The sequence below is a fragment of the Cololabis saira genome, chromosome 8 (assembly GCF_033807715.1).
Source record: "Cololabis saira isolate AMF1-May2022 chromosome 8, fColSai1.1, whole genome shotgun sequence".
Taxonomy (NCBI): domain Eukaryota; kingdom Metazoa; phylum Chordata; class Actinopteri; order Beloniformes; family Belonidae; genus Cololabis; species Cololabis saira.
In genome coordinates, this window is record NC_084594.1 from 7965475 (window position 1) to 8030132 (window position 64658).

Below are 64658 nucleotides of genomic sequence, written 5' to 3' on the forward strand. Positions count from 1 at the left end.
TCAGTACCCACAGGATCAGTTTGGCAAACAAAAAAGAGCCTTTCAACAAAACTGGTTCCAGAGTTTTAAATGGTTGGAATATTCTTCTCGAGCAAATGCTGTTTTCTGCTATGCTTGCCGGGTATTTGGTAAAAATCTCTACAAGGATGAATTTGTGAGGGGTGGTATGAAGAATTGGAAAAACGCAATGAGCAAATTTCACAAACATGAAAACTCCCAGTCACACAAGGACAGTGTAGTTTGCTGGAACAGCTACAAAGCAAGTATTTCAAAAGGCAATGTTGTAGAGCAGATAGAGGGAGCAAGTTCCACTGCAATCAGTGAACGAAGGGAATACCTGGAACGTGTTGTGGCAGTGACCTGCATGTTGGGGAAGCAAGGATTAGCATTTCGGGGTCATGATACAACAGATGAAAGCGACAATAAAGGAAACTTCCTAGAGTGCATGGCACTGTTGAGGCAGTTTGACCCTTTCTTGCAGAAGTATGAACCCCCACAAAACACCACATACCTCTCAAGTCTAAGTCAGAATGAGATGATAGAGTGTTGTGCACAAGAGGTAACTGCAACTATTGTCAGTGAGATGGAGGAGTCAAACATGTATGCCATTATGGTTGATGAGGCCAGAGATGGAAAGACAGAGCAGTTGGCACTCTGTGTCAGGTATGTTACCACTGAGGGTACAGTGAAGGAGAGGCTCCTAGCCCTTACAGAGATGTCCAAATTTGATGCTAAATCAATAGCCGCTGCAATTGAGAGTCAACTGGTAGAGAAAGGAATTCATCATTTGAAATGTGTGGCACAGACTTACGATGGGGCAGCAGTCATGAGTGGGGCAGCTGGGGGTGTGCAAGCCCATTTTCGAAAGCAGCACCCTGAAGCGATATATGTGCATTGCTATGCTCATGAGTTGAATCTTGTCTTGTGTCACACTTGCAGAGCGATTTCTGAGGCCACAGAGCTTTTCAGCATGCTGGAAAGTGTCTACTCCTTTTTTAGTGTCTCACTTGTAAACCACCATAAATTTGTAGACACCCAAAGAAAATTGGGATTACAGCCAAGTGAGCTTGTGCAGTTGTCGAACACGCGTTGGGCATGCCAGGTTCGTTCAGTCAAAGCAGTGCTTACAAATTTCCCTGCTATACTTGAGTGCCTCTCCACCATAAACACACCTCTGGCTTTGGGATTGAAGGGAAAACTGTGCAAATTCTCCTCAGTGTATTTGCTGAATGTATTCCAGGATCTCCTGTCAGTAACAGAAGGTTTACACAGGTACCTACAGAAGCACACCATCGACCTTGCTGAAGCAGTGTCAAACAAGGATGCAGTGCTTTGCCGCTTTTGCACTAGGACTTACTTGGCCCGACTCGGCTCGGCGCGGCTTTACACGGTTCCACTGTGTGTTTTCGCACAGCCAGGGGAGAAGCGGGCAGGTTTGGGTGAAGCTGCTGTGACGTACTCGATTGCGCAACACCTTTGTTCACGTCAGCGCTGATCAGAAATCAGCTGGAGCCGGAGCGGCTGAGAGTAAAACAGCCCGTCTACATCGCTTTTTTAATTTTTTCTCGACAGCCACCAGGTTTATGAACATCTGCACCTCAGAGTTGGATCACCAAACAGACGTTTTGTGCTTTATAATAAAATCGCCGCGAGCCGCGGGTCGCCTCGCTCTGACTCCCGCTTCCTGATTCAAACGTCTGACGGCCCCGCCCCCCGACCAATCAGAGGCGCGGAGGGTGGTGACGTCCCCGCCCCCCGACCAATCAGTGGCGAGGAGGGTGGTGACCTCAGAAATAGTCCCTTCTCAGCCCGCTAAGAACCTGGCTGAAATGGTTACAGAAAAAAGTACCGACTTGGAGCGGCTCTACACGTCTCAGCCCTAGTGCGAAAGCGCAAAACGGGGCCATAGCGGGTAGAACCGGGGAGAAGTGAGACTAATGCAAAAGCGCCACTTGATTCCCTTAAGGAGAAACGCTACGATGCCACTGCTGGAGATCTTCACACTAGAACAAAGAACTTATGTGAGGCTAACCAGATAGCAGTCCCAGAGCCATCTTCTGGACAGAGACGGAAGACAAAGCGCATGGATGACTTTGTTGTTGAGTCGACTTGCGGGGCAGGTAGTGCAGTCAGGGATTCTTCAGAGTCAGAAGAACTCAAAAGGAAGTTGTTCTTTCCTTGTCTGGACAGGATGGTGTCTGAACTGGAGAAGCGTTTTTCAGATGTTGATGATGACTTGATTGAGGGAATTCAGGCTTGCAGTCCAACCTCAGCCGACTTCTTGTCTTTGCCACATTTGTCAAAACTGGCACGGCATTACCACATTGACCTCCAGGCTGGGGAAGTGATGGTTGCCACAAACCTCCTGAGGCGCAAGAGAGAGGCTGGTGCAGTTCCAGACATTCTTACAGTGTACAAACTACTGGATCCTGAGATGTTCCCTACATTGAAAGCTGTTATTCAGGTTGCCTTGACCATCCCAGTTAGCAGCTGTAGCTGTGAACGGTATTTCAGTGCCTTGCGTCGGCTCCATACTTGGCTCAGGGGGACCATGGGGCAAAGCAGACTCCAGCACCTGGCTGTGATGTCAATAGAGAAGGAGGTGCTTGAGCGAGTCAAACACCAAAAGGTGATAGATAGATTTGCCACCCTCAAAGTGAGGCGACACACCTTAATTCTCAGAAAATAGTACGGCTGTTCCCCGGTGAAACCACAGTTATCAATACGATAATTGAGAGAGGTTAGGATAGTTCCAATCGTTGTCAATCAGCCAAAGGTGTGAGAATATTTATTCATGATGTTACAAGTTCAACATAATATGCTTATCTTGCAATGTAGCCGCATATTGAACACAAGCAGAAAGGTGAACGTCAGCCGTGTTATGTTTGTTAAAATTATCTTTATTTATTATTTATTTTTGCTTTAAAACCATTTTTGAATTTTCTTGCTTTAAGTTCATGAAAAAAAGTGGCATTCTTGTTTTTTCCCCACAATAATTTCATAATACCATATATGCCATTGTTGTAGTGCTGTTGTTCAATATTAAAGTACATTTTCTCAGATTTATTGGTGTCTTTCTAATCACACAGTTGAATAGTCAGTGTTTCCAATACACTGATCTATTTGTGGTAGTATGTACACCCTAAATAGATTTTGACCCCCACAAATACTGCCACATATTAATTTCAACTAGTTGACTGCAAACTCCTGCTTTAGCTTACAGTATATTATTATCTTGTCGGAATATTATTCCAGCCAATAAGTTAGGAAGTTCCATTTGATTTGATTTAATTTTACTTTTGTTTTGCCTACAAAGCAAAATGTTATTTTACTTGAGTCTCCCCTGAATTTTGGTTTTTATATATATTTTTGGTATTATTTATGCAAGCAAAATTCTACCATAACCTGTATGCAGAATATATATAGGGAAACAATTATTTTTTCATCGCTGTAAAACCACAGAACAGTAAAGAAGATATTGATGTGTAAAGGTCTTCATAGTCTCTTCATTTTGACCTCAAAGTGCACCAGATTGATCCATTTTTACTTAAAATCTACAAATTTTTCTTCCGGGATCTTCCCAGAGCCACCGCTCTACGTCATCGCCCCCAGAATGCATTGCGCAGGTAAAACATGGTGCCTCCCGCAGGTCAAAATATGTGATAAACATTGTAGATTTTTAAAGCAATTACATTATTTTATGTGTTTCTAACAACATATTTTAGTATAAGAGAACAATTGTGGCTAATTAGGGACTACAAGTCTTAATAACCAGGGTTCCTTTTAAGCTGTAAGCCATGATCAGCAATATTAAAATAATAAAAAGCTTGCAATATTTCAGTTGATTTGTAATGAATCCAGAATGTATGACATTTTTGTTTTTGTAATTGCATTACAGAAAATCACAAAATTCAAATTTTCTGAGACAGGCCTGTAGCCCAAACGCCTCACATTCAAAAGTGAACCCAATAGGGACCCAAACATTGAATGTTTCACTGGTTTTATCAATAATGCAGTCATTGGTTAGTATACTGGAGAAATGTTTCATAGTTCCTACTTTGCCTTGTTGTGCTGCAGCTCTTCAACAGCAGCTTTATGCTCATCATGCATCTTTCCTCTTCAACTGCATTTGAGATCTTTTTTTATCGTCTGATCTTTGGAAAAGTAATCTGCTGCTTCCACATTTAAATAACTCAGTTGTCGTGGATACTCATTATTTCAAATGCATCCAAACAGAAATCATAATTTAAATCACTAAGACTAAGAAGATATGAAGAAGAGAGTTTGGCAGAGCAGCTGCAACAGGCTCCAAAATGAGCGACGTTATTCTTAAATCAGATCAGAGATCACTTAAACGTTGATGAAATCTTATTAAAGAAAGTCAACTGAAGTATTTTCACATCCACAATAGGAAGTGGATTTAAGATATTGGAATACAGAGCTATAGCCTTTAGAAAAATCACTTTTCTTCAAAGCTAATTTGGAATAAAGAATTAAGAATTTAGCAAGTTTGTTTTTTCTCTATATTGTCCTGGTTTTCCTCATTCTTATTTTGATTAAATACTTTTTTCTCCATATTTTCTCCAAACAATGCACACAAAAATACCTGTTTTTGTTTTTTCCCCCAATCATCTTGCATTACTTTTGCAACTGGATTTAAAGGAGACCTATTGTGGCATTTAATGTATATTTTAAACAGGCCTTGAATGTCTTAAAAACAATCTAAAGCTTGTTTTTTCTACATAAATTAGAAATTCAGCCTGTCGGCCATGTCTCTAGTTTTACCGCTTCTAGCCTCATTATCTGTGAGGGATTCTGAGGGGGCGGGGCTATGATAATGAGGCTCTGTGCTGATTGGCTGCCTGAATGACGTGTAGCAGGGGAGGAGGGAACAAAGCCTCGCTCCGGGGAGAAGAGCAGCGGCTCCGTACACTATTAAAGCGTGTCCCCCATGCGATGCGAGCGAGCGTCAGCGACAAAATCGTTTCCATTGCTTTATTTTCTATTGGACTGTCCTAACTGGCCGCGAGTTTAACGGTTTCAGTGTGGACAGAGAGTGTCCGATGTCACGCAGCTCGATGCGATAGTCGGACGCTCGCATGCAGTTGTGACACGGTGTAAACGACTCGCGTCGTTTTAACGGTTCTGCATTAAATCGACACGTACCCTACACCGTAGGCTCTGCGTTGGTGTAACGCGGAACCATAAATCAGCCTTTAGTTCCCTGAAGAGGGAACGGGTCACCTCCTCTTCACACTAACAGTTCTTTACTCCGATTCCCCCATCATTTCATTTCTTATGTTACAAGACAAATGAATCATGTTAACTGTAAAGAAATCACAACACTGAATGTTCACAAATGGAAACTTTATTGTTAAAAAAAAAAACATTTATGCACTATTGCTGGCTCAAGGAAGGACAGTGCGTCTTCTGAAGGTGTCGTACATAAACAACTTCAGGTGCTTTGCTTGGAAGATCTGAAACCATAAACAGAAAAAAATTACTAATAGAGCTAAGCTAAATACTTAACCCATGCAAAGATCATACTTGTAGACAAATATAAATAACATAAAAAATTAACGTCACTTACCGCTGACTCGTGTGCAGTTGCCGGGTCAGTGCTGTTGGTACTGATCCTTTTATGAGGGTAAGTGTCGATGCAAAACCTCATTTTTACTGTCCCTCGCTGTGGAAACCGCCACACGATACACTTATACGCTTCGAAACAATGGCGGAAGCTCTGACCGGCGGAGTTAGTTGTGGCCGTGGTTTCAGCAGCTGAGGCCGACCGAGGCGTGGTTTGCATTTTGCTAACGTAACGAAAATGCGCAAATCTGAACGGCTTATAAAAGTCACATGACACTGGAAGGATCTTCCGGGCGGCTGTACAGACACTGCAGAATTTGGTTGCTTTCCTCCTTCTCTGAGTTGGCAGGGTGTGGGGAAACCACTTTATATATGTTAAAGCAAGAGAAAACGTGTTTTTCATAATAGGTCCCCTTTAAAGTAGTTCTGTCTGTGAGAAAGCACTGGGTTGAGGGTAGGGTTGCCACCCGTCCCGTAAAATACGGAATTGTCCTTTATTTGAGAAAAAAATGTTGCGTCCCGTATTGAACTAATACGGGACACGATTTGTACCGTATTTTCCTTAACTTTTACACCATATTCTAGTTGAATTATTGAAATAAATTAACCTTTACACCATATTCTAGTTGAATTATTGACATAAATTAACTTTTACACCATATTCTAGTTGAATTATTGAAATAAATTAACTTTTACACCATATTCTAGTTGAATTATTGAAATAAATTAACTTTTACACCATATTCTAGTTGAATTATTGAAATAAGTTAACTTTTACACCATATTCTAGTTGAATTATTGAAATAAATTAACTTTTACACCATATTCTAGTTGAATTATTGAAATAAGTTAACTTTTACACCATATTCTAGTTGAATTATTGAAATAAATTAACTTTGACACCATATTCTAGTTGAATTATTGAAATAAATTAACTTTTACACCATATTCTTCACCTGTAGGCTATATTCTACATCTGGGCTGATGTGGACATACGTAGCATAGGAGGATATTTCAGTTGCTAGTATGGTTGTCTGTCTGTACAGTCATGCAAGTTCAATGCTATTAAAGCACTTTAAACTTTAAATCAAAGTATTTTGTTTTTTCATATAAAATACACAATAAAACACATTTTTATTCAGTTTAGAAGTTTTGGGGCTTTTTTTTTGGCTCCTGCGCTGCTGAAATCAGGGCGTCCCTTATTTCTATTTCTGAAAGGTGGCAACCCTAGTTGAGGGGTAACTTTTTTTTTTCAGCAGTTTTTACTTGATGTACTGGTCTCCATCTGTCAGCTGGCTGCAGTGTCGTGACTCGTGCTCTTCAGCTGAAGACGGAGGTTTTGAACAAAACCAAGCCATTTAATACCTCTCCTCTGTCCTCTGGGACACCAGTGCCATGTGGAGTCGGTGATGTCACAACTCCACTTCCTGTCAATTTGAGATTTCAAATCATTTCTTTCACTCAGCCCTACATGTACATATAATCCTGTCACAAATATCTGCAGATCTCTGCAGAACAGCGTGAGACGAAATAATTGTCCAGTAGGTATTTATTCACTGTATTAAATTTCACAAAATATATTCTACTATTGAACAATTAACCCGTTTTCTCTGACATGAATCTGCATAAATGAAACAAATGCAGTGCCAACAGAAGCAACGTAGTTTGCGCTTTCCTGTGTTTTTTTTTTTTTTGGGTCCTTCGCTGGATGCAAACAGACATTTTTTGGACTAATCATTCAACAAATATCTGCGATCAAAGGGATGTTTCCAGCCCACAGACCACCAGACGGCAGGAGGATTAATTACATTTTGGTCACTACCAAGGTCTGGGATTTTTGCCATCGTATGATTATGATCTTTGAGCCAAAACAATCGGTAGTTTAACGTGGTGAAAGGAAGGAAGTCCAACTGCTGTAATCCCCAAGTTGGCAATTTTAAGAATATTTTTCATATAGTTTTCCAACCAAACAAGGAAATAAGTGAGGTTGCTCTCCATCCTTCTCTTACTCTATCAGATAATGAGTTTTACAAACATTATCACACTTTTAAACCTGTAGCTGGTTTCCCCAAATATAGGCACATTCCTGTTTATTTATTCCATCAGATTTCTATATATATGTATAATCAGTACTGGAGTTGAGGGGGGATGAGGGGGGATGAGGGGGATGGCATCCCCCCTGAAATAAAAACGGTCCATTTCATCAATGAATGTGGTTTTACTGCTATTTCAACATTTAGAGTCATCACAAAAAAAACCCACCAGAAAAATAACTTATTTGACCATTTTCACCTGTTTCAAGTAAATTGTCACTTGAAATAAGTAGAAAATCTGCCAGTGGGACAAGATTTATCTTCTAATTACTAGCAAAAAAAATCTTGTTCCAGTGGCAAATTTTTCTACTTATTTTAAGTGAAAATCTACTTGAAGCAGCTGAAAATTGTGGTTTTTTCCAGTGATGAGTCTTGTTTTAAATGTAATGAGATACTAAAATTAGACATTTTAACTAGAAATAAGACAAATATTCTTGTTAAGATTTTGAGTTTTTGCAGTGATCCATTTTACTTATCCTGTGAAGGACAGAGTCATATTGATAAGTTCAGAAAAGTGTTTTTTATTGTTGTGTTTTGATGTATTTGATGTAAGCCCAGTGGATATTTAAAGCTTACAGAAGGCTGCATTTAACTGCTGCTATGTCATTCCTGCAGTATTTCTGCAGGTGTTTTGGTCACTGCTATTATTTGTAATATATTATATTATTTGTAATCAGCACAAATTATCTGTCCCCATATGATACAATCCACCATCCCCCCTGATTTTTTTTTACAACTCGAGTACTGTGTATAATATATATATAAACTGTATATCCAACTAATCAATACTATCAAACAGATTGTATCCATTTTTGTATGGAGAGTGAGGAGGTGTGATCAATACCTATGCAGTGGGTGGTGCATATAAAAGAAATCAGCTTCATGCAAATGCATGTGTCCAGCGTGAGAGTGTTACCCCGTCAGAGTAGACACTGTTCTCCTACGTTAGTTAGTGATGCTTCTGGACAGGTTGCCGGTTCATCGTAGTGTCCAAAAGAGCAATGAGAGGCAGAATTATAATGAATATAAATTATAACTACTACATACATTTGCACTCTGTGTTCCTCAAACAATAGAAACGCCATAAAAACAGTGTCTCTATATTATTTATTTTCCTGCTCCACTAACATAACTAACATGAATAATGTTTTTGGCAGAATTTGGCTTTCTGTTTCCCACAGGTTTGGTTGATGTGCACAGAGGATATTGCTAGAGGATATTGTAATAAAGCCAACTTTTACAACAAATAAGCCTCTTTTTTTCCAAATTGTTCCCCTATGGAGAAGTCAGAGTGGGTCAAACACTACCCGCGATGAGCAAGACGTGGCGTTCTAATAAAATATATGCTCATATTCTCTGTAAGTGTGTAAAAGGAGCTTGTGTTCCACTGTAAGAAATGTAAGACATTTCATAGCCCCACCTTCGTTCTGCTGTCCTAATGCTGGAATACAGTCTCTGTTAAATAAAATTGTTCTTCTGTAATGACAAAGATATTTTTCTGTGATTTAAGAGCAATTTTGTATTGAATTTGTTTCGCTTTTATATGGCATTATTGTTTGTGAGATTAGATTGTTTAGCTGAGTTTTTCTTTAGGTGAAGACAATGAAGAGAAACAAGTGTTTTAAAACTGATGTTTTTCCTCAAAGTTTTAGTGATCTTAGGTATTTGCTGAGTTAACATCTCAAGTAAGAAACAACGCTGATACAAATATTGTGCTTGATCTACTTAAAAAAAACTTTTTGCATGAGATTATTATGTAGATCAAGAAAGACTAGTCTTTGTATAAACAACTTAATTTTATGCATGTAAATAATACATTTTGCAAGTACAGTCAACTTAATTGTGTTAAGTTTACTTTATTTATCAAAATTAAGTTGACTTTAAAAAGAAAAAAAAGGAAAAAAAGAAAAGAAATTAAAAAGGGAAAAAGAGAAAAAAGAAAAAAAGGAAAAAAAAGAAAAAAAGATGAAAAAAAACTAAAAGAAAAAAAGAAAGAAAATTTAAAAAAGGAAAAAAAAATTAAGTTGACTTTACTTGCAAATTAATTTTGTACATAATAAAAATTAAATAGTTTATACAAAGACTAGTCTTTCTTGATCTACATAAAAATCTTGTGCGAAAAAGTCGCCTTAAATTTTTTTAAGTAGATCAAGCAAGATATATTTTACTGTGGTGTTCTACATAAAACAAATAAAGCATGTTTCATCTAAACGTTGGTCAATCTGCCTAATAGATTTAAATTGTTAAAGTAAAAGTAAATACAACAAGATCATTGCTTGTTGTTTGTGTGTAAATTAAACGATTGCTGGGATTCACATAAATACTGCTTGTTAAGGAAAAAATTCACAATGTCTTGTTTTTTGAACAAATGCAGATTGAGTTCAAAACTAGATGTATTCATGTAAAGCAACAAACTTCATTTTTAATTGTTAATATCACAGATTTAAATATGTTATATTTACATGCGCTTAGATTTATTTTTTCCAGTGAATCAGCAGGATATATATGGCTGAAAGTGTGACATGTTTAGGTTTCTTTAACTACAGATGTTTCCACAGATAAGGTTCGACATCTGCACCTATAACGTAAAGAACACCTCCCTTTTTTTAGTATAAAAATGGATCAATGATCACTGTGTGCATTTCTCTTCTACTTATGTGGTTTGAGAAAAGTGTACCTGGAAAACATTTAGTCATGATATAATAAAGCTTGTCTTAACATTTGATTCTGTTCACTGGCTTTCTTATGCAAGTTCAACCTTCAGAAATCTGGGAGTGACCTTTGATAATACTACTACTCTACAAACAAATCAACAAAGTGGTGAGGACTAGTTTTTTTTCCAGTTGGCCAAAGTTAAAATGTTTCCAAGTGGACATGACCAGGAGAAGGCCGTCCATGCCCTAATTAGCTCACGCTTGGACTATTGCAACGCATGTTATGTTAAGAGTCTCCCAGTCTCCTCTTAATCGCCTTCAACTGGTGCAAAATGCTGCAGCCGTATTTTAACCAACACCAAACAGATGTGTGCACGTCTCTCCTGTCCTTAACTCCCTTCATTGGCTTCCCGTCCTTAATAGAATTGATTTTAAACTTTTGATATGTTTTTAAAACTCTTAACGGACTCGCACCCTTGTATTTATCCGAGCTTTCAACTGTCTGTACACTGATACAAATATTGTAATTGATCTACTTAAAAAAATTACGGCAACTTTTTGCATGAGATTATTATGTAGATCAAGAAAGACTAGTCTTTGTATAAACTACTTAATTTTTTGTATGTAAATAATACATTTTGCAAGTACAGTCAACTTAATTGTGTTAAGTTTACTTTATTTATCAAAATTAAGTTCACTTTAAAAAGAAAAAAAAGAAAAAAGAAGAAAAAAAGGGAAAAAGAGAAAAAAGGAAAAAAATAAGAAAAGAGAAAAAAGGAAAAAAAAACAAAGAAAAAAAATTAAGATGACTTTACTTGCAAAAATTAAGTTGACTTTACTTGCAAATCAATTTTGTACATACTAAAAATGAAGTAGTTTATACAAAGACTAGTCTTTCTTGATCTACATAAGAATCTCATGCGAAAAAGTTGCCTTAATTTGTGGTGTTCTATTTAAACAAATAAAGCATTTTTCATCTAAACGTAGGTCAATCTGTCCAATAGATTACAATTGTTAAAGGAAAAGTTAATTTTACATAAATACTGCTTGTTAAGGAAAAAATGCACAATGTCTTGTTTTTAAAACAAATGCAGATTAAGTTCAAAACTAGATGTATTCATGTAAAGCAACACACTTCATTTTTAATTGTTAATATCACAGATTTAAATATGTTATATTTACATGCACTTAGATTTATTTTTTTCAGTGTAATCCCAGTAGAGCCGAGCTCCCCAGAGTTGTTACTCTTCTGAACTCTACCCTCCTCTGATCCTCATTACACCTCTATCTGCACTATAGACACTTTATGCCATTTGTTTACTCTCCCAAATCAATGTGCACCGAATATTTGCACTAGTTTAGCAACCTCAGATAGGTTGTTTCTATCTCTGCATTATTTAATTCATAATCTGTATACAGGACTGTCTCAGAAAATTAGAATATTGTGACAAAGTTCTTTATTTTCTGTAATGCAATTAAAAAAAACAAAAATGTCATACATTCTGGATTCATTACAAATCAACTGAAATATTGCAAGCATTTTATTATTTTAATATTGCTGATCATGGCTTACAGCTTAAGAAAACTCAAATATCCTATCTCAAAAAATTAGAATATTCTGGGAAACTTAATCTTAAACTGTTTTTTTTAAATTGCATTACAGAAAATAAAGAACTTTATCACAATATTCAAATTTTCTGAGACAGTCCTGTATTTAGAATGAGCTTTTATCAACATAGACACAGTTATTTTCTCATTCTCTTGAGGTTTAAATCCTCGGCTATAATCATAAAATACTATTGATTTCCAGGCAGCATTAATCATTGTTATTACATGTATTATCATTCAAGTTACACTCGTCAATCGCCAATTTTGGTAGTGTCAATTTAACACTTGAATATAACAAAGTATTTTTGATTAATTGAAGGAGTGGGATGGGAATTGCTTTATAAATCTTATTATATTCCCTCTGAGTACAATTTATATTTTTCTAACCAAGCCCTGTAGTCCAAAAGACCTCCATCAGAATCCATCATATCCTTATTTATTATTTTAATATTGCTGATTATGGCTTACAGTTTAAGATTAAGATTCCCAGAATATTCACATTTTTTGAGATAGGATATTTGAGTTTTCTTAAGCTGTAAGCCATGATCAGCAATATTAAAATAATAAAAGGCTTGCAATATTTCAGTTGATTTGTAATGAATCCAGAATGTATGACTTTTTTTTGTTAATTGCATTACGGAAAATCACAATTAAGTTGACAAAACAGTCAACTTAATTGTGTTAAGTTTACTTTATTTATCAAAATTAAGTTGACTTTAAAAAGAAAAAAAAGGAAAAAAAATAAATTAAAAAAGGGAAAAGGAGAAAAAAAGGAAAAAAAGATTAAAAAAACAAACAAAAAAAACAAAAAAAGAAAAAAATGTAAAAGGAAAATAAAATAAAATAAAAAAAATAAAAAATGAAGTTAACTTTACTTGCAAATGAATTTTGTACATACTAAAAATTAAGTAGTTTTTACAAAGACTAGTCTTCTTGATTTACATAAAAATCTCATGCGAAAAAGTAGATAAGCTGTAAACCATGATCAGCATTATTAAAATAATAAAAGGCTTGCAACATTTCAGTTGATTTGTAATTAATCCAGAATGTATGACATTTTTTCTAATTTTCTGAGACAGTCCTGTATACTGTATTTACTATCATACTTTCTGTCGCACTTCTGATTGGATGCCAAACTGCATTTCGTTGCTCTATACTTGTGTACATGTGTAATTAATGACAATAACGTTGAATCTAATCTAATCTGAGGTCAACCGATCTACTTTTGCTGGAAGTCCCGAGGTTCAAATATAAGCACTGGGGTGATGGAGCTTTCTCCACTGCAGAAAACGACTTTCACCTGTCGGTGAAAAGCCCAGATTATTCTCGCCCAGGTGGGAATCACAACACAAGACACAAGCTTCTGGAAAGATTTAATCTCTCTTACTTTCACTGTTCTAACAAACAGGATGATGCCAGATGGAGAAAATGCTGCTAAATAAGTCCCATCAGTCACTGAGGCTAATATCCGTGATGATGCGAGAGGTCGCACGGACGACAGTCGCTTGAGGCTCTGTGATAACTTTAACGAGGACGTTTGACATGGCGGTGAAAACTGACAGGAACAGGAGACCGTTAATGTGCATGCATTTCTTAACCAGCTTCATTGAGGTGAAGTGAAACAAACCCAAGAGTAAAAGATGGCATATACATCTGTTCAAACACACACACACACACACACAGATGCTGAACAGAGCTTCCCACCAGAGCAACAGCTCTTCCAGCTGACTGAAGTCTAGCTCAAATAATACTGACATTTCACAATGTCTCTTAATTTCTTTACATTTTATACATTTATAGGGGAGATTTTTAAAGGACTAAACTTTTACCCGCGCATGGGGGTAAAGGCGTAATTAAAAAAATAAATTATTACCTTGATAAAGCAAAAATAAAAGATTTCATATTTGCTGTGTGTGGTTGTGGTCGTCGGGGCTGCAGTACCGCAGCCGTCCAGCAGGGGGCGGTGTTAACACTATCTGACCTAACAAGACGAGATAAAAGGTTGAACCTCGTCGCAAATTATATTTATGTGAATAGAAATATATTAACTTCTTAAATCTATTTTTGTTTGAAAATAAAAGTGAATGATAATAATGTGACTTTTAAACAAAATATAAAATAGTCTCATTAGTAAAGCCATATCCCTTCATCCCTTTTTTTTTTTTGTGTTATTGTCAACAAACCCCAGGAGAAGACATTTGACCGACAATATATATATATATATATATATATATATATATATATATATATTTGCTCAACTCTACTTTGGATTGGCTCTTGTACTTTGTAGAATAAAGTAAAAAACCATCAAGTTCATTCTGGAAACTTTCACACTCAACATTGACAAAATGTGATCATCATAACATTCAAATGAGCAGCTGCATCTGTTAAAAAAGCCTCAAAAAAATTGTGTTTATTTTTTAATGAACCGGACAACATATTTTTAACTAGAAGTTACTTAAAGAAAACGGTGAAAAGCACTAGCAACTGTTTCTTTTAACTGCAAAATGAATACAGCAGCAAACACGAGGAGGGAACTTCCTAAAATAACGTTCGTCAGGCTTTTGGATTCAACCACTTTTGAACTTTTCATGAGATTTGCTGACAATAGTAAAAAATAAACATCTAAGTACCACCACACCAGATCTGGGAGAGGGCGACGTTTATGCTTCAAATATCAACACCCAGAGAATGATTTCACACGACAGTAGCTCACAACGGTGGTTTTCTTTGAGTTAAACCCCCAAAAATGGACAAATGTTACTGAATATGTTTCTATATTTTCTTCACGAAGCCTAGATCTATGATGCACATTTCTGTTTTCCCTTCCTGGGGGGGGCGACACAGCGACACAGCGCTCCGCACTGTCAAAAAGGGGGGAAATAGTCCACAACTCTCCTCGCCGTCTGCTGCTTTCACCGAATCACCGATGCTCGGAGGAGTTTCTGGGGGCGTTTTTCCAGGTGATGCTAAAGAGAGTCCGTTGACCCGTCCACGCTTGGGTTTTTGTAGATTGAGGAGTGAGAAGGAGAGCAAAGGAATGGTTTGGGGGGGGGTCAGCTGATCCCACAAAGCTCCACCAACGGCGACTGTTCCCATAAAGTGTCTGCTTGTCTATCTTTGTGAGGACCGGAGAGGCCGTCTGGATGCTCGAGCTTCACTGTGCAAAATGTGCTGCAACGCCAAATCCTGACACTAGTGATGAGTTGAATGATCCCTGAAAGAAAGTCATGTCGTCCAGAAACCGCCCCCCACTCCCCACGTCTCCCTTCTTCACGGTGGAGTCACACTCAACTCCATGTTTTCAAAACTCCACATTCACTCATTCTGCACAGTGAAGACACAAAAGCAGCACCGTACACATTCTTCTACCATCATCTTTTATAATTGCTATAATAATTACAGCTCTAAAGGATCTACTTCGAAATCAGACTCACTGGTCCTCCCGTATTTATATAAGTCTTTGCATTTGAAAGTGTTTGAGACTTATTTCAGTCAGTTTAACACATTTTAAACGGCCCGACAGGTGACGAGAAGTCAGTAGCTAATCAGAATCATGACGATGCACCACATCCTGCGATCTCTCCATGGGTTAAATGACACTCAGATTTTAGGTAAGGACGTGGATCCGTTATTTCTTCCTTCTTTTTTTTTTTTTTTCTTTTTCTTAAATCGTGAGGGTTAAGCTTAAGGAATGCATCGTATCGGTGAAGGTCCTCACAAGTATAGAAATGTGTGTGTGTGGTGCAGGTTCTCCGTATCGTCTTTGCGTCTTTGAAGCCGCTCTTGGCTCCGGTGTCTCGCCTGCTAGCCGACCGTTACCATGGTAATATCCTGAGGAATCCCGCCGCGGCAAAACCTGCACCAACCGTACAACCTGAACTAATTCACAATAAGCTATCTGTACGTGTGTGTGTGTGTGTGTGTGTGTGTGTGTGTCCACCTTTGTAAAGATCAATTAGATCAATTAGACTTCGGGTCCAATCATTTTTTTTTTCCTTCTTTAAGCTGATGCCGTTGTATGGAGCAAAATCAAGGCCAAAAGTTTTGCTAATTTGAAAATAAAATTTGAACCTGAAAATTCTTTTTTACAGTTTCAATTTTTTTTTTTCAGTTTCTGATCTTTTTTTTTCAGTTTCACTTCTTTCTATTTTTCAGTTTCAGATCTTTTTTTTCAGTTTCAGATCTTTTTTTTTTCAGTTTTCAAAATTTTCTTCAGTTTCAGACTGAAAAAAAGTCTGAAACTGAAAAAAAAAAAAAGAATTGGAACTGTAAAAAAGAATTTTCAGGTTCAAAGTTTATTTTCAAATTAGCAAAACTTTTGGCCTTGATTTGGCTCCATACCGTTGTGGCTCGTCTTCACAATAAGACGAACCCTCACAAAGACAGAAATACATACATGTGTGTGTGTGTGTGTGTGTGCATGTGTGTGTGAGAGAGAGTGAGTGCATGAGTTCAGAACTACGCCAGATTGTCGTCTCGAAGGCTCTCCAGAATCCCGATCAAACTCTCCAGTCCGAACACGTAGCCCTTGTCCGGCCCGTCATGCACCGCCGTGTCGCCGCGGAAACCCTTGAAGGTGGAGTGGGCGAAGTCGATCATGCGGAGATCCACCAGGGGGGGCTGCTGCGGGGGCTGCAGCTGCTGCTGCTGCACCTGCTGCTGCTGCACCTGCTGCTGTAGCTGCTGCTGCTGCACCTGCTGCACCTGCTGCACCTGCTGCTGTGTCGTGGGGGGGGTGGGGCCGCGGGCTGCGGGGGGAGAGTCTGAGTGCTGGCGGGGAGGGGCGGGGCAGTCTGAGCTGGGGGGCGGGGCTTGTGAGGGAGGGGGCGGGGCTTTGAGTCCGGGTCCCTGAGAAGACGACGAGCCCTGGTTTGGGTTCTGGCCCATGTCCGTTTTACAGGGAGCGTCCGGGGAAGGCGGAGCGTTGCATGCTGGGACGCAGCAGGACTCCGAGGGGGTGCCGGCGGTCTTCTGTTGCCAGGCAACGTGCGGCGCGGAGTGGAGGGTCGACCGTCCCTCGGGTTCCTGCAAGGACCATCAGACACCAGGACAAATCAACCAACGAGCAGGAAGACGCTCAGCTTTAACACAGACATGGCTCAAACTTTATTTCTAGACGATTTATTATTACTATTATTATTAGGGGTGGGACAATACGGGTAACTCACGATTCAATACTGTGGCGATATGTGGGCCACGATAACGATAATATCACGATATCTACGATATTCGATATATTGTAAGAAATTTCATCAACGATATATCACGATACATGTGACTGAAAAAGAAAAAATACTAGTGATGCACCGAAATGAAAATTTGTGGCCGAAACCTAAAATAATAATAAACACTTGGCCGAATACCGAACAATACCGAACATGGTTCTTCGCAGTTTTTCATTTATTTTGCCAATTTTTTCACCATTGCATAAATCAAATAAATTTGATTTAGGCATGCTTTTCAAAGAAAAAAATCTTTTACAAAATTACAAGGTAGAAAATATTTATTGAACATAAAAAACCGAACATTTTTTAATTTCCCAGCATTATGTTGTTTTGGTTTCACCTCCTGGTGAATGTTGGTAAAATTCTTATGTGGTTACTTTTTGGTTGGCCAACGATTTATGTTTGTGGTGCGCAACCGTTAAGGGAGCAGCCAGTCTATTTCCTTATATTACAACGCCGTTATTAATTGTTCGTTTTTTTTCCCACTTATTCCACCGAACACCGAAAGTGTTTTTTTGCCATTTTTGGCCGAACAATTTCGGTTACCGAACAATCGGTGCATCACTAAAAAATACCCATAAAAAGGAAAAGGTCGGTAGTTATGCATTTATTCAATGCCAAAACTTCATACAATGTACAAAGAAAGTGCATTTATATAGAGCCTCACTGCCTGCTAGGCTTGTAAATGTAAACACTGTACAGCTGGACAAATTAAAGTGCATGAACATTAATAACATGTTTTATATAAACCAAGACAGTGTACTGCTTTGTTTCTAATACTGAAAAGTCAGTAAGCAACTTAATTTTGCATAGTACCTCACTGCCTCCTAGTGTTGTAAATGTAAACACTGAACAGCTGGACAAATTGAAGTGCATGAACAATAGTGCAGTTACAACTGCGTAAATCTATTATGTGTGTTGTAATAAAATATCAATATTTGACGTCAGTTTATCGATTATTTATCGCGACAGAGAGCGTAACAATATATTGCAATATGGATTTTTTTCCCCACCACTAATTATTATTTGATTATAATAATGATTAATATTAATTAATTAAATTAATATTTATTATTACTAATTTATAGACAACCTGAAACTGAATATTATATAGACCCGTGATTCTCAACCAAGGGTCCGCGGACCCCTAGTGGTCCGTGGTGTAATTGCAAGGGGTCCGTGATAATAAAATATATATTTTTAAAAAGATCCTCTGACATTTATAGAAATAGATTATTATTTTACTCAAATGTGACCGAAACCTTTAGAAATCCACCTAAACTACATTATCTTCTTTTTCTCTTTCACAATCATCAGTCATTTAAATAAGAAATCTTGCACCGTTTGCATTGTTGAAGTTACTGCATGACACAAACGTTCATACAAATGTAACACGATCTGCATCCTTTTCAAATTATGACCCTTCATTATGACCCTTCTTAAAAATGCTTTTATTGTGAAATATTTGCAGGAAGCTGTTGGGGGGGAAACGCTCGTTAATTGTAAAGTTCAAGTTAGTGCTTGAAATTGCGGTAATATTAAAAAAAAAAAAAAAAAAAAAAAAAAAAAAAAAAGAAGACGATCAGCACAGTAACACAAAGATGAAGAAGAAAAAAAGAAGTAGACGACAATGGTTCGTATTAAAAAAAGACCGCTTGTTCTTGACGTAGCAGACTGAGCCACCGGAAAAGAAAAAGAAAAGCAAAAAGAGACTTTACAAAGAAGAATATGTCATGATATATGTCATATATCCTACATCATGTCTCTTCTGGTCACTTTTTCACCTGAAAATAGTCTGAGTTCAGGGCAAAATAACACATGTGCCGCAAGTAAGACTTCCCTTCCCTTCAAGCTTCGTAGCAGTTAGTTATTTGAGAGTTACTGCATCTATTCTGTTTCATAAGGTTGAAAAGATGCTTCATAAATATCCTGTTTAGTTACGTTTTTCTACCGAGGAGCCGCTACTGATTGGTGATTTTCATTTTCTTCTGGAAAAGGCAAGTTTCACCTTCCTAAGAGTTTATCACACATTTGCAGGGGCTCCAGGAACCCAAAAAGGTTGGAACCACTGATATAGACAATCAATAACTGAAAGTGGAGCTCCGCACACAATATGTAAATAAAAGAAATGGGTAGAAATGGGTTAAACATTTGATGAGGTTGTGGTTCCCGGGCTCACCTTTCCCTCGTAGATGATGAGGAGGGAGGACGAGTAGAAGCGGTAGGACGCCTGCTTCTCCAGCACGGCCTTCAGGCTCCGAAGCTTATTCAGGATCAGCTCAAAGAGCTCCCTCCTCAGGCCTTTTCCGTTGTGCAGGTACTGATAGAGCGCCTGGCGGAAGCCTTCGATCGACAGGCCGCGCCCGTAGTATTTGTTCCTGCAGAGGTAATGACCGGTGCTCAGCTGGTACACCTGCAGAGACGAGGAGACAAAGTGAAGCAGGAAATTGGATTATATGCTAAATAGTCTGAGGATTATGGAAGCCCATTTAGGCCAGTAAAAGAAAAAAATAAGATGAAATCTTAGCCTTAAAAATAAAAATATCCCCACGGTAACTCATAATTATGACATATAAAGTCACAATTATGAGATATAAAGTTGAAATTATGAGATAGAAGGTCATAATTATGAGATATAAAGTGGAAATTATGAGATAGAAAGTAAAAATGAGATAGAAAGTGGAGATTATGAGATATAAAGTGGAAATTATGAGATAGAAAGTAAAAATGAGATAGAAAGTGGAGATTATGAGATAAAAAAATCGAGATTATGAGATAGAAAGTCGAAATTATGAGATAGAAAGTCGAAATTATGAGATAGAAAAGTCGAAATTATGAGATAGAAAAGTCGAAATTATAAGATAAAAAGTCATAATTATGAGATAAAAAGTCATGATTTCATAATTATGAGATAAAAAGTCATAATTATGAGATAGAAAGTCGAAATTATGAGATAGAAAGTCATAATTATGAGATACAAAAGTCGAAATTATAAGATAAAAAGTCAAGTCTTTCTATCTCATAATTTCGACTTTTTATCTCGTAATTATGACTTATTGTGGGGATATTTTTAAGGCTAAGTTTTCATCTTATTTTTTTTTCCTTTTACTGGCAGACATGGGCTTCCATAGAGGATAGATGAGCCTGACAAATTCAGGACCAACTCTGAGACGGAGACTCTACCTGCATGCCACACACTCTGACTCCCAGAGTGGCTGAAGTGCTCTGTTCACACTTCTTCATCTGCCTCGCCGCCTTCTCCTCGGAAGCATCGTCTCCGTGCTGCCTGGTGCCCATCTTCAGGTCCAGGATGCAGGGGTAGCAGAAGTGATGAACCACGTTCTCCAGTAACAGGAACTCTGGATCAGACATGTTGGTTAAGGAGTGACCCACTTCAGGTAGCAGTTCCACTTCTGGCCACACGGTGGCGGCAGATCACAAGAACCGCCTTGTTATAGTGGCATTCCTACATAGAATTTAATTAGTTCTTGAGCTAAAAGTGAATTTAAAATAATAATTATTTTTTTTAAATATGTTGCACAGAAGTCAGTGGATAGAAATGCATATAATGTTCAACACAATGCATTGCAGAACATTTGTGTGCATGTTTCACAAAGCAAGACGTCTCCAGGGATTATGAAACCTTTTTTTGTTTGTTTTTTTAAAAAGGGTCAGCATTTTAAGTTTTTTTTTTTGCTTTTTGTCCGTGAGAAAGTCACACTGACAACCTCTTTGCAGTTTAAGATCATAAAAACAATCCCTGTTCCAGGAGTGTGAAAACTAAAACCACTCAACTGTTAAATAACCATCTAGCTTTCAAATTCCTATACAATTCAATACTGATGATGATATTTTTCTTGTCTTACTTCAAGTTTTTATTTTACTCTCCATTTTTTATATCGACTCTGCAGGATCAAAGTTTAAAGGAAGTTTTGCAGAAGTCCAGCTCAGCTTTAGTAGGCCTCAGACGTGGATCGCAGCCTCAAAGACGACAACAAAGCAAACGTAGCGTGCATCCACACAGTAACACAAAGAGACACATTCAGACGGCCCGTGGAGAAGGAGGAGAGCGAGTTGTTTATTCACTCTCCTCAGCTGTGTTTTCCAGCAGCGGCACGCTGCTCTCTTTGAAGCTGCAGATCAAAACATGAACTTTAACCTGATAACCTTGAGCTCCACATAGACACATCTTTACTCCCAGTAGTGTTGTTTGTGTCAGCCTGTTTCAATTCTAGTTTTAGTCTAGTCTTTGGGTCAAGCTATCACTTTAGTTTTTATTAGTTTTAGTCACGTTTATACTCCTTTTAGTCGTGTCAAGTTTCAGTCGAATAAAAGTCTGAGCAGGATTTTAGTCTAGTTTTAGTCAAAGATTGCATTTAGCCAAACCCATTTTACAATTCAAACAAGGTTATTTTATTATTATATAATTGTTACCTTATAGACTCAAGAATACATTCATTCCAGATAAAGAAGAGGCTCTAACTTGAGTTTACAACATTTATTTTTCCGCATTTCTCCCCATCTTTTTCGACGACACATTGGTTTTGTTTTCCACGTCTATGTAGGAAAGTGTATCCAAAGATGGATCTTCTTCTTCTTCTTCTTCTCCAGCCCCAGAGCAGATCCCCGCGTTTCTCTATGTAACTTTGTTTTTAAGGTACGTGAACCTAGATCTCTGCGTTAACGGCATCAGCCTCTAACTCTGCAGCTGCATCTTCTGGATCTGATTCCCCGCTGCAGCGACTGGGATTGAGGACTAACGTCACCCAGCAGAACTAAACCAGAGAAACTACTGAAAACATGGACATTAAGGATCTTTGTTGGAACATTTCGTCTTGTTTTGGTCAACGAACATGAAGACATATTTTAGCAGAGTTTTTATTTTGTAATCTACATTTTAGTCTCATTTTTATTCCTCTACGATATTGCATTTTATATTTAATTATCGTTATCGTCACATGACCAGCATTTTCCTTGCGTCTCGTTTTCCTCAGATGATAAAGGTTCGTTGACGACGATATTTAGTCATAATTTTCCTTGAAGAAAGCAACTTTAATTCGCAGCCTCATCGGTACACACTCACACACGTTTACATTTAATGCACCGTGATTTCGTCTGGTATCACTGTTGTATTCAGTGCTGATGTTGCATCGTTCGAGTGACATTTAGGTTTAATTTGACCTTTTTCCATCACTATCTACTTTATCAGGTAGACTGTATTGCAGACTGCATTTTAATGTAATAGATATATTATAATAAAGAGGTACCTTGCTTCATTGTATATGGGAATGTAAGAAACTCCAGGACTTTTGGAAAGATACCCTTCACCTGATTTCCAGATTAACAGAGTGTACAATTCCTGTTGAACCTAGATTATGTCTATTACATATAAACCCTGAAGACTTTGGTGGAAATGCAAAGAAAAGAAAGCTCATAGATGTTTGTTTGTTACAAGTAAAAAGGGTAATAGCCTTGAAGTGGAAGGATGTTCAGAGTCCTAATTCCACCCAGTGGTTAAAAGAGATGTCTTCACACCTAGTATTGGAAACATTATTTAGAATTAACATTCTAAAAGGTAGAGTTGGAGAATTTAATGACATGTGGTCACCCTTTTTACATTTTATGGACAATCTGCCCAATGATCCTCATGGACAAAGATTAGATGACAATTATTATTTTTGTATTTTTTATTTTTTTATTCTTTACTTTTGATTATTATTACTAGTTATTTTATGTATTCACATATTTTCTGTTGAGTACTTCTGCTGAGGACTGAATGAAAGTGAAAATCAATAAACTGAATTTGAAAAAAAAAATAAAAAAAAAAAAAAAATATATATATATATATATATATATATATATATATATATATATATATATATATATATATATAATAATAAAATATAATAAAAGGATACTGAAGAGCTTCCGGTCCTTGGATTCGGACCTCATGCGACTGAGCTGCTGCTTGTGGCACCGCAGGCTCCAGGGATTGTGGGTGATCTTCTCTAAGGTCAGGCCGCTGTTCCAGTCCAGCATCTGGAACGGGACCTCCGAGTGAATCTTCGGGTCGAGCCTGGGACTCTTCAGCTCTCCGAGGCTGCGGGGAGGAGGAGAGGTTAATGCTGGGAAAACACGGGTGCTGATCCTCCCAATTACTGCAGCTTCTATTGTGGATTTCAAGCTTTACATTTGACCGCTGAACTATTTGTTGTTCACGTCTATTTCTGTTCACCTTGTGCCAACACTGTGTGTATATGTATGTCAATATAGATGCACCCTTTACCATAGACTGCTCTCCATTTATTAATTCATGAACAAAACCTGCTGTTTTGCACCACAAAGACCCGTCAACCAGCTGGAGACACTAAATGCAATAACGACATAGACTTACATTTTCAAAAAGGTCAATTATAGAAAGGTCAAAACACAGTTGCAAACATACGTATTATATACAGGACTGTCTCAGAAAATTAGAATATTGTGATAAAGTCCTTTATTTTCTGTAATGCAAAAATGTCATACATTCTGGATTCATTACAAATCAACTGAAATATTGCAAGCCTTTTATTATTTTAATATTGCTGATCATGGTTTACAGCTTAAGAAAACTCAAATATCCTATCTCAAAAAAGTAGAATATTCTGGGAATCTTAATCTTAAACTGTAAGCCATAATCAGCAATATTAAAATAATAAAAGGCTTGCAATATTTCAGTTGATTTGTAATAATTCCAGAATGTATGACATTTTTTTTTTTTTTTTAAATGCATTACAGAAAATAAAGAACTTTATCACAATATTCTAATTTTCTGAGACAGTCCTGTATGTACAATATTTTGCGGACCATTAGCCGCAATATCAATGAGCGGGTCTATTTTCATAAATAAGGCGCATGATAAAACATATAAAGCGAAAAAAACTGTCCGGTAAGTCGAACTTTATTCAACTCGTTCACAATAACTCAGAATATTGTTCAGTTGTAACTAAAACAGAAAAATAAACTCACATTTTAAATCATTTGCCTTCCACAAATCCACAAATATAAAGTGGAGCAGGTAAACGTCGTACTACGTCCTGTTCTCTGATTGGTTCATCGTTGCCAGCGATAGCAGACACCTGAAGTTAGTGTGAGGTTGGAACAACGTTGTATTCCAACATTTGATTATAATGGATTATGATACAGATTTGAACGTTGGGTTCGTTGACGTCTAATTACATTACAGTAAGGTAACGTTGAGTCGATGTTGGATGACGGTTGCTTGCCAGCGCTACATAATTAGTTATCCAACGTTGTTGTCTGAAGTACTCGAGTTGTAAAAAAAAAAATCAGAGGGGATGGTGGATTTTATCATATGGGGACAGATAATTTGTGCTGATTACAAATAATATAATATATTACAAATAATAGCACTGACCAAAACACCTGCAGAAATACTGCAGGAATGACATAGCAGCAGTTAAATGCAGCCTTCTGTAAGCTTTAAATATCCACTGGGCTTACATCAAATACATCAAAACACAAAAATAAAAAACAGTTTTCTGAACTTATCAATATGACTCTGTCCTTCACAGGATAAGTAAAATGGATCACTGCAAAAACTCAAAATCTTAACAAGAATATTTATCTTATTTCTAGTTAAAATGTCTAATTTTAGTAAAAAAAATCTCATTACACTTAAAACAAGACTCATCACTGGAAAAAACAACAATTTTCACCTGTTTCAAGTAGATTTTCACTTGAAATAAGTAAAAAAATCTGCCAGTGGAACAAGATTTTTTTGCTTGTAATGAGAAGATACCGTAAATCTTGTCCCACTGGCAGATTTTTTACTTTACTTGAAAACAGGTGAAAATTGTCAAATAAGTTATTTTTCTGGTGTTATTTTTCTGGTGATGACTCTAAATGTTGAAATAGCAGTAAAACCACATTCATTGATGAAATGACATAAGGGATGGAAAGGGGGGATGGCAGTTTTTCAGGGGGGATGATTTGGACCGTTTTTATTTCAGGGGGGATGTCTGACATTGCAACCCTTATCCAACCAAGGACCGACTTTAATGCGTCAGCTAAACTAAAAGTCACTAAAACTGCACTATTTTTGACCTCAGGGTACCCCATTAAACTGGTTCGAGGTCAGTAAGAACAACAACATTCATACATGAGGATTATAGGGCGCACTGCCAATGTTTGACACTATTTAAGGATTTTAATTGCGTCTTATGGTGTGAAAAATACTGTACTCTGCTGCAAATCTACAGTTGGATCCTTGACCATCACCGTACTTGTCAGGGGTGTCGGGGTCGTGCACCTCCCTCCGGTCCACGCGCTCGTCCTTGTGTTCGGCGGAGGAGGAGGAGCGGTGGAGGCTGCGGCGGGAGTGCTTCCTCCTCGGCTGCTCCCTCTCAGTGGGGTCCCGCTCCTCGTGCTCCCCGGGAACTCCCTCCAGGTCCACGTGGGGGTACGCCACCAGGTTGATGTAGCCGTCCGAGTCGCCCTCGAAGCACACGCGCACCACGCCTGACAGGACCGAGAGAAACCAGCCGATCAGAAACACTCAAACACACAAGAGGGACATGGAGTTCGTCTTGTGCAGGGATCGGCAACCCGTGGCTCTAGAGCCGCATGCGGCCCTTTAGCGCCGCCATAGTGGCTCCTGGAGCTTTTTCAAAAATGTTTAACTTTTTTTTCTTCTTTTTCTTTTTTCTCTTTTTTTCCTTTATTTCTCTTTTTTTCTTCCTTTTTCCTTTTATAATCTCAACATTTTGACTTTTTTCTCGAAATTTTGAATATTTTCTCGACATTTTGACTTTTTTCTCGACATTTTGACTTTTTTTCTCGAAATTTTGAATATTTTCAGAATCAGAAAGGGGTTTATTGCCAAGTTTGTTGACACACACAAGGAATTTGTTGTGGTGATTGGTGCAATACAATAAAAATAAAAATATAAAAACAAACAAATATATAGAGATAAAATAAGAGATAGAATAAAATAAAATGTATAAACAGAAATAAACAGAAATGTACAATATGAGGTTTTAAAGTGCCGGATATGAGTCTTTAAGTAAGTTAAGTTTAGTTTTCTCGACATTTCGACTTTTTCTCAAAATTTCGACTTTTTTCTCGACATTTTTCTCATTTTGACCTTTTTCTCAAGATTGTACTTCAAGATTAATCTTGACATTTCAACCTTTTTGTCGAAATTGTACTTTATGTCTTCAACATTAATCTTGAAATTTCAACTTTTTTCTCAAAATTTCTACTTTTTTCTCGAAGTGCATAATGAAAAAAAAATCTTCCCCCAGTTCTAACTAATATAGAAACATGCAGAATGTGTTGCCTTCATTCTAAGGCTTATACAAGACTTTTATACAAGATTTTCTGCGGCTCCAGACATATTTGTTTTTTGTGTTTTTGGTCCAATATGGCTCTTTCAACATTTTGGGTTGCAGACCCCTGGTCTTGTGGAATAGCTTCAAACGCTTTTGAAAATAGACAACCCAAACACATTTATGCAACTCACTCCAAGGAAAAATGTCTCACCTGAACAAAAAATGACAAAATAATGATAATTTTGAGGCAGAAATAAAAGTGACATTTATGTTGCAGCCAGTTCCCCGTGTGCTTGTGTGTCAGCAGGTGGTGGTATCGGTCGCGTTGTGGATTATTGCTGAGTGGATTGTTTTTCCAGATAAAATATCGATGGGAACATAACTATTGATGTTTTTTCCTGGTGTGAATCCATTTTGCATATCGGCTGAGGTCTAACTGCTCAGTTTATACACAGCTTAGAAGTGACTTTTGGCCCTTAGGTGATCAATTCACTCTTGAGAAAACTGATCAATGCAAGACTCATTTATGGGTAATTTAATGGATCTCTGAAGGGGAAATATCTCAATACTTTATAATACCAGAAAGGTTTGTAAAAGGAAAATGCAGTCTGTTATTGTGCTTATAGTTCAGGTTAAAGACAAAACAAAGAGGAAAAAAATGAAACGCTCTGTCTGTAAATATGTGTTGTCTTTTTTTTAAGGAAAGAAAAAAAAGAGGAAGAGAAAAAGGAAAAAAAATAAATAAATAAATAAATAAATATATATAGGGCTATGTGTAGGATCAGATCATACACATACATAATAATAACTTAATAATTCATAAATAAAGTAAAAGAAAGGGGTAAATAATTAATTAAATATGTAAAATATAATAATAAATATCTATCGTCACCAATATCACAATCCTCTTTGAACATACAAAGCAGTAATAATGCTGATCTATACAAAAATACACATATTCACTCAGAAAAGAAAAGGAAAATAAGTAACAATAATTATTTTTTCCCCTTTTCCCCTCTTCTCTATCTTCTCTCTCTTTCCGTGTGTGTTGTGTCTTTAAATACTTTTAAAAGAAAAACAAACGCATATCAACCCTTTTAAGACTAATTATCTTACTTCTGAAAAGGCAGAACATTTAATGAACACGAGCAGCATACATGTGTCTGTTAGATCTATCATAATAAATTAACATCTGGCATGAAAGACGGAGCATATTGAATGCAGGATGTGCAACATTTTCCAAGTTTCAGAGTAAATGTTAAGTTTTTCTACATTACAAAAGCACCATAAACGACAGCTGGGGGAGTTTCCAGTTTTCCTCCACTCTCTTTCCTGCCATCAGCAGCATCTTAAATGTATATTTAGTCCCAGAGCTCTTAATACTGCCTGCTATTTCACTCCAGTACTTTCGTGCAGCTGTTTCAGAAGCTTTTCTATAATCTTCTCAATTTCAGTCCAATATCGTAGAAGCGGAGGACCGTCCCAGATCGCATTACAGCAATTTGTCCTTCCAGTTTCACAGGCGGTTTGAAAAACTAGACTATATTATTATTTTATATAAGAATCTGTACTCCTTCGCTGCAGCGTATTTAGTTTTCCCCCCATTTCATAGATATGAACATCATGTCTCCTCCTCTTCTTGGTTTTGAAACCATTCTTTGACTTAAATATATACATTTATATATATATAAAATATATTTTTCATTGAGGTTCATCTTAGTGCCACATCCCAGAGCGGTGTCAAATGTGCCGTCAGAAAATTGTCCTTAACCCTTGTGCTGTCTTTGGGTCAAGGGAGGGTGAAGGGAGTAAAGAAGAAAGGAAGGAAAGAAGGAAGGAAGTAGGAAAGGGAGTAAGGAAGGGAGAAAAGATGGAAGGAAGTGAGAAAGGAAGGAAAGAAGGGAGAAAAGATGGAAGGAAGTGAGAAAGGGAGGAAAGAAGGGAGGGAGTAAAGAATGGAGAAAAGGAAAGAAAGAAGGGAGGGAAGAAGGAAGGAATGGATAAAATAAGGAAAGAAGGAATGAAAAGCAAAGAATGTAATAAAGGAATGAATGACGAAAGGGAGGTAGGAAGAAAAAGGAGTAAAGGAGGGTAAAAAAGGAAGAAAATAGGAAAGGAAGAAGGAAGGAGAGAGTATGGCAGGAGGAAAGAAGGATAGAAGAATTGGGTCATTCTGACCCAAAGACAGTACAAGGGTTAAGTGTTTTTCTGGATGACAGATATCAAGAACTGGTGGTTTTTAAGTTCAGGTGGTATTGGATGCTTGATTTCTGCCACAGTTCATCCCTAGTTCAACCAGGAGAAGGAGGGATGACTGAAGACTTCCTTCACTGCACTCGTCTAAAGCCTCCGTCAGAATCCCTTAAAGGGGGAACGAGTCTTGCCGCATGGCAGCTGACTCAGCGCTGCATCTCATGCTGCATCATCTATCTCATTAGCTGAGTCTAGCCGCCGCCAGCTGCTGCTGATGCTGCTGATGTTACTGCAGCTGCTGCCAGCACAGTGACGTCATACAGGTAAAAACATCGCCATGTAATAAACTGAGAGAGAGAGAGAGAGAGAGAGTACTCTATTGTTTTTAAACTAGAGAAACCACCTGGATTTATCTAGTCCAATGACAGCCTCCCATAGGAAAACTACTGCAGCCATTCAAATATTTCAGCCTGCAACTATTTGTTCGGCCATCACCTCGTTGAGCTGCTGCCTTCAGAAAGGTGTTACGGGTCAATTAAAACACGCACAAACACATACAGTTATACATATACAGGACTGTCTCAGAAAATTAGAATATTGTGATTTTCTGTAATGCAATTACAAAAACAAACATGTCATACATTCTGGATTAATTACAAATCAACTGAAATATTGCAAGCCTTTTATTATTTTAATATTGCTGATCATGGCTTACATCTTAAGAAAACTCAAATATCCTATCTCAAAAAATTAGAATATTCTGGGAATCTTAATCTTAAAATGTAAGCCATAATCAGCAATATTCAAATAATAAAAGGCTTGCAATATTTCAGTTGATTTGTAATGAATCCAGAATGTATGACTTTAAAAAAAAAAAAAAAATTATTTACATTACAGAAAATAAAGAACTTTATCACAATATTCTAATTTTCTGAGACAGTCCTGTACATATACAGTTTTTTCCCCACGGCCATTCAGTCTCTCAACAAACATAGTGACTCCAAACATCCACTGCAATATACTCCTCCCATAAGTGAAAATTCAAATTTAACTTATTTATACTTTCTGTACATCCATCCATCCATCCATCCATCCATCCATCACCAACAGATGCAACTAGGAGCGTCTGACTCCTTAAACAACCACCAGGATGTCCATCCAGTATGAAAAGGATGTGTTAACTACTTATTCAAATGTGGGAGGACTGTGGTGAGCCATCGCCCACTAGGAGGAGAAAAAGGTCTTCAATGTGTGAACACCTACAAGGAACATAAAAGCTGGACCCTGGAACAAAGGTAAAAGGTCCTGAGGTGAAGAGGAAAGCAGACGGTAAGGCCTGTCGGGGGAACGAGTCAGTCAAGTCCATGAGCCGTGTTGGGATCTGGAGCTGCTTCTGCTGCTGCTCGGATCAAAGTTCAGCAATGTTATGTGCACAAGTCACATGTATCTTCTGAGATGACAGTGTTAGGATTCACGGTTCAGGGAGGTTGTCCATCTCCAGGCCTTAATTCCTCTGTGAATGTTTGGGATGTGGACTCTCACGCAGCGGTCTGATCCTCCCCTCATAACTGCAAGATCTCAGCGGACAATTTGAAGCAACAGAGATGCAAATAAATCTGCTGACACTTTATAAGTTATTAAAATGATAAAAAGGCACAGATTAATTCATATAGTGAACTGAGAACTAAAGGAAATGATCTAACGAACGTCATCAAAACACCAAATGAGGGAAAATCCTTGATTTCTGTGGTGAGTTCAGGGACCTTAATGACATAAAAAGCATTTACGCGCTCTGCTGCTCAGGTTTGCGCTGGACCGACCCGTTAAAGACATATGAGGTTTCTGAGTCGGGGAGACTCCAAGTATCAAGTCAGGAAGTGATATCTGCACCAAAGCTGCAGCTCCCTTCATCCCAAACATGTTTGGTCGACCGGTGACATCAAAGCAGCCTCAGCTTCAGTCAAACCTTTCCCCAGCCGGCTCTCGGTCCGCAGAAAAGCACCAGACAAGGACACATTTCAGCCGCTATTGTGGAACCGTGTGCGGACAAAACAACCTTGACAGATGCATAAATTAGTTCCTGGGCAGCTGTCTGTCGGCTGTTATTTAATCTGCTGGACAATGGTAGTGGGCACAGATCCAGGACTAAATATAGACCCCCTTGGGAGGTCTGCTGTCAGCGGAGGGAGTACAGACCCGGCAACACCACCACGGCTCCTGTACACAAGCCTCATATTGATTACAAACAAAGTACAAATATGCAACATTTTAAAAAGGAAAACATGCCGAAGTAAGAAAAAAAATCATCATAAAATGTCCATCAATGTTTCAGAACTCGTTTACGATCTGTGAGACTGTACTTACTTAATTTAACAAGTTATCAGAGTAAATGTGTATAATTTGCCCCAAAGGAAGGTGGAAATATGGATATATATCATATATATTTAAAAATAGTCTGTCATATGCAAATTTTCATGTTTTTGTGCCTAATAAGCATGAAAACCTCTGCTATCCGCGCTGTACAGTCTCTTGCCAAAAACCACTTAATTTATCACTCCTTGCAATTTATATTATGTTTTTTGTTTTGTTTTCGTCTTTGTTTTTTCGTCTTTGCTTCTTGTCTAGATACCTCTGTTACTTGTCCAATATATCCATTCTTTTTCAATGTTTGAACCCAAATTATTCGTTTTGTTTTGTATAAAACCTCCTGAGTCGAGGTTCATAAAAGGGTAGGCATAATAAGCCATGGCTTCAGGCTATACCTTTTCGGTGCCACTTAAAATATTGGACCTTTTTTTTTTATGTTGTATTATGTTGTATCCAAATGGACCGAAATAAAAAACTCAAATCAATCAATCAAAACTGCATTTCTCTCATATGAGCCGGTACATGCTGCGCCAGAAGTCGATGACTTTTTAAATTTAAAGAACAGGACTCAAATGACCTCAAGTTTTCTTATTTTTCCAACCATTTAAAAGGTTGGAAACTTCAAAATGTTTAAGGTATATAACATTCAATTCTGTGCAAATATGTTTCTTCTTTATTGCGCTACCTCACATATAGTCAAAGCATTAAACATTCAAAAGAAGTTTATATATATATATAGTATTATCCAGTATTTCCCTTAACATTTAGTTTACAGTTAATCGGCCCACTAACGTACCAGAGCTTTTTCAGGTTGCTGCTGTTCCAGCAAAGCTTTTATTCCTCTCAACATTTCAAATGCCAGAGTTATCTATTACATCTCCAGGAAAACCTCACAGACGAGGAAACAAGGAACAGGAAGAACAGGAAACACGGCTGGGCCTGTTCCTCGCCGTTGTGTGACAAACCACTCGTGCTATGCGTCTCCGCTTCTTATCTCTCCATCCATCGCTCAGAGCTGATTTCCAAGTTGAACTCAGTCATTCTGGGATGAACTTGGTTTCAGCAGACCATGTGAATTATTAAAAAATGATGAATCAAGACAAAGCAACCCCTCGGCAGAGGAAATGTCAGTTAGGAGGAGTCTGTACACACCTAGGCAGTCTTTGAAAGAGATGTAAACAATCACAGTGCACCGTTGCTCTGGGAATTTGTCTTTTTTGCTTTCGCAGAGAGTCGTCTCAACATGTGTTGTAATATTTATTTATTTTTAAACAGCAGCATTGAGTCGTTATTGACGCTTGCTTTTCCAAGACTCATCGTGGTGTTCAGTGCTAGGCTGGGTTTTCTAAAAGGGAGGCTTCTTTATGGCATATTGGGGGTTTATGACAATATTTGAAGGTTTATGTTCTACCTTTTTCTTTTTGTCTGCTGTGTAGCCATCGATCAACATTTGTGATCGGCAGTCGTCTCTACAGCTTCTGACTTGTCCTGATTCTTGCTTTTGTTAAAGAATAAAGAGGTTTTTGCAGTTGTCATGAATATGTTTAGGGCTGCAACGATTCCTTGAGTTCCTCGAGTAACTCGATTACATAAAATGAGAATTTCCTCTGCCTCGAAGCATCGTTTAAATAAAAGATTAATTTAGACTTCATGTTTCGCAGAGGTTCTTTTTAACGTGACACAACGTGCTAACGTGCATGTGTCCTTAATAAAGCGGAAGAAGACGGCGTTGCGTTTTCGTAACGTGTGAACAGTTTAGCTGCACAGACGGCGGCCGGGACTGACAACAGTGACAGCAACAATGAGAAAACACAGTAAAGTAATAAGAGGAAGAGACAAAAGATGTGAAGGTGTAGGATTATTTTAAATTAAAAGAAGGTCCGGTCCACAGCCAAGCATTTCTGTTGAAACGTGTTGGTTCTGAATGTGAAGTTGCATAATTTAAAAGCAGGTTTAAAGGATTTTTTATTTTATTTTTGATACTTAGAAGATACTCAGAGAATGTTAAGTTTGAAATAATCTTATTAAAAAAAACAAATTGGTTGTTTTTATTAAGTGATCTCACTTGTTTTCTACTGTATATTTATAATTGGGCTTTAATTAGGCAAAAGTAAGTTTTATCCGATTACTCAAGTTAATCGATGGAATATTTGATAGAATAATCCATCACCAAAATATTGGATAGCTGCAGCCCTACATATGTTACTCATGATTTACACCAACAAGACCCTCGGAGGAGGCTGGCAGTTCACCGTTTGTGCATGATTACCGAATGAGCCCAATTAGGACGAAGCCTCTGGGCTGAGAACAAGCCTCAATGCAACAACATGGGATGTTGGTCTGATGCAGACGAATATTAAACCTGTTTAGGATGGGTTGGTCTGGTGGTACATTGCTTACAAGCCCACTCCGATGCTAGACATAAATAGGCCTGTGTTGAAAAAATCGATTGCCCAATTCTAAATCGATTCTCATATTAATTCCTAAAAATCGATTCATATGTCTAAAGATCGATTTTTTTTTGTTTGTTTTTTTCTTTTATTTATTTATGTATATTTTTTTTCCATCATTACATTTTGGTTATTTTTTTGTTTATCCCCAAAAAAGGAATGTTTTGTTGGACACAAGAATAACTGGTGACATGTTTTTGCCTTTAAATATGTTTAAAGATATGAAAACATTAAAGTGTTAGGTTATAATTGCATAAATTGTCTATATTTCATTACTTTATATACTGTCTTGGGGATAAATTTGCAAAAAATGCTAAAAACCAAATGCTCAAAAATCAAAAACCAAAATAGACCGAAAATGGAACAAATAAAAACGGAATGTGGGAAAAAATAAAACCGATTTCATCCGTCTCTGTTTCCTCCCTGGATCTGTTTGGTAATTCTGACCCACACGATATTTCTGAAAGCAGTTCTATCAGCATTCTGGGAGCTGATTGGTCCTTACAGCATCATTAGCTGCAATACTTGCTGTTTAATCTAAATATAATACTAGTAGTAATATTTTGCATAACTACAGTCATGCAACAACTAAAAATACAGTTTTAATAACACTAACCCAAATCAATATCGGAATCGAATTGAATCGGTTCGAATGAAATCTTGATAATCGATTCTGAATCTTAAGAATCGGAATCGAATAGATTCTTGACATTTGAATTGATCCCCAGCCCTAGACATAAACACAAACAACTGAGTCCTATTGGTTTTCTCAGTTGTAACGAGAACTCAACCATTATCAATGCCGTTCGTTACACCTGCCCTGCTATGTTTCATAAAATACTTGTTCATGTGCCTGTCAGAAAGGCCAGATGTTCTCTTGTTATTGTCCGTCACCAAAGCAGAAGAAAGCGACAGCGGCCACAGCATGTGGCTGGTGATGAAAACCAGAGCAGCTGCAGCTTCACCACCGCTAAACATCCGCACTTCCTTCCTTCCCTTCTGCTTTTCTCTGCCTCTCCCTCCACTAAACAGGACATTTATCCACCGTACATGAAATAATGGATAAGTAGGTTTGACTCCCGCTGCAGATCCCACTCATGTTCCTCAATAAAAAAAAAAAAACTAATTCAAATGAAAGAAGACGAAAGGGTTTCCGCCATTTCTAAAGCCTGTGAGCTGAATATGGGATAGTAGAATGAGGAGTTGTTTTTTTTCCCAATCTTGTGTCAATAACATAAGTGATGCAGACATTTGGCAAGGGATGTAAAAAAATACACAAAAAATACACAAGAAATACCACAGGCTGTTTTTGTATCATAGGTAAATCATAGGTGCACATGCAGTGGAAAAAGCAGAACAAGAGCACAAATGTACAGAGGAAAGTAAAGAATAGATGCTTTTTCTGAGAGTGGTGCTAGTATAAAGCCAACTTGGGATAATTAAAAAAGAATAATCTTAAAACCAGCTGCTTTGCTTGGGCCATTATATCTGTGTGAAGCCTCAAGCGTATCTACACATTTAACTCATTTACACCGTCTCTGTGGCCCCATTCTTTTACGGTTTAATCAGGTCTGAAGAGCCTTCTTTCTCTGCCACGGGCCTGAGGTCGCTCTTAAATGTCAGTTACCCAAGATGCAGCATCTTATCTTTACAAGTGTAAATGTTTCCCTTTCATTGAAATTATGCAAAATCATGATATGAACGAATTACTTTTGATCATTTGTAGGGGTGTAACGATACACTAATCTCACGATACGGTATGATACACGATATTGAGGTCCAATAACGATACGATACAATATTATAGCAGTATTTTGAATGAGGAACACATGACTGGAAAAATGGTCTTTTATTTAAAAGACACAAAATAGAAAACAATACTGTGCGTTTGCCCTATTGTTACAGTTTGTAATTCTTTATAACTGCTTAAATTTTAAAGAGAAAACCAGGCCAACCATTTTCCACAAACTGAACTAAAAGTAAATGTCAGGTTTGCATTATGCATCTTCAGTAAAAGTAAAAATATTTTGCCACAAACTGAATAGTTTCTCTCATGTATGACTTTTTTCTTTTCCAGAAATTTAACAACTAAAATTAAATAAATGAATAAAAGTAAATAAATAAATTATGAAGAGTCCCAAACTCAAAATGCAACATGACTGTTATTTAGCTGATGACAGAGCTCAGAGCTTCACCTGCTCCAGCCTGAGGCCGTAAGGTGAACCCCGTTATCGTTTCATCCGCTCCCACCTTTGTGGACGACAATCTTTACATCATAAAAAAGATTGATTCCTGCTCACCTTGGAAGTAAAAGTTTGGAGCTCAAAACCCCGCAAGAGTCCCGTGATCGGGACGGCAAAACGGTACTAGTTTCTTCTGAGCGTAGTAAGATTTTGGTCCGCGGGTCAAGGCGCGGTCGTCACGTTATCCCGCTGCACCAATAGGATGTTACGAGTAAATACAATATATTCATATTAATAACCCAATATCGCGTCACCTCCACGACACGTATCGCAAAATTTCGTGGCACGATATATTGTTACACCCCTAATCATTTGTATTTTCACACATCTTCATGTTAACTGACCGATCTTGTAGGAGTGTTGTGTCCCATCACATGTTGGAAACCGTTGTGTTCGGTTAGGTTCAAGGTTGAAGGTGAAAGCAATGAATCATGTAACCCGCAGTATTTCTGGACAAAGAGGCGGGTGATAAGAGTTCACCAACTCCAGCCTCTGATCCTCTACATCGGTGACCCGGGACTGACCTTTATACTCGGGAGTGAATTCCTTCATCTCGGGAGGGAGAGACTCGTAGAAGCGCTGCTCTCTGCTAATCAGAGGCTTACACACTGTATGGTCGTCGTAACGCATCATACTGGTGTGACCTCCCACCTACAGTAGAAGCACATCAACACACACACACACACACGAAGAGAACTAATGAGCAAAACAGGCCACATCAGGAGCAAAAACAACAAAAAGAGGAAACTACAAGCTGTTCTCTTTTCCTTCCCCAGATGTTTCAGTTTCAGATTGTCTCTCGATACCGTCCCCCACCCCCGAGGGGAAAAAAGTATTAATATCCCCACTAAGCTCTACCTACATTCATGGCTCACATGCTGTTGTCACTCACCTGATGTATGAACGGCTCCAGCGGGACGCCTCCCCCTTGTTTTCGAAGGGAAGCCGCCCCCCCTGACCCCACCCCCGGTAGCTTGTTGTCCATGTTGTTGGTGTGAGGGAGGCACATGGCTCCTGGCAGACGCGCCGCGCCTCCTCCTGCCAAGGGGAACAGGATTAAGTAACTTCATAACTGATCATTATTATAATAATAAATAATAATAAAATAATAGTAATTTAATAAAATCATCCCGGACCTGGTATCTTTAGTGGTATCTAAAGTTGCTAAATATCTAAATATCTAAATATCGCCGTCAACGAACCTTTATCATCTGAGGAAAATGAGACAAGACGCAACGAACATGCTGGTCATGTGACAATAACGATAATTAAATATATAATGCAATATCGTAGATGAATAAAAACGAGACTAAAATGTAGATTACAAAATAAAAACTCTGCTAAAATGTCTCTTCATTTTCATTGACCAAGACGAGACTCAAATATCCTTAATGTCCATGTTTTCAGTAGTTTCTCTGTTTTAATGTCCATGTTTTCAGTAGTTTCTCTGGTTTAATGTCCATGTTTTCAGTAGTTTCTCTGTTTTAATGTCCATGTTTTCAGTAGTTTCTCTGGTTTAATGTCCATGTTTTCAGTAGTTTCTCTGGTTTAATGTCCATGTTTTCAGTAGTTTCTCTGGTTTAATGTCCATGTTTTCAGTAGTTTCTCTGTTTTAATGTCCATGTTTTCAGTAGTTTCTCTGGTTTAATGTCCATGTTTTCAGTAGTTTCTCTGGTTTAATGTCCATGTTTTCAGTAGTTTCTCTGTTTTAATGTCCATGTTTTCAGTAGTTTCTCTGGTTTAATGTCCATGTTTTCAGTAGTTTCTCTGGTTTAATGTCCATGTTTTCAGTAGTTTCTCTGGTTTAATGTCCATGTTTTCAGTAGTTTCTCTGGTTTAATGTCCATGTTTTCAGTAGTTTCTCTGGTTTAATGTCCATGTTTTCAGTAGTTTCCTCTGGTTTAATGTCCATGTTTTCCGTAGTTTCTCTGGTTTAATCTCCATGTTTTCAGTAGTTTCTCTGGTTTAATGTCCATGTTTTCAGTAGTTTCTCTGGTTTAATGTCCATGTTTTCAGTAGTTTCTCTGGTTTAATGTCCATGTTTTCAGTAGTTTCTCTGGTTTAACGTCCATGTTTTCAGTAGTTTCTCTGGTTTAATGTCCATGTTTTCAGTAGTTTCTCTGGTTTAACGTCCATGTTTTCAGTAGTTTCTCTGGTTTAACGTCCATGTTTTCAGTAGTTTCTCTGGTTTAGTTCTGCTGGGTGACGTTAGTCCTCAATCCCAGTCGCTGCAGCGGGGAATCAGATCCAGAAGATGCAGCTGCAGAGTTAGAGGCTGATGCCGTTAACGCAGAGCTCTAGGTTCACATCAATTAAAAACAAAGTTACATAAAGAAACGCGGGGATCTGCTCTGGGGCTGGAGAAGAAGAAGAGACCAACTGACTTTCCTACTTAGACGTGGAAAAGAAAACCAAATGTGCCGTCGAAAAAGAAAAAGGTGGGGAGAAATGCGGAAAAATAAATGTTGTAAACTAAAATTATAGCCTCTTCTGGAATGAATGTATTCTTGAGTCTATAAGGTAACAAAAATATAATAATAAGATAACCTCGTTTGTATTTAGCCAAACCCATTTTACAATTCAATCTTTGACTGAAACGAGACTAAAATGGTCCTGAACAATGCTCAGACTTTTAGTCGACTGAAACTTGACACGACTAAAAGGAGAATGAACAGGACTAGAACTAATAAAAACTAAGATGATAGACTGACCCAAAGACTAGACCTAAACTCAAATTGAAACAGGCTGCCAGAAACAACACTAGTGGTATCTCACAACTGTCATTTCAGTGAATCCAAAAAAGGAATAAGTTCAATTAATTGATCTCATAATTTATTTATTTTACTTTGTGGTGTTTTTTACCAACAAAGTATTTTCTTTTGTTTTGAGATTAAGCAACATTTTATGTATTTATATCAAACATTTCTGGAGACATATGACTTCTATTCATAAAGCACAGTATAAACAAAGGAAACAAAGTGTGGCAGCATTAAATATTTGAACAGCAAAGAGTTTAACCGGAAGTTCTGGTGAAAACAAAGTTCACATGCACGCAAAATGAAATCTAATCAAAGGAATGTGAGAGGAAGATGAGAAATCAGACGTGAGGCTTCCTGTGCTGCGTACTGAACGCCACGGACGCATCTCAGTTAGCGTTGAGGTTCACCGCAGTTTCAACAGTGATGAAACCTCCGATAAGAAAATAACTTACTATATTCTCCTGCGCTACCCTTGTCCTGTTGATTATTCAATCTACGAAACACTACTTTCAAAAACAGCTGCTTCTGCAATACGTTGAATCGGACAAGGTGATCAAACTTTGCTGAATGAGCCTTTTTGATGTGTGTAAGTCAAAGTAAAACTGTTAAAGCTGCAGCAGAGATAAAAAAAAAGACTGATTGATACTTATTAAAATGGATTAAAGTTGATGCCCAACGTTTCAGCTAAACTTAACCCTTGTGCTGTCTTCTGGTCAAGGAAGGAGGAAGAGAAGAGGGGAGGAAGGAAGGAAGGAAGGAAGGAAGGAAGGAAGGAAGGAAGGAAGGAAGGAAGGAAGGGAGAAAAGAAGGAAGGAAGGGAGAAAAGAAGGAAGGAAGGGAGTAAAAGAAGGAAGGAAGGAAGGAAGGAAGGAAGGAAGGAAGGAAGGAAGGAAGGAAGGAAGGAAGGAAGGAAGGAAGGGAGTAAAGAAGGAAGGAATGGAATAAAGAAGGAAGGATGGGAGTAAAGAAAAGAAGGAAGGAAGGAAGAAAGAAAAGAAGGAAGGAAGGGAAAAAAGAAAGAAGGAAGGAAGGAAGGAAGGAAGGAAGGAAGGAAGGAAGGAAGGAAGGAAGGAAGGAAGGAAGGAAGGAAGGAAGGAAGGAAGGAAGGAAGGAAGGAAGGAAGGAAGGGAGTAAAGAAGGAAGGAAGGGAGAAAGAAAAGAAGGAAGGAAAGAAGGGAGGAAAGAAGGAAGGAAGGAAAGAAGGGACGAAAGAAAGAAGGAAGGGAAAAAAGAAAGAAGGAAAGGAGTAAAGAAGGAAGGGAGTAAACAAGGAAGGAATGGAATAAAGAAGGAAGGAAGGGAGTAAAGAAGGAAGGAATGGAATAAAGAAGGAAGGATGGGAGTAAAGAAAAGAAGGAAGGAAGGAAGAAAGAAAAGAAGGAAGGAAGGGAAAAAAGAAAGAAGGAAGGAAGGAAGGAAGGAAGGAAGGAAGGAAGGAAGGAAGGAAGGAAGGAAGGAAGGAAGGAAGGAAGGAAGGAAGGGAGTAAAGAAGGAAGGAAGGGAGAAAGAAAAGAAGGAAGGAAAGAAGGGAGGAAAGAAGGAAGGAAGGAAAGAAGGGACGAAAGAAAGAAGGAAGGGAAAAAAGAAAGAAGGAAAGGAGTAAAGAAGGAAGGGAGTAAACAAGGAAGGGAGAAGGAAGGAAGGAAGGAGAGAGCAGGAGGAAAGAAGGAACAGGAGAATTAGGTCATTTTGACCCGAAGACAGGACAAGGGTTAACCGTAAAAAAAACAAAAAGGGGTGATTTCATATAAACATTCTCCAAGCTGGTCCTGGTCTCACCCTGGGCATGGGCTCTGTTGTGCAGTGACGGGGAGGGGGGGGTGCAGGGCACCACGGGCTGCTGGGAGCGCACGCCGGCCCCGGGGGGAGGCGGCGCCAGACCGAAAAACCACCTCGCAAAGCCTCCAATGAGAGTGCTCCAATCCACGGCCAGCAGCAGCGAGACCCGGCGAGCGGCGGGGCCGAGGAGGAGGCACGGCGGGAGGAGCGGGACGTCCGTCAGGCAGGAATCAGCACTGCCTACCAAGAGAGGACACAACATCGAGTTTAACTGGCATGTTTCACAGATCTACAGCTATTTTTGGTAGAATAAATAGGCGCGCCACATTTTAGAGCTAAAAAAGAAAAGGTTAACTGATCAATCGTTTTCCAGGAATAAATTTTCCAACCAAAAAATAGTCATCCGACACACTGAATATATGAAAACATACATTGGTGCACTCTTATCTGGACTTAAAGGTCTCTGTACCGTCGACTGAGCAGACAAGATCTAATAAGATAAGATAAGTTAAGATAAGATAGTCCTTTATTGATCCCCAGAGGGGAAATTCAGGAGCGACAGCAGCTCAAAGTCGGATAACATGAACTCAGACTAAATAAACGATAAAGATACATTTTAAGTATGAAAAAAAAAAGAAAAAGAAACTGAACAACTGTATTGTAAACTGAATAAATGTCTAATAAAGACAGAAAATAAATATAAAAAATGTAAGATACCTCCACATTCGTTTCCACCAGACTGCGTCACACAAGTGAACAACATAAAGACATATTTTTAAACTCTCGTTAGACCTCTTACTCTCACTCCCAAAGTTTAGAGATGAGTTTAACCTAACGGATAAATCAAACATCTTTTTGTAGATGTGTAGATTTTGCTACCGAGATACGCTCAAAGCCGTGTGCCAACAATCTGAATATTAAAACATCATCAGCAGTTTGACCAGTTAGTTTATAATTTCAGGATCGATTCTGTCACAAATAAATCAAAGCCTGTAATGATAAAATCAGAAATGACTGATGGAAACAAGGATTAATACTAATAAAAACGTTGGAAATGAGGGACGGCAGGAGAAGACAACCAGAAGATTTTACACCGGCAGACCTTAAAATCATCTGTATTAAGTACACTTGGTAAACCTAAAAAGGTTTCGTGAGTATATACACACATACTTACACATATACAATTGATTATGGTCTATAATGCACTATAATGGAGTTGTGGTCATGATTTAATGCTTGTTGCCTGCCTCTTCCTCAAATACTGCTTCCAGACACAAACCCCGATAAACAGTTTGGACTACAGTGGGAGAGAGAAAATGTGACCACACACCTTTGAATTAATTTAAAAATGCTAGCCAACAGTCAGGTTCAGTTGTAATAAACAGGAAGCTTCAGAACCTCGAGGCTTTAGTTCTTCCTGAAGCCAGACGGCTGTTCCTGTCACCTGGCTCTTCATTCCTGATTATACAGTATATCCAACCTGCTCACAGAGCTGCAGGACTTTCAAACCATGTCCACCTCTCTCAACCTCTGACGTCCCGCCTCTGAATCAAAAGAGGCTGGGACAGAACTCTTTTGAGTTCTGTGGAAATATGGGGGAACAACTATCAAACAAATATAAATCCAATATTTCTACTCCAAAAAAAAGCAATCAGAATTGTCAACCATGCCGAATATTATGCACCAACAAATCCACTTTTCATCCGGTCAAAAAATTATACGATTTAATCAAATTCAAGACAGCAATAACAATGTACAAGGCACACAACCAGATGCTAACACACTATATCCTGGAGTTGTTCCAGGTGAGGGAAAGCAGGCACAACCTAAGGGGCTATGGCATTTTTGAGCAGAAATGGCCAAGAACAAAAAAAATGTCAAGGTGTATCAGTGTCGAAGGGGTGAAACTATGGAACCACCTGGATGAGGAACTAAAAAAAAGTAGCTCAATTTACAAATTAAAAAAAAATTATAAATCTAAAATAATAGATAAATATAGAACACTAATATAAATTATCTTCATATTAAACTGTCTAAATTATGCAACTTTCCTCCTGCAGCTGTCCTCAATCGTGAGTGACAACATTTATTTTCTTCTCTTCTTTGTTCATTTTCTTTGTTTTGTGTTTTCGTTCGTTTCGTTTTCTTCTTATTAGTATCTTTTTGTTTCTGAAGTCTGCCTTTTGTTGAAAAGGATAAGCAAAATAAGCCATGGTCAAAAAAAAAGGAAATGTGTACATATATATAATATATATATTTATACCTGTGTGTATACATATACAGTGTGTATATGCAAACATCTTAAAATGTAAATAACCAAAACTACCTGCAAGAGTCAGCAGCGTACGTTTGCAGGGGGTGGGGGTTGTACCAGGTCAATGGAGGGAAATCTTAATCACTATACAATAAAAAATTCATACGTTTTTGTTTTTTCTCAAGTTATCCTGCAACGTTTGGTTTTTAGGTCCATTCCTAGTTCAATGATGGTGCTCTGATGCATAAACCAGGTCCATGAGCTCCATGGAGAGTACAGCACAAGCCTGCACCTAGCCCAGTTTTCAATTCTCAAGCTCATTTGGCAACTTCAAAACAAACCTGAGTGTCAAACTTGTAGTTTTCGAGACCGGTCTTGGTCTCAAAGCCACTTTTTTGTGGTCTTGTCTTGGTCTCGGGTATCTTGGCCTCGCCGTGTCTCGGATCATTGAGAGTCCGTTGCACCAAGGTGACAGAATATGGTGATCAGCAGTTCTTCTTCTTGTTAATGTACAGTTTTGGAAACCATTTGTATTTTGCATTTGATTGATGTTCTGGTCCATCTGCATGTGTGTCTGTATTTGATTACAGTTTTGTGTTTATAACGGCCTTGTTTGAATAAAAATATGAATAATATTTGCATATCGTTGGGATTGAAGCATCAGGTCCATTTCAGTGATGCTGATATACGGTGTAATCTGATTACTATAATGGTAAATAATGTAATTTCAAATCGATAATTGTATCTTTAATATGTACAATTCATGTTTCATCTCCAAATTAAGTCCAATTTAAATCAGTAACATTTACTATTCATGACTTTTCTGAGGTGGAGGGGGGTGTTGGAGCTGGTTATTCTGCTAGATACTTTGGGACTAGTTAGTAGTCGTGTCAATCCTTAAAAGCACTGGAGTCAATCCTCCAATAGTGTAGAAATAGCGGTAGTGCAGTCGCCACACAGATCTGATCTCAGCTGATGGATGAAAACATTTATAGTGAGTTCAACATCATCATCCACTTCTCTGTGTTATTGAGCTGCAGTTGAATACAAGCTCATATGGAAACTAGCTGAACCAGGATGATGTTGTACAATCACGCAGGATGAGGAAATAAGCAGGTTTCTTGGTCTCGGTCTAAGGGTGAACTAGTCTTGGTCTTGACTTGGTCTTGGTAGTGTGTTGGTCTAAATAGGGGTGGGCAAAAATATCGATATGGCAATATATCGCGATACTTTTCCAGCTGATTCAATATCGATATTCAAAATTTTAATATCGATTTTTTTTTTTTTTTTTTTCTCCCCGATCTTTTTCCCATTATATCATCCAGTGCTCCTACCTAAGTGACAGTCCTGGGCATTGCCACTCTCTACCAACCCTGGGAGGGCCCTGCACTGAGCTCAGGTTTTATTTCACGTTTTATTTCATTTTATAATTTATTTTTTATATAACACAATTGCCTGTCCTTAAAAAATGAAAAATAATGGACAGGGGTTTATTTATTTATGGATTTATATCTATACTGACTGATCACTGTGCCTGTCCTTGGTTTTAGTACCCATCTTTCTTGTGTTTATTTGCCACATACCGTAATTAAAGCAACCTCATACTAAATTTAATGTTAATTTCATATGATGTAAATAATATGAAAAACATACGCAAATATGTTGTAACTTTAGCTTGTATAGTTATAATAAAACATTGTTTTGACTCAGTTTGTCCCATGAATTGTCACTATAATCTGATGAACGTGCAACTCGGATTTTAAGATCCATCACTATCATCTGATGTACATATATACAACTTGGATTTTAAGATGTGTAATGCATTTTTAAATTTTTCCGTGAACTATGTAGAATATAATAATCGGGATATCGCATAATCGGGATATCGCAATGTGTATCGTATCGTGGCTCAAGTATCGTGATGCGTATCGTATCGTGAGGTCCTTCCCAATACCCAGCCCTAGGTCTAAACAAGTCTACACTTGTTAGAAGTAGGTAATATCCACTGTCAGAAAGAACCATGTCAGTAATGGTCAGGTAGATGAATCGAGGCAAATCTCAAAGCAGAGCAGTGGAAGCTCTTCAAACAATTCTCATACGGCAGTAATGATCAGATGTGCCATGAATAAATGTTGGACATGTTTACTCTTAAATCCCCTGTACACCACAGACGTGCCCCAAGGTGACTCATTCCAACTGGCGGAGTGAAAAAGGGATGAACAAGTGGAGGACGGAAGACGTACGCCCATTAATGATGACAGGCCTGTGTTTCTGAGGGCATTATCTGGCCATTATGAGATCTAACCCACAAGTGTGAGCTCAGAATAAAGTAGCAACACCAAACACAGCCGAAGTCACAACATGAAACACTGCAAAACAAGCCTTCATCTTTCATTCTCTCCAGAAATGTGGATTATCCCAAATTTGTGAGAAACATGTCATCTAATGTCGAGCCAGCCTGATGCGGGAAGACACTCATACAAGGACTCACGCTTTTGCACAAATACATTTCAAAGTTAGAGGCAAATGATGAACATGAGGCCACATCTGCTGCAGAATCAGTGAAATCACAGCGATCATTCCCAACTTCCATCCCAGTGGAGCAGGCGTTTGTTCATCCAAGACAAAAGCTTGACCCTTTACTGCCTGATTTAAGATATTCACAAGGGTTTTTTGTTGTTTTTTTTTAACCTATTTCAACTGAGCACGAGGAGCACATATTTATAAATAAATACAGACTTAAAACATCATATTACAAAAGATACAACAATAAATGTGGAAAGAAAATACTGGAAAAAAGCAAAACAAGAATCTATATTATTACCTGCAGTGTCATCTCCTCACTTGAGCTGGCATAACTGATCAAACATGATTTATGTATAGCCCACTAGCTTGGAAGCCAAACAGACAGATGAATAAAAACTAGAGATGCACCGATCGATCGGCAACCAATCGGTATCGGCCCGATAATGGCCCTATCGGTTTTGATCGGAGATCGGAAAATAATAGTTCAAAGCTGGCCGATCAGATGACGTTTACAACAACAAACCGCCCACACGTATGTTCCCACATCTCAGACCGAGCTGTCCCAACGAGGCGTGACCGGCATCGCCGGTATAGGAGTTTTACAATGTCCGAAAAGGACAACAAATTTGCATTATGCAAGTTGTGTCCAAAGGAGATACTGCGAAAAGGATTATAATAAAAGAATTTCAACACAACGAAGCTGATAAGACATTTGAAAGTTTTTCCACACGAAGGAGTATATCGAGTTGTCAAAGTTGGCTGCAACTAAGGCAGAGAAAGAAAAGGAGCAACGCCGCTAACTCAGCTGAACGTAACAGAGACTAGGGCCGTGTTGAAAAAAATCGATTTCCCAATTCTAAATTGATTCTCAAATTAATTCCTAAAAATCGATTCATATGTCTAAAGATCGATTTTTTATTTTTATTTTTTTTATGTTTTTTTTTTTTTCATCAAAAAAGGAATGTTTTGTTGGACACGATAATAACTGGTGCCATGTTTTTGCCTTTAAATATGTTTAAAGGTATGAAAACATTAAAGTGTTAGGTTATAATTGCATAAATTGTCTATATTTCATTACTTTATATACTGTCTTGGGGTTACATTTGCAAAAAATGCTAAAAACCAAATGCTCAAAAACGGAATGTGGGAAAAAATAAAACCGATTTCATCCGTCTCTGTTTCCTCCCTGGATCTGTTTGGTAATTCTGACCCACATGTTTCTGAAAGCAGTTCTATCAGCATTCTGGGAGCTGATTGGTCCTTACAGCATCATTAGCTGCAATACTTGCTGTTTAATCTCAATATAATACTAGTAGTAATATTTTGCATAACTACAGTCGTATAATTCATGCAACAGCTCAAAAAACAGTTTTAATAACACTAACCCAAACATTAACCCAAACTCAATATCGGAATCGAATCTTGATAAATCGATTCTGAATCTTAAGAATCTTGACATTTGAATCGATCCCCAGCCCTAACAGAGACCTATAAACGACAGCAAGAAAAATAAAGAACTACAGCCTAAGGTAATGGATTCATAAGCCTTGATCATCAGCTGCTTTCTATTGTAGAAGACATCGGGTTTAAACGCGCCGTAAGCTGCTTGGATCCCCGTACGCGCTGCAGAGTCGTAAATATTTCACTGATGAATGTCCGCCAGAGTTATACCAGAAAATATACAGTCACATCAAACCCTCACGCAGGACGACAGTCGTGTCAGTCGCTTCACGAGTGACATTTGGAGTTCTAGTGTAGAGTTTCACTCACAAGAGTTTCCTCACACGCGGCAGATGCTATCGCTAAAGCTTTCACAAAGCTTAATAATTCAGAATTCATATTTTATTTTAAGATTTAATTCCTCTTTCCACAGGAAAACTAAGGTTTATAGTTTACAACTTGTATCAACTTTTAGAGAGTGACATGTCTGTGTTGTCTGTTGGTGCACATGTTGTGTTGTACACAATTATTACCACAGGAAAGTTTAAACTAGTAAACTACACTTGCTCTTTGTAAGCTGAATCTAAATCACCTCTAAGAGTCTCTAGAGTGTGAAATATTGCACATTGCCTCAGCCTGAAATAAAACAGTCAATTCATGATACTTTCTCATCTCCTAATTTTTATACCCAATAATACAATGTCAGTGTCATGTACATGAGACAACACTATTGACGAATTTATGGATTTCACGCTGTAATCGACAATATCAGGATCGGCAGATACCGATTTTGGAGATCGGTTATCGTCTCTCAAAATCCTGATCGGTGATCAGTTTGCTTGTAAACCAAATTCACGTCTCACAGCGTGAAGAGTGAGCCAGCAAAGCAGTTACTTCTCTGACGTTTTTTGTGGCGTCACATTAGGAATGGGTGATATTTTACCGTTCACGATATACCGTCAAAAAAATTCCCCGCGCCCCACGGTAAGAATTTTTCATCACGCGGTACAAACGATAAATTCCTTTTGATGACGTTTTTGTGTAACAAACATGGCGGAAGGCGGATCTGAGAGCGAGGAGCTCGTCTTTAAACGAGGCTCCAGCTCCGTTATCTGAAACTGGTTTGGATTTAAAAAGAGTGATGAGGAGCAAACATCATCTATTATGTGCAGAGTCTGCAAAAACAGAAGGAAATGGTTGTTACATTTTGATATAACGTTTGACTATTACAAAAAAAAATTGCAATAGTATCTAATTTGTGGCATGTTCCAACCACAGGTTAATTTGCACATTTTATTTATATTAGAAGAGATCATCACTGATATGATTTTATTTTCAGTGAACTTTTATTTATTTGTCCTGTTTTATTTATTTATCAGGTTGTATTCTTTTCTACTTTGTGATTTTATAAGCTAAGAAAACTTGAAGGACAGTGATACTTTTGCTGTTTGCACTGTTATCCCACTGTTTAAGCCATACAGTTTGAATAAATGTTGAATCTGTTCTTACATTTCAAACTTGTTTCATTTGAGTCATTACAGTTTTGCAGTACAGGTGTACTAATTGAATTGGTTTTTATTAATTCAATTTAATTGGTGTAGTTTAGTATCTTTTAGAGCAGTGATTTGGGGCTCCAAAGACTGAATGTGGTGATAGATTTATAGTTAAAAAGGTGGAGTTGAATTGGTATTTTTTTTTTTTTTTTAATCGCCATTTTTATCGTTATCGGGATAAATGCCAGAAATTATCGTGATACATTTTTTAGTCCATACCGGCCATCCCTACGTCACATCTCCACGTTTTCAGACATAATCAATTGAAAAAAAAAAATCACTTAATAAAAGGTTTTTTTTACCGACAACTTAAATCTGAATTATTAAACAACTGACTAAAGCAAGTTAGCAATATGATCTAACGAGGTAAAAGATCTTTCAGAGAGTTTAAACTCTCCCTTTGGCCCCAACAAGCCTCGTCAATAAAGGAATTTGCGCACCTCACCGTTCAGACAAACAAACAAACAAACAGCTCCATCGCTAATCTGTTCCCTGCATCCAAATAGGTGTGGTACGTGACTCAAGCAGCTAACCAATCAGCTTGGAGGATCTGTGTGAGCACATCTTACATCATCAGCAATCACCGGGACAAAGCTGTGGGCTCACTCCAGCTTGACCGCGCTGGCGGAGTGATTAAGCTGCTATTCCTGACCGACCGTAGGTTCGCGTGTGAGAATCCTTCTGCCCTTCAATACATTAGAGATGAGACGGCTAATAACAGACTTCCAGGAATGTCTAAGAGTAGAAAGAAATTAAAAAAAAAAAAAAAAGGACGGCCCCGTGTTGTTGAATTTCAGGGGTTGCAGTGGATTTGTAGCACATTTGTCACTTTTACTTTTTACTACTACTACTATTACTACTACTACTACTACTACTACTAATACTGATTTAGCAGACGCTTTTATCCAAAGCGACTTACATCTGAGAGAACAAACACAGGGGAGCAATTAGGGTTAAAGGCCTTGCTCAAGGGCCCAAGGTGGTTCATTTTGGTTGCAATTCTGGGGCTTGAACCTGGATCCTGCAGAACCAAGCCCAGCGCAAACGACCTGCCTGGTGAAAAGGTAGACTAAAATAAAAAAAATAATAAAAAAAACTCACTGGGTTTGTATGTGTATATGTATGCGTATGTATGCATATATATATGTATATATATTAAATATAGTAATAATGCACATATATATTCCTTAGGTTTTTACCGGCATGGTATCAACCATTAATATGTGTGCAGACAAGGTTTTTTATAAAAAAAAAAAAAAAAAAAGTAGACTAATTTCTTGGAAGGCAGAAATGATTAGTGCTGAAATATCTTGCTGCTTAAAATCCAAAAGTGACTGCAACATTACCAGCCAGACGGGGTTAGATGAAGAGTTGCAGGCGCTCGCTGTTGTTTAGACGTCCATTTCATCCAAAAACATCAAATGGAAGGAATGTTTTTTTTTTTCCTGAACTAATTTTTGGAGGTTTGACGTCAGCGTTCAGAAGTGACAAAAACCAGGACAGAAAACTGAGGACACACTTAAGAGCGCTTGGGACAAAAATGAGATAACCCAAGATTTTTCTGGCTCAAGTCCACCGTTTCAGCCGACTAAACTCTGCAGCACATTTCCTGACACCGTCGTTTGACAACATGTCCAATAAACAAAGCATAGAGATATGCTTGGAACAAGTTCACGACCCATCAATGTTTCATGTAAACAAACATGTAACTGGACTTCAAGATGCTGAAAGACTGAAGGAGAATGATTTTTGTATTCTACTTGATAATTGAATCAATTACTTACCCAAACCAACGTAATCACCTCATCCTTTCTGAGAAACTCGTCTAAGATGTAAACAAGTAGGGGACACCTTGGCGGCGCAGACGGTTGACTGAGCATGCTCGCAGACAAAGGCACCCCTTTCACCTGCATTAAAATCATCTGAGGTAATGAGATTATAATCACTCAGACGCCAATGACACGGCGCACAGATGCAGACATACTGAAGACGCTGCAGTGGCAAAGGTCTTTACACTTTATCTACATTCAAAACTGGGATCCCAGCATATTAATAACCGCAGTTATTAATTCATATGTCCAACTGTTTCTGTAGCTCAATGTATCTGCCATTTATAAAAGTATTATGTTTATTTTTTTTTAAAGCCAACTTGTCCCGTCTACACCATTTAGTTACAGGACTATCTCAGGAAATTAGAATATTGTGATTTTTCTGTAATGCTTAAGAAAACTCAAATATCCTATCTCAAAAAAAAAATTCTGGGAATCTTAATCTTAAACTGTAAACCATAATCAGCAATAATAAAATAATAAAAGGCTTGCAATATTTCAGTTGATTTGTAATGAATCCAGAATGTATGACATTTTTGTTTTTTTTAATTGCATTACAGAAAATAAAGAACTCACAATATTCTAATTTTCTGAGACAGTCCTGTACATTAGTTGCATACGAGTCTTTCTATAATAAAGAATTATATGCATTTATCCCTGGACAACAATAGAGTCACAAAATGTTCAGCTTTAACAAACAATATAAATGTTATTTCTTATTTATAGAAGGGTGATATAGCAATCTTTCAAGCCTGAAATGTTTATTTTCTTGTTAGTTTGATGAAGATTTTTCTTTGTGACGTTCACATCGTGTTGGTAAAAGTGTGCAATGTTTATTCAAGTAAAATCAATGTAAGATTTTAAGTAAAACTATAAAACACTATCATAACATAGCCTGTGTAGCATTTTTCTAGATGACTGAATTAAAAGGGAAATTACTGGAGACTGAATCAAACTGAATATTCTGGTCGTACTGGTTACAGTTCTTTTTTTCCTTACTTTTTTTAATAAATCTGGATAAGAACGAACAGGAAATTTCTTTGACTGTCTGTAAACACTGAGAATGCTGCTGGAAACTGTCCACTATGACCCCCGCCTGCTCTCGTCTGCTTTCTAATCGCGGCGCCACAGATATCAGACAAGCCTAATGACACCAGAAAAACGGAGACAAATGTAGGATTAAAATCTTAAAATCAGAATAATCGCAAAACAAATCTTAATTCGACAGAATGCAAATATGAATGGCCCTTACCAAACGTTGACGCAACGTCTGCATTGATTTAAAATAATCCAGAGGAAGACGGCACAATGCTTAAAACAAAATACCTGCAGCTTTCAATGAGAAAACCAGTGTGGGCAAAATGTAAGAATAGAAATTCTGCCAGGACGCCTGCCCAGATCTTATCCCTGCTGCTTTCATTTGTGGAAAATATTGTCTGTTTTGCCTGAAGATCAAATCAAAATTGCATCCCTGCTGCCAGAGGACTGCGACTTTATCTCGCCTCATCGAAGAAATTGGTTAGATTAAATAAAAAAAGAGGGAAAGAGCCAACTGTGTCTAACCAGAGGACTATTATAGTTGGCCGGAAGACACCATGGGTTTTTCCAGAGAGCTGGCTACGTCAAAAAGGTGTTTTTAGATAAGGCAAGGCAAGTTTATTTGCATAGCACATTTCAAGTACATTCAATATAGCATTGAAGTGACTCAGTTAAAACTAAACTGGAACAGGACGGATCAATGCAAAAACTCACGGACTTTGTACGTGATTGCAGACAACAATCCTACTTTCAGCACATATGCTGAACATAAACGGTTACGCCAAATGTATTTCATGGTAAAGTGCCTGCAAATAAATGAATATTCTTATTGCAAATTTATGGATCAAGTTTAATTTCCATTTAAATTTTTTAATGCATTGGAATATTGCTTTTTGTACAAGCCACTTAAAAAAAGTCCAGAAGTGTCCAGCTTTTGATTTTACAAAATAGTGAAAGGGAAAACTGTAAATTGCCAACAGTGGAAAACAGCACTTTAGGAGAGAAAGCTGATGTTTTTATGAGCAGTTGATGCTTTAATTAATATTCAGGAAGAATCTCCTCCAAATTCATTAAGTGCTGAGATTGAAGCCAACGCAGCATACAAGTTACCACAACCAACAACTAAAATGTAGTTTTAATCTAAAATTTAGAGTTGTCCTTGGACATCAACACAGTCAAAAAAAATGTTAAGCTTTATCAAACAGTATAAATGTTATTTTTGATTTATAGTAGGGTGATATTGCAATCGTTCAAGCCTGAAATGTTTATTTTCTTGTTTAGTTTGATGGTGATTTTTGTTTGGTACCTTCACATCGTGTTGGTGAATGTGTGCAGTATTAAGTCCTTGGATGTTTCTTGTATTGTTTTCTATTGTGGTTCAAACTCTCCTAGGGCTAGGCAAGTGATGGCATTTTAATTCTGATATCACTTTTGGCTTCTAAAGAATACAAAAACAATATAAATCAACTGCTTGGCCAGTTGAAGTAAACTGTATACTTGTTATCATTTAATGCCAGGGGGCTACGAGATAACAGAAAGTTGAAAGACTTATTTTGTCCAAGTTTAAAACTTTAAAACCAATTTGCCTTTTGTCCAATAGTCTCATTCCACAGCAAATTAGGTTTATTTCTGGAGCTGCCAGTGGGAAATTACATTTGGCTTGATCGCAAATGAATACTATTGAACTTCATCTCCTGCTTTAGTGGAATAAGTATTTTAAGTAGTAAGTATTCCAAGAAGCTCCTAAGGGGTAACATTTTAAAACAATTATTCCAGTTTAGATTTAACCAAGCTGGAATAGTTTCCACTATTGCGTGTTTATCCATAAACCTCAAGACATTCTTATGGTGAATGAAAACGGAAAAACTGACTAAACGTCACACTATCTGACAGAGTCAGATAATATTTGAAGCAGAAGAAGCTAATGATGTTATTACTTGATCAAGCCATTAGAACAAAATTAAATCTGTATTTAATACAATTATATGAAATCATATTTCTTTCGGTATAACAACATAAAAATGTATGAGGGATATTATTTTATTTCAATCAGTAGAATAAAACATGTTTGTAAATTTCAACAGATCCTATTTTCCAAATGATTTTTAAACCATTTGGTTTGGTCAAATCTCAGATACGTATTTATGATACAGTATTTCTGACAGAAGGGAAAAGATTTATAACATAAACAGTTACCTTTTACAGACATTTGCCTTGCCACGCAATATTCTCTGTCCTTTTGCACCATTTCCCAAACATCACACATGTACTTAAGCATGATAATTACAAAAAGTATGACAACTACCTATTTTTTTGTACAACAGAAAAACATATCCCAGGCCTTTTTTTATGTTGGTAAAAACAAACAAGATTTTCACAACCCTACCTTAACATAATGAGGATTTCATTGTTTTTTTTTTGTTTTTTTGCTGAGGTGCTTTACTTCTGTGGCTCAATGATGCAAAATAAGGGCTGGTGCTTGTTACTGCTGACACACACCACATTTGCCTGGGAATCCTCGCTATCACCAAGAAAAACTTTCCAACTTAAGTACAACAGACAATGAGCAAGTATGGGCGAGGGTGAAATTAAGGAAAAGAAGGAGAATAAATTAGGAAGAAGAAAGAGAAAATGAAAGGAAATGACAACGACACCGGGAGACTTCGGAGGGACTGAGGGGGTTGTTGAGGGAAAGAGATTTCAGCCGTTTCCCAGTATCATGCAGTCCTCCAGAAAGCAAACCCAAAAAGCACATCTGTCATACTTAAATATCACAAACTACAAATGGGACGACACAAAAACACAAACACAGCTGCTGCCTTTTCCCCTGACACTACTCAACAGCTGCTGAGGGACACACGCACACAAAACCAGGAGGACAATCTGTCCCATCAACAATTATCTGAGAGAGAAGACCCATCACAACAGTCAAAACACACACCGTCCCATAAAAATTATAAGTCAGGGGTTGCCATGCCAATCTGTCAGTTAAGAACTTTGCCATGTCAGTAAAGGACTTTCAGATCATGTTTTTAGGTCAAAATCAAGCCGTCGGTAGATTTGACGATGTGACATTGTTTTTTGGAGTGTCATCAAATGCAGCAAGGTGTGACACCAACTACAACATCAACAACAATTATGCAGCCAAAGGAATTTCTCTCTGATAAGATTCATCAAAATGTTATATGGTGCAATAGTTTTCTACTTGGTAAATAAAATGGACCCTGGGTGAATAAACAGTGAGAGGAAATTAACGCGCGTGCTAGGGCTGGGTGATATGGACCAAAAGTCATATCTCGATATTTTCTAGCTGAATGGCGATACTCGATATATATTAATATTTTTTCTGTGCCATAATTGGGGTTTCCCCCAAAGCATTATAGCATAGCATCTCTGTTAGCTTCATTTTTTTCTGAGGCAAACCCTTAAAAAAAGTCAGTTTTAATACAAAGCCACGTGCCAAATGTCACACAGGTTCCTTTATTAACAGAGGTCTGCACAATATCAAAATGTATAAAACAAATGAAATAAAAATAAACTGCCTGCATATATAGAATAAAAATGCTTCTTGAATAAAATAAAACAAATATCCCTTTTAGGGCTGAACGATATACCGTTATCGTATCTATATCGAGATATGAACATTCAAGACATTAATAACGGAAAAGCAACGATATAAACGATATATTTCCGCTCGCCCTGCTTGTAAAGCTCGAGCAGTCTCCATAAACACTACTTTTAAGATTGCCCTTGAACGCACCACTACGGCCAGCCAACCACAAAGCTTATTTCATGCTTGCTGTTGATCGACAGCTGAAGCCAACCAATGACAAACATAGGAGGGTGGGAGGGAGACGTAGACCGAGACGCACACAGCCACACGCACAGGAGAGCGGAGAAGAGCGGAGAAATCCAAACGGAAGAAAGGAGACATGAGTACGGAGGATAATGCGGCCGGTGGCAGTGCAGAAGCTAATTTTGTGCCAAAACATAAATCATCCTCCATTATTTGGAGGTATTTTGGATTTAGAAAGGATGATGTCGACCAGAGCGAGGTGTTGTGCAAGTCGTGCTTGGTGAAAATTGCGACGTGTATTTCGCAGCCATCCGTTTTTTTTTTTTTGAAATTACAAAATAAAAATAGAGAAATAAACCAAAATAATCCGTCCCCCATCTTTTGTTTTGATAATAAAAAATTCATTGATGTGTTTGAAAATCGAAATTGGGAATTAAAACAGCGAGTGGAAAACTCTTTTCTCTATTTCCTATTCGTTGGAGGATACTGAAAAACAAGGATTGGACAAATGTGGGGATTGCACATGCGCAGTAATAAATTAAGAAAGTTGTTTCTGGTTCTTTTGTTGATCAGATTGAAAGTTAACATTTTTAGATATTTAATTGTTGAAACAGAAAATAAATCAAATATGAAACCTGGGAGTGAAACATGAGTGTAATCTGTCTTCACTTCGTCAGGAAACTGCAGTGATGTTGTGACAGTCCGTTCAGCTGCAGCGTCCAATCAATAACATGTACTGAACTCTAACTCTAACTGCATTGGTTATTTATCGTTAAAGCGGAGCTACAGTAAAATATTTTGATTATTATTTATTATTGAGTGACTTTATGTTAATGTTGATGACTGGCAGTGAGTTCTAATCAATAAAACTGCACTCTTTTGATTTCTGATGTTTTTATTTTTCTGAAAAATGCTTGGTTTTCACCGAACCGAAGTCATATCGTATCGTATCGATATCGAGATATCTGGCATAAATATCGAGATATGAAATTTTGTCCATATCGTTCAGCCCTAATCCCTTTCCTGCATAACAATTACATTAAAATACACTGTGCAATTAATACAATGTAGACAGTAACAGGCAGACTTTTCCACTGAGGTTGACAGTTGTGCAAATAACAAAACATTTGTGAAACATTCAAGTCAATTTGTCACAAAATAAGCTATATCAAAATCATTAAAAAAAAAAAAAGCTATATCGATATTGTCTCGTACCATATCGCGTTTGAAAATATATCGATATACATAAAAATCTCGATATATCACCCAGCCCTAGTACGTGCATATATTTCTAGAGCCGCTTTAAAGAAACTGACTGGAATAAAAAAAAACCATAAGCTACAATCTTAATACCTAAATCCAGAAAAATATTTATACGACATTGAATATCATAGGAGTAAAAATAAAAATTTAAGGGCATAACAGTTTTCTACAAATGCATATTAATCCCAACACAGTTTCCTGTTGTATTGGTGGTATATCACTGAGACGTTTTGGCTAAAATACCACACAGAAAACAATCGATCTTTTCATAGCAGCCACTTTCAGGGGAAGTCCCTCTTCTGAGATCACTCCAAAAACTCTGTGTAACCATGAAAACTTAAGTTTGGACAAAAATGTCATTCAATAACGTTAAAAATATGTTATTACCCTACAAGAGAGCGTACAGTACATACTCTCACTGCTAAAATTGACTCGAAAAGCAACCCATGCTCACACCACCACATAGAAAATGGATAGAAAAATACTTGACTGGCAATTTTATTCTCAAATATGTTTCCCTTTTCTGGCAATTGACCTCCGACAGTTGGAGTTGAACAATCTCACAGTGAGTCAGATTGGCACAACACTGCTGATAGAAACTCTGAAGGTACAAAAAGGCCAGATTTGAACACAGACACAAAGAAAACAAAGGATGCTCCAAGAAGTAAAGTGAGAGTTTATATTGGTGTGGCGCTTCCTCGAAGGGTTGAGGAAACCAGTCTATTTCCAAGAATAGACTAAACAACGATACCATGATGTCATATTTCTATTGGACAGGTGAATGTGTTTTACCTTTTCATATATGATTCAGGTAGTTTAAAGCCTTGTCCTTCGGACAACATCAGAAAAACTGTTGATTCCTGGTTTGCAGCTAGACTACAGTGTTTTATAACTTAGACTTTACTGTATCACACTCAGACTATCTCATTCTTGCAAATTTTCCAACTATCGTCTAATCCACTTTTACAAGTATGGCTTGCCAGTTCTGATTTTTGATGACTCAAGAGTCTCTTTCTAAGAGTTAGTACTGACCACATTGAAAATCATTTTAAAAATATGACTTTTACACTCTACACATCTGTAACTGGTTACACGGTCTTCTCTGCCAATGCAAATCCACAAAAGTAAAGCGCTTCAGGTCACTGGATAGAAGAGTGTGTTCAAACTCTAAGAAAGGAAGAATTACAGTATATGCATTTCATCCACCAGATTACAGGTCCATACTCTTTGTTTCTTTTTTCATTTGTCTTGCCCCTTCGCTGATGACACCTGATACTATGAACTGATAGCCATGATTGTGTTTCACTGGAAATTAGGTAAATTGACTTAACCACATTACTTTTAATACTATTTCACTTTGATCCAAGCCCTATTTTATTTGTAAACACAAGATTTCTATCGTTTTTCTGTCAAATTCAAGGTTGAACTTGGGAAAGAGTAAGATGTCTATATGGGTACGACTGGAAAGTGAGAGAGGCCTAAACTCGGATTATATTATCACATAATAATTGGTTTACAGTACTACAATGCATAGTTAATAAAATATTAACTATAAAAATATAGTTAATAAAATGCAAGCTTGTGATCACCTTGGCAGAAACAGAGCAAATATCCATTAGTTTACCTACTTCTTTGCTGTTATACTGCCATAAATAAACTAAAATTAGCCTGACACACTTGTGCCTGAAGAGAAGCGGGTTATTTCAGAAGAATAATTGGCAATGCACAAGAGACACGAGGACTACTACATCCTCGGCAAAGCCACCAGTCGCTTTAACTTTGACAGATGTGAAACCATATAGACGAAAAGGTATCTATCTGATGAGTGACAGTCTCTTAATTTACCTTTATTTAAGACTACCTGGAGGGAGCCTAATAAGAACGTACCTGTAAAGTCTCCCGTTTTGGTCGGGAAACTACCGTATTTTACCTCTCTTTCCCGCCGTCCTCCCGTATTAGTATTTTCCCGTCAATATCCCATTTTATCATATAATCATTTTTAAACTGCAAACTGAATTGTCACTAGCCTCGCGAGAACTGCCCCCTGCTGTAGCCTGGGTGGCCGTTCTTGCGAGGTTAGCGGCGACAACGGGGAACAAACTCGGAACAACAAATCAGAGAGATGGATGGATGTAACGAGAGAGAAGAAATCTCTGCCCAAAAAGCTAAGACTTCGTGTAAATGTCTCTAAAAATGGGAAACCAAATTTACTTTCCTAAAGAGGAACAGGAGTTCTGAAACTTATTTCAGCTACAGGCGCGGAAACATGCGTCGTTGTCATCAGTCATGAATGCCAGAGAGCCTCATGAGTGAAAATGACAAATTAAAATGTAAATGTTTCACTTGAAGACAATCAATGTGTATATAAACTGAAAATATTTAAAATAAATACGTGTGCTTTAATTCCCCTTTGTGTTTTCATGTAGGCTCTATTATAGGAATTGCACAGTATTTCAGTGTCAACAAAGGTCGGCCTGTCAGATTCTGAGCACACAATTGTAGTTTGTAAGTCGTTGACAGGTAGATATTTTGGATTTCTCGTAAACCTGTCCTGGTTAAAATGTAAGATACTGGACCTGGTTGGTGGAAAATTTCCCATATTTTTAAATCCAAAACTTGACAGGTATATATCTGCTGAGTGACAGTCTCCTTATTTACCTGTAAGGCTATCTGGAGGGCCTAATAAGCCTAATAAGGGTGTAGACTAGAGCATCGTCAGCATGGTCAACATCACCATCATCTATCTAATCTATACATTAAGGCAAAGAACCTGAACCTTAATAAAAATTTAACAAAACATGTAACAGCACGATTACACTTAGGGAAGTCGGTCATAATAATGGAAGATGCAGAAAAACTCCACAGAGCTGCTTCCAGACAGGACAGATTTTGGTGAACCCACTTTTAATCCTGAAACCAAGACACATCCAACATGCAGAACAAACATGACCAACACGTTTAACAACACGGCTACTGTTTAGGGATGGATGGATGGATTAGTGGGTAAGTGGATAGATAGATAGATAGATAGATAGATAGATAGATAGATAGATAGATAGATAGATAGATAGATAGATAGATAGATAGATAGATAGATAGATAGATAGATAGATAGATAGATAGATAGATAGATAGATAGATAAATGGATGGATGGATGGATAGATAGATAAATGGATGGATAAATGGATGGATGGATGGATGGATAGATAAATGGATGGATAGATAAATGGATGGATAGATAAATGGATGGATGGATAGATAGATAAATGGATGATGGATGGATAAATGGATGGATGGATAAATGGATAAATGGATGGATGGATAAATGGATAGATAGATAGATAGATAGATAGATAGATAGATAGATAGATAGATAGATAGATAGATAGATAGATAGATAGATAGATAGATAGATAGATAGATAGATAAACGGATGGATGGATAGATAAATGGATGGATAGATATATAGATAAATGGATGGATAGATAGATAGATAGATAAACGGATGGAATGATAGATAAATGGCTGGATAGATAGATAAATGATGGATACATGGATGGATAGATAGATAGATAAATGGATGGATGTATAGATAAATGGATGGATAAATGGATGGATAGATAGATAAATGGATGGATAAATGGATGGATAGATAGATAAATGGATGGATAAATGGATGGATAGATAGATAAATGGATGGATAGATGGATGGATAGATAGATAAATGGATGGATGGATAGATACATGGATAGATAGATAAATGGATGGATAGATAGATAAATGGATGGATAGATAGATAAATGGATGGATAGATAGATAAATGGATGGATAGATAAATGGATGGATAGATAAATGGATGGATAGATAGATAAATGTATTTATAGATGGATACACAGATACACAGACAGATACACAGATAGATAGATAGATGTATGTATAGATGGATAGACGGATGGATAGACAGATAAACAGTTAGATTTATAGATGTACAGATAGATACATAAACAGACAGATGTACACTGTATAGAACGATCAGCTTCAGCTGTCACCGGCAGCTTGTTGACCTTAGCCTGGCAACATGCTAACGAGCCCAGTCACTAACCAGTCCGAATGAGACAAATTAAACTCTTAACTCTTCCTATGATGTCACCTCTAACCCCCCCTCGGTGTTTCTGGCTGCCCCCCCGAGCCCTGGGCCGGACCGGGACCGGGACGGACCGTAATACCCGCGGCTCGTTAGCCCCTCGTGCTAACGCTAGCGGGCTAGCCCGCTCTGTCGTTGTTTCTGTCTCAGACCGCTCCGATCTCGGGGTAACTAACCTGCAGAGGCCAGGGAGGCTCCGCGCGGATCTCCGCGGGGCTGGCTGCTGCGGCAGGTGGAGGTGGAGGTGGAGGAGTGGAGAGACGTGAAGCCTCGAACACAAAACTCATGAAAGACGAGAGAAAAACATCCGCGAGGCTGACGTCATCACAGCCAGGACAGGCGGACACGTGACCGCAGGCGCCGCCTACCGGCTGAAACCGGTACTGCAGCCTCCGTCTATATGGATGGATGGATGGATGGATGGATGGATGGATGGATGGATGGATGGATGGATGGATGGATGGATAAATGGATGGATGGATAAATGGATGGATGATGGATGGATGGATTGATGACGGATGGATAAATGGATGGATGGATGGATGGATGGATGGATGGATGGATGGATGGATGGATGGATGGATGGATGGATGGATGGATGGATGGATGGATGGATAAATGGATGGATGATGGATGGATGGATTGATGACGGATGGATAAATGGATGGATGGATGGATGATGAATGGATGGATGGATCCATCCATCCATCCATCCACCCATCCATTTATCCATCCATCCATCCATCCATGTATCCATCCATTTATCCATCCATCCATCCATCCATCCATCCACCCATCCATACATACATCCATCCATCCATCCATCCATTTGTCCATCCATCCATCCATCCATCATCCATTCGTCCATCCATCATCCATTCGTCCATCCATCCATTTATCCATCATCCATCCATCCATTTATCCATCCATCCATTTATCCATCCATCCATCATCCATTTATCCATCCATCCATCCATCCATTTATCCATCCATCCATCCATCCATTTATCCATTTATCCATCCATCCATTTATCCATCCATCCATCCATCCATCCATCCATCCATCCATCCATTTATCCATCCATCCATCCATTTATCCATCCATCCATTTATCCATCCATCCATCCATCCATCATCCATCCGTCCATCCATCCATCCATCCATCCATCCATCCATCCATCCATCCATCCATCCATCCATCCATCCATTTATCCATCAGTCCATTTATCCATCCATCCATTTATCCATCCATCCATCCATCCATTTATCCATCCATCCATTTATCCATCCATCCATCCATCCATCCATCATCCATCCGTCCATCCATCCATCCATCCATCCATCCATCCATCCATCCATCCATCCATCCATCCATCCATCCATTTATCCATCAGTCCATTTATCCATCCATCCATTTATCCATCCATCCATTTATCCATCCATCCATTTATCCATCCATCCATCCATTTATCCATCCATCATCCATCATCCATCCATCTATCCATCCATCCATCATCCATCCATCCACACATCCACCCACACATCCATCCATCCATCCATTTATCCATCCATCCATCCATCCATCCAATCATCCATCCATCCATCCATTCATCCATTTATCCATCCATCCATCCATCCACCCATCCATTCATTCATTTATCCATCCATTCATCCATCCATCCATCCATCCATCCATCCATCCATCCATTCATCCATTTATCCATCCATTCATCCATTTATCCCTCCACACATCCATCCATCCATCACCAATCCATCATCCATCCATCCATCATCCATCCATCATCCATCCATCCATCCATCCATCCATCATCTATCCCTCCACACATCCATCCATCCATCACCAATCCATCATCCATCCATCCATCTATCCATCCATCCATCCATCATCCATCCATCCATTTATCCATCCATCATCCATCCATCCATCCATCCATCATCCATCCATCCATTTATCCATCCATCATCCATCCATCCATCCATCCATCATCCATCCATCCATTTATCCATCCATCATCCATCATCCATCCATCATCCATCCATCCATCCATTTATCCATCCATCATCCATCATCCTTCATCCATCCATCCATTTATCCATCTGTCCATCATCCATCCATCCATCCATTTATCCATCCATCATCCATCCATCCATCATCCATCCATCATCCATCCATCCATCCATCCATCCATCATCTATCCCTCCACACATCCATCCATCCATCACCAATCCATCATCCATCCATCCATCTATCCATCCATCCATCCATCATCCATCCATCCATTTATCCATCCATCATCCATCCATCCATCCATCCATCATCCATCCATCCATTTATCCATCCATCATCCATCCATCCATCCATCCATCATCCATCCATCCATTTATCCATCCATCATCCATCATCCATCCATCATCCATCCATCCATCCATTTATCCATCCATCATCCATCATCCTTCATCCATCCATCCATTTATCCATCTGTCCATCATCCATCCATCCATCCATTTATCCATCCATCATCCATCCATCCATCCATTTATCCATCCATCATCCATCCATCCATCCATTTATCCATCCATCATCCATCCATCCATCCATTTATCCATCCATCATCCATCCATCCATCCATCATCCATCCGTCCATCATCCATCCATCCATCCATTTATCCATCCATCATCCATCATCCATCCATCCATCCATTTATCCATCCATCATCCATCATCCATCATCCATCCATCCATCCATCATCCATCATCCATCCATCCATCCATCCATCATCCATCATCCATCCATCCATCCATCCGTCCATCATCCATCCATCCATCCATTTATCCATCCATCATCCATCATCCATCCATCCATCCATTTATCCATCCATCATCCATCATCCATCATCCATCCATCCATCCATCATCCATCATCCATCCATCCATCCATCCATCCATTTATCCATCCATCATCCATCATCCATCCATCCATCCATCCATTTATCCATCCATCCATCCATCCATCCATCCATCCATCCATCCATCCATTTATCCATCAATTTATCCATCCATCCATCCATCCACACATCCATCCATCCATTTATCCATCCATCCATCCATCCATCCACACATCCATCCATCCATCCATCCATCCATCCATCCATCCAACCATGTATCCATCCATTTATCCATCCATCCATCCGTCCATCCATCCATCCATCCATCCATCCACACATCCATCCATCCAACCATCCATCCATCCATCCATCCATCCATCCATCCGTCCATCCATCCATCCATCCATCCATCCATCCATCCACACATCCATCCATCATCCATCCATCCATCCATCCATCCATCCATCCATCCATCCATCCATCCACACATCCATCCATCCAACCATCCATCCATCCATCCATCCATCCATCCATCCATCCATCCGTCCATCCATCCATCCATCCATCCATCCATCCAACCATGTATCCATCCATTTATCCATCCATCCATCCATCCATCCATCCACACATCCATCCATCCATCCACACATCCATCCATCCATCCATCCATCCATCCATCCATCCACACATCCATCCATCCAACCATCCATCCATCCATCCATCCATCCATCCATCCGTCCATCCATCCATCCATCCATCCATCCATCCAACCATGTATCCATCCATTTATCCATCCATCCATCCGTCCATCCATCCATCCATCCATCCATCCACACATCCATCCATCCAACCATCCATCCATCCATCCATCCATCCATCCATCCATCCATCCGTCCATCCATCCATCTTTCATCCATCATCCATCCATCCATTTATCCATCCATCCATCCATTTATCCATCCATCCATCCATCCACACATCCATCCATCCATCCATCCATCCATCCATCCATCCAACCATGTATCCATCCATTTATCCATCCATCCATCCATCCATCCATCCATCCATCATCCATCATCATCCATCCATTTATCCACACATCCATCCATCCATCCATTTATCCATCCATCATCCATCATCATCCATCCATTTATCCACACATCCATCCATCCATCCATCCATTTATACATCCATCCATCCATCCATCCATTTATCCATCCATCCATCCATCCATCATCCATCCGTCCATCCATCCATCCATCCATCCATCCATCCATCCATCCATCCATTCATCATCCATCCATCCATCCATTTATCCATCAATCCATTTATCCATCCATCCATCCATTTATCCATCCATCCATCCATCCATCATCCATCCATTTATCCATCCATCCATCCATCCATTTATCCATCCATCCATCCATCCATTTATCCATCCATTTATCCATCCATCCATTTATCCATTTATCCATCATCCATCCGTCCATCCATCCATCCATCCATTTATCCATCCATCCATCCATTTATCCATCCATCCATTTATCCATCCATCCATCCATCATCCATTCGTCCATCCATCCATCCATCCATCCATCATCCATCCGTCCATCCA

The 64658-nt window shown here is 38.3% G+C and overlaps 1 protein-coding gene across 2 annotated transcripts; it reads right to left on the reverse strand.

The window, feature by feature from the left end:
* Window positions 1-13302: 13302 nt before the first annotated feature.
* On the reverse strand, window positions 13303-60464 carry LOC133448277 (inositol hexakisphosphate kinase 1-like). 2 transcript variants are annotated; one of them, XM_061726653.1, is made up of 9 exons: window positions 60313-60464; window positions 40293-40532; window positions 36647-36792; window positions 36279-36405; window positions 25455-25689; window positions 23088-23269; window positions 20353-20528; window positions 19349-19582; window positions 13303-16969 (listed from the first exon to the last, which is right to left on the reverse strand). In XM_061726653.1, exons 3-9 carry the CDS (start codon window positions 36761-36763, stop codon window positions 16403-16405), a joined length of 1638 nt encoding a protein of 545 aa, XP_061582637.1. In that variant the 5' UTR covers window positions 36764-36792; window positions 40293-40532; window positions 60313-60464; the 3' UTR covers window positions 13303-16402. The 2 variants fall into 2 exon arrangements, with proteins under 2 accessions (XP_061582637.1, XP_061582638.1); XM_061726654.1 differs by lacking the exon at window positions 60313-60464 and adding an exon at window positions 49850-49944.
* Window positions 60465-64658: the final 4194 nt, after the last annotated feature.

Bases quoted from the DNA above. Each gene is read 5' to 3' on its own strand.
- LOC133448277 (XM_061726653.1), bottom strand. From the start codon at position 36,763: ATGTGCCTCCCTCACACCAACAACATGGACAACAAGCTACCGGGGGTG. The intron at 36,406-36,646 runs GTGAGTGACAAC...CTTCTACTGTAG, and splicing joins TGGAGCCGTTCATACATCAG to GTGGGAGGTCACACCAGTAT. The intron at 25,690-36,278 runs GTCAGTCCCGGG...CGGTCCTGTCAG, and splicing joins ATTCACTCCCGAGTATAAAG to GCGTGGTGCGCGTGTGCTTC.